Below are 60,948 nucleotides of genomic sequence, written 5' to 3'. Positions count from 1 at the left end.
GGCGGCGGGCCGGTTGGGCAGAGCTCCTGGGGGGAAGCAGGGGGGCTGGAGCCCAGGGGGGAAGGGTGCAGGGTCTGGCACTGACGGGCTCCGCTGAAGAACTGGTGAAAGGCTCAAGCGCAGCAGCCCCCCGGGGGAGCTGGGACCGATGGATAGAGGGGTGGGCAGGGGATGGATGTGTGCACAGAGGACAGATGGATGGAGGGGGGCATGGGGGCTGACAGAGCAGTGCAGAGGGGATGGATGTGTGTAGGGGGATGACAGAGGGGTGCAAGGGAGGATGGACAGATACACACAACCCACAGAAGGGGTCGCTCTAGGGTGGGCAGAGCCCTCAGGAGGCATTTCTATCTCGGGGGCCAGCCTCTCCCCCTCCCTTCTCTCTCCCTTCCCCCATCCCCCCACACTCTGGCTCCCCGGGGCCCACCTCCATTCCTGCTCCCCCCCCGCCTCCAGACATTGCCGGCAGGATTCGAACCCCGACCCCTCCCGCTGCGCGATACAGCCCCAGCCCCGCTGTTGGGATGCTCTTCTGCAAAGCTGCCACTAGAGGGAGCAGCGGGCTGTATGGGGGGGTGGGGAGGCCCACACCTGCTCCCCGGTCCTTCCCGAGTGGGGGGCTCCTGGCATCTCTCCCCCAGGGGGCGATCGGCGGGCACCCTCGGGGCCTCACTGGATCAGCGGCGCCGAGCGGTCGTTGGTCACGGTCCGCTTCAGCCTGACGTGAGCGAAGGGGTTAGACCTGGGGGGGGGGAGAGAGGGCATGGGTCATGGGGCCTCAGTGGGAGCTGGGGGGGGAGACACATAAATCTGGGTGCCAGTGCCCCGGGGGGAGGTTATCCTGATGGGTGGGGGGCTGGAGGGGGTAAATCCTGGCACTAGGGCCATGGAGGAGAGAGAATCCTAGGGTTGGAGCCCCGGGGTGGGGGGCGCGGACCTCGCTGCTCTCACCTGGATGGGGAGGAGTTCGGGGGGCTCCCAAATTCATTCGCTAACTGGGAAGAGGAAGGAGAGAATCACATTAGCCGGAGGGTGAGACGGTGGGGGGGCACAGGGGGCGGGGCATGTGGTGATCACCAGGCTGGCCCTGCAATGCCCACACTTGGCACCTGGTGGCGGGGATTGCAGGAGGACGGGGTGGGGGGTTCTTTAGTGGGGCCCCCTTAGTGGTAGTTTGGGGGCACTGGACAACTGACCAATTCGCTCCTGGTCTCCGTGCCATGCTGCCAGCCCCCTGCACCCCCAGCCAGCCTGACACCCCAGGGGCGGGCAGGCAAAGCACCACCAACGGAGGGTCATTGACATGAAGTACCCGGCCATTGCAATGGAACAACTCCCAAGGCTACGCCCCTGCGCCCCCCGGCTGGGCTGGCACCCTGGAGGCTTGGCTGGGGGTCGGGGGGTGGGTGGGAAGTCTCGAGGGTTGGGGCGCACTCAAGGCTGGGCAGCAGGCTCCAGGCCTCAGGAGGAGAGACTGTGGGGAGGAGCTGCACCCCAAGAGGAGCCGAGGGACCCCAGGATCCAGCCAGGGGCCAGCGGGGGGCGCTCGCCTGGAAGCTCCTCCCCCAACTCACCTGGGACAGGTCGGGGTTCATCATGCTATAGGGACGCTGGCGGAAGGTGCTGGAGCGGGGGGAGGGGGCGTAGCGCAAGGTGGCCCCCCCATGGCCCCCTTCTGGGCTGGGGGCCACGCACCCTGCTTTGTCCAGGGTCCCCGTGCTGCTGCTGTTCAGTTTGTTCAGGGGAAAACTGGGGTGGGGGAAAGACAGGGTTAAAATGAGCCCCCCCATACTCTCCCCACCCCGGCCCCAAGCTCCCCCTCTATGTGCCCCGCATCCTGCCACCAGCTCAGCACCACCCCCTCTATCCCGCTCTGCTCCCCCTGTACCTTCCCCCATTCCCCCACCCCTTCCCCCCAACTCAATACCACTGCCTGCCCCCCCCATCCTTTCCAAGCCCCCAGCCCCCACTCCTCCAGCTGTCACCCCCTATTCCCCCTCTCCCCGCCCACCTCGTGGCACATCCAGCCCCCAGCTCACCTGCCGTGGGGTTTCTCAGGGGTCTCGGCAGGGGGGACAGGTCGAGTGTACGAGAAGGGAAACCAGCCTTTCCTGAGGGTGGGGGGAGCAGAGATCAGGCAGGATGGAGACACACCTGGACCCTCCTCCCAGAGAGTGGCTGAGGTCACAGCCCCACAGAGCCCAGGGAGGGCCCCACCGGGACCCAGATCCAGACCAGGGACTTGGAACTCTGGAGCCCGGATCCATCATCCCCGGCTCTGAGAGGGGAGGGGCGGTCTAGTGGGGGAGGGGGATTGGGAGCCAGGACTCCTGGGTTCTCTCCCCAGCTGTGGGAGGGGAGGGGGGAAGCCAGGACTCCTGAGTTCTCTCCCTGGCTGTGGAGTGGGAGCTGTGGGGGAAGCCATGACTCCTGGATTCTCTCCCCGGCTGTGGGATGGGAGGGGAGGGGGTGAGCCAGGACTCCTGGGTTCTCTCCCGGGCTGTGGGAGGGGTGGAAAGGAGAGGAGAGGAGGGGGTGGGGGCAGGAGGCAGGACTCCTGGGTTCTCTCTCGGCTGTGGGGGGGCTAGTGGTTAGCATAGGCGGGGGGGCTCACATGCGTGTGGCCTCATTCTCCCCGTAGTGCCAGCCGTCCCGGGCCTCAGCCACCAGCAGCGAGATGACGTCGCCCTCCTGGAAGTTGAGCAGGGTGCTGCTCTCGCCGGCCGCGTGGGAGAACACGGCCTGCACCCGGCGCCGCTCGGCCAGCGCTCCGACCCGTGGCAGGGTCCTGTTCTCTGCTGGGATGGGGGAAGAGAAGGGGGGGGTCAGGCTGGGGATTTCCCCCCCTTCCTGCCCCTGGGCACACAGGGGATATGTGGGGGGGTCTTAGACGAGGGCATTGGGGGGCTTGGGGTGTCCTGGGGGAGCTCAGAGGAGGGGAAACAGGTAGAGACAAAAACTGGATGGGGGGGGAGAGATATTGGTGTGGGGCGTTCTGAGCCCCCGCCCCCCCCCCATCCCGTCCCAGCCCCGGCCGGGTCAGTCCAGGATACGAAATCGGAACACACTGCTCAGCGCTGGACTCTTAATTGGCTTAGGCCAGGCAAATCGCCCAGACCTGAGGCGGGGGGGTCATCCTCCCCCCCAGCAACTCTCCCAAAGAGCCTGCACCATGTGCCAGGGCCTGGCACACCCCCACCTGGGGTCACACCTGGGACGAGCCAGTCAGGGTCAGCTGCAGCAGCAAACATGTGGGAGCTAGCAGGGGGCTGTGAGTCGGGAGTGAGGGGCACTGGCAGGGTTGGAGGGGGCAGGGCCGGGCTAGCAGGGGACTGCGGGTCGGGAGTGAGGGGCACTGGCAGGGTTGGAGGGGGCAGGGCCGGGCTAGCAGGGGACTGCGAGTCGGGAGTGAGGGGCACTGGCAGGGTTGGAGGGGGCAGGGCCGGGCTAGCAGGGGACTGCGGGTCGGGAGTGAGGGGCACTGGCAGGGTTGGAGGGGGCAGGGCCGGGCTAGCAGGGGACTGCGGGTCGGGAGTGAGGGGCACCAGCAGAGCTGGGGGGCAGGGCCGGGCTAGCAGGGGGCTGCGGGTCAAGAGTGAGGGGCACCAGCAGAGCTGGGGGGCAGGGCCGGGCTAGCAGGGGACTGCGGGTCGGGAGTGAGGGGCACCAGCAGAGCTGGGGGGCAGGGCCGGGCTAGCAGGGGGCTGCGGGTCGGAAGTGAGGGGCACCGGCAGGGCCGGGCTAGCAGGGGGCTGCGGGTCGGGAGTGAGGGGCACTGGCAGGGTTGGAGGGGGCAGGGCCGGGCTAGCAGGGGACTGCGGGTCGGGAGTGAGGGGCACCAGCAGAGCTGGGGGGCAGGGCCGGGCTAGCAGGGGGCTGCGGGTCAAGAGTGAGGGGCACCAGCAGAGCTGGGGGGCAGGGCCGGGCTAGCAGGGGACTGCGGGTCGGGAGTGAGGGGCACCAGCAGAGCTGGGGGGCAGGGCCGGGCTAGCAGGGGGCTGCAGGTCGGAAGTGAGGGGCACCGGCAGGGCTGGAGGGGGCAGGGCCGGGCTAGCAGGGGGCTGCGGATCAGGAGTGAGGGGCACCGGCAGGGCTGGAGAGGACAGGGCTGGGCTAGCAGAGGACTGTGGGTCGGGAGTGAGGGGCACCGGCAGAACTGGGGGGAGCCCAGAGCCAGGCTAGCAGGGGGCTGCGGGTCGGGAGTGAGGGGCACCGGCAGAGCTGGGGGGGCTGGGCTGGGCTGGGCTAGCAGGGGGCTGCGGGTCGGGAGTGAGGGGCACCAGCAGAGCTGGGGGGCACAGCTGGGCTAGCGGGGGCTGCGAGTTGGGAGTGAGGGGCACCGGCAGAGCTGGGGGGGCTGGACTGGGCTGGGCTGGGCTAGCAGGGAGCTGCAGGTCAGGAGTGAGGGGCACCGGCAGAGCTGGGGGGGCTGGACTGGGCTGGGCTGGGCTAGCAGGGAGCTGCAGGTCAGGAGTGAGGGGCACCGGCAGAGCTGGGGGGGCTGGACTGGGCTGGGCTGGGCTAGCAGGGGTCTGCGGGTCGGGAGTGAGGGGCACCGGCAGAGCTGGGGGGGCTGGGCTGGGCTGGGCTAGCAGGGGTCTGCGGGTCGGGAGTGAGGGGCACCGGCAGAGCTAGGGGGCAGGTCCGGGCTAGCACGGGGCTGCAGGTCAGGAGTGAGGGGCACCGGTGGCCACTTACTGAGCGTGGCAAGGCGGGTCTCCGCGGAGGCTTTGCGGGGGATGGGCAGGGTACAGGAGTAGCCCTCGCTGGCCCTGGGTGGCGGCGGGGTCTGCGTGGCTGGTGCAGGCTGCAGGGCCGGCAGGCCTAGCGGGACGGTGAGGGGCTCGCTGGCGGGCGGGTGCCCCAGGTCACGGGAGCCCTGGGTGCGGTGAGAGTCGCCGTTGGGGAGCGGAGTCGCTTCCTGCAGTGAGACGCGCTGCGGAGGGAGAGATGGGGGGCAGGGGGGAGGGGCTCTGCTCACTGGGGATCAGGGTCACCCTTCCAGCTGGGTTTGGGGACCCAGAAGTCAAAGTCACCGTCCCAGGGGCTCTGCCCTTGGAAAATGGACCCTGGTGTCCGAGTCGCTGTCCCAGGGGCTCTGCCCTTGGAAAATGGACCCAGGAGTCCAGGTCACCGTCCTAGCTGGGGATGAGGACCCAGGAAGACAGGTCACTGCCAGGGGGACCCTACCCCTCTCCCTTAGTGCCCAAGTCACCATCTCTGTTGGGAAGGGGACCCAGGAGTCCGGGTCCCTCCCGAGGGGCCCCACACCCAGGCAATGGCGCCCCTCCCCACCCCCCGTGGGCAGAGACATACGTGGTTGAGGGCCAGCCCCCCGCCCCCTAGCAGGGGGGCCAGCTCAGGGGGCTCCTCCAGGGGCTGGGGGCCAGGCAGTGGGTCGGAGATGGCGGGCGTGGCAGGGCTGTTGGCCGTTTGCTTCACCAGGGCCAGAGCGCGGTCGGGCAGGCGGGTGGGCTGGATGCAGGACTGCTGCCAGCCGGGCAGCTTGGCCCCCAGCAGCTCCTTCACCTGCGATCCGGGGGGCAGAGATGGGTGAGGGGGGGCCCTACACTGCCCCACATGCCCAGCCAGGGGAGCCCCCACCCTCCATGGGGCTCCCACTCCCCCCGCACCCAGTCCACAGCACTACCCCCAACCAGGGCCCCATAGGAACTACACCACTCCCCCACATCCTCTAACATGGGGCCTGTGCTGCCCGCGGGGGCTCACCCGCACTGCCCCCCCAGTGGTGGTGGGGCGCACAAGGTGGAGGAGTGCAGGTGACGTCCCGCTAGGGGGCTCTTTGTGGGGGCGGCAGGATACAGGATGGAAGGATACGGGGAGTGCGTGACTTCTACCCAGCAGGTGGAAGGATATGGGGCGGAGGGATACAGGGCATGCAGCCCCCTCCCCAGCAGGTGGAAGGATACGGGGCGGAGGGATACGGTGTGTACATGCCCCCTCCCCAGGGGATGGAGGGATCCCATAGGGGCGGAGGGATATGGGGTGGAAGGATACGGGGTGTGCACCCCCCTCCCCAGCAGGTGGAGGGATATGGGGTGGAGGGATACGGGGTGTGCACCCCCCTCCCCAGCAGGTGGAAGGATACGGGGCGGAGGGATACAGTGTGTACATGCCCCCTCCCCAGGGGATGGAGGGATCCCATAGCGGCGGAGGGATATGGGGTGAAAGGATACGGGGTGTGCACCCCCCTCCCCAGCAGGTGGAGGGATATGGGGTGGAGGGATACGGGGTGTGCACTGCCCTCCCCAGCAGGTGGAGGGATATGGGGTGGAGGGATACGGGGTCTACGTGGCCCCTCGGGGGCGGAAGGACACGGGGCGGAGGGATACGAGGTCTTTATGCTCCCCCCCAGGGGATGGAGGGATCCCACGGGGGCGGAGGGATACGGGGCGGGCAGCTCACCTTGGCATGGTAGGCACTGAAGTGCTTGGACACAGCGCACTGGCGATCCACCAGGAACGAGTACCGGCGGCGCTCCTCGGTCAGAGCAGCCTTGTATCCCTCCGCCACAAAGCGGTCCAGTTCGCTCTGCTTGGCACTCATCACCTCTACGTACTGGGGAATGGGGGGGGGGGAGAAAAGAGTCCAAGGGGGCATCAGAGCATGGGGGGGCATGAATCACCCCAATATCAGACCTCACCACTTCAGAACTGGGCCTAGATACCAACCCTGCATCAGATAATCCCCCCCATATTGGCCTGACACCCCATATTAAACCCCAAATAGCCCCCCACATCAGACCCTGATGTCCCACACTGGACCCCAAATAACACCCCCACATCAGACCCTGATGTCCCACACTGGACCCCAAATAACACCCCCACATCAGACCCTGATGCCCCACACTGGACCCCAAATAACACCCCCACATCAGACCCCGACACTCCACATTGGATTCGGTGGGGGAAGGGTTAACCCCCCCACACAGTCCCCTGCCCCCCTCCCCATAGGAGGCCCTGGTGGGGGGAAGGGTTACCACCATCCTCTCCTTGCCCGCCCCACTTCCCCCCACTCCCTCTGGCAGCCTGTAGAATGGGGGCCGTGACCCCGAAGTAATGGTTCCCCAGGCAATGAGTGCCGACAAAGGGGGGCCTTCCAGAGCCAAGGCGGGGAGCGGGGGGGGGAGGGGAAGGAGCAGGCGCCTGACATGCTAATGAGGGGGGTGGGGAGTGAATGCGGGGGGGGGACCCATTGAGCAGAGGCAGGGGGGCAGGGAACTACCTGGCGGGGGTGGCATGAGACACCTGCCAGAAACTATTCCACTCTGCATCCCACAATTGTGTCTCCCCCCGCACCCAGCGTGGGTGCCCCCCCAGTGTATGTCCTGCCCCCGTGCATGTTCCACCACCACCCCCCACAGTCCATCCATCCAAAGCCCCTTATGGAGATTAGGGTCCCAGGCACCAGCTGGCCAAAGAATGTTAAAACCCTTAGGAGCTGCGAGCCCCGCGGGGCCCCAATCCCGCCTGCGCCCCGAGCCACCGTTCCCAAGACAGCAGCGCCCGCCTCTGGCCACCAGGGGCGATGCAGGGAGTGGGGTGGGGGAGCTCCCAAGCTGCCCCGGCCTCCCCCCGCCTCCGGCACTGACATCCTGCTGCAGCTTCCGGCCGGACGTGACAGCCTCGTGTCTCCTGCGGGAGCCTGGCCGATCCCATTGTTTTCCCAAGCTCTGCCCCTCGCTGCCAGGGGCCCTTTGGGGGGCTGGGGGGTGTTGTGGCCTGGGGTCCTTTCTGCCCCCCCGGTCGGCCAGCCCTGGAGATACAGAGGCTTATCCCAGTGCCCGTGTGCCCACACATGTGCTTGCGTGTGGGTGTGGGTGTCTGTCACGTATGTACTGCGCGTTGGTGTGTACATTACACGTCTGCCCCGGGACACCGTGTGTGCCACGCGTGTTAGCGCTTCCCCATGTTTTAGCACGTCGGGCTCACGTGCGGGCGTGTTTGGGGCAGCTCCGCTGCGGTCTAGCCCGTGCCGTGCGCGCCGTGTGTGCGAGCGTGGGACTGGGCAGGAACGTCAACATGTGGGGGGAAGGGGAGGGTCTCGGTCCTGTGGGGCAGACCCCTATTCCAGACCCTCCTCCCAGATTAAGGGCCCTCCACCGGATTTACCCTCCCCAGCACCTCCTAGTCCCCCCCCAGTCCCAATCCCCACCTCACCTGCACCTCGCGGTCCCCGTATTTCTGGGGGTTCTTGCTGCTCTGGCATTTCTTACGCAGTTTCTTTAGCTCGGCCTGGCACTTCTCAATGGCCTCAGCCTTGGCCCGATGCTCACTCTGGTACTTCTTCAGGGTGGCCTGCGGGGGTGCCGGAGAGCGGGGGGGGTCAGCTTGCCCCGGGGCTGGGGCTGGGGGGAGAGCGAATGTGACTCCCCAGGACCCTAAGCAAGGCCAGCTCGGTCTGTTCAGTGTCCAGCACGACAGGGACCCCCCCAGATCTCAGAGGGGGTTCTATGCAGCGTGATGGGGACACCCCCCCACACATCTCAGTCATGGTGTGTGTGTGTGTGTGTGTGTGTGTGTGTGTGTGTGTGTGTGTGTGTACGCACGCAACACCCAGTGTGACAGGGACCCCAATCTGAACTTATGAATGGTGCAATTGGAAAAACTGAGGCAGGGAGATGGCAAAGGCCTTTCACAGCCACAATGGGCCAAAGCCTTTGGTAGGGGTGGGAAATTGGAAAGGGGGAAATGGGGGGGTACATGGGGGGGCTGGGTGGATGGGGGCACAGGGGGGCAGGCACCAAGCTGAGGGGAGTCAGGGGCGCTGGGCTGGGTGCAGGGGGGCTGGTGGGCGCAGGGGGCAGCAGGCACCGGACTGGGGGTCCCCGCAGGGCCGGGGGGAACCACACGGGGGGCTCTTACCAGGAGGTACTTGACATCGAGCTCCAGTTTCTGCTCCAGCTGGGCCAGCAGCTCCGAGTGGAAAAGCTTCAGCTGCAGGGGGGGACAGAGTGGAGGGGTGAGAGGGGGACAGCGAACAAGGGATCCGCTCCCCCCAGTACATATTCCCCATGGTATCCCCCACTCATGTCACCCCAATCCCCAGTATCCCCCCTCCCCTCCAACTGTTCTCCATGAATGAGTAATTCTGGGGGCAGGGCGGGGAGGGGACTCGTGGGGGGGGCTGAGAAGGCAGCAAGGGCGGGTGGGAGGCTCCCCAGGGCTTTGGAGAGGTGGGGGGAGGGATAACACGGTGTGGGGGAGGGGGGATACTCACCGTTTCCTCCAGTTGCACCTGGATCTGGCGATGCACCTCAGCCATCTGGAACAGTGTGTCCCCTGGGGGACGGGGAAATGACAGAGGTGTGTGTGCGGAGGGGTGTTAATCCATCCCATAATCCCCTGTGGGGCAAAAGGGCCTGGTCCCATCTGCCCCCCTCACCCAGAACCTGGCTCACCTTTCCCACACGCGTGTGAGCAGGGCCCTCCACCCGTTAACACACATCCCCTGCACACGGCTGGCACTATCACATTAGCCTTGGCGAGCGGGGCCGGCTCCCCCACCACAGCCAGTCACCCCCACACTGCCCTACAACTCGCACTCTGCCCGTCTGCACACACCCGCCTCCCGGTTCCCGCCATCTGCACACACCCACACACACTCCTCCCACAACCTGTGCAAACCTGCCATAATTTGCACACGCACAATCCCCTCTCCAAATTCCCAGATGCTCACCACCTGCTACACCCCCCCACCCCTGCTCACACACTGCTCAACAGCCGCACATACCCCTGCATGCACCTCCCCACATGCACAACACCCACCCAGTGTGCACCATGGCCCCCTCCCCCAGAGGAAGAGAGACACAATCCCCCCTTCAGCCCCCCTCACTCCACCCCCACCACTTCTTTGAGCCCCTCCAGCCTCTCAACTCCTTCTTCCCTCCCCCCAGGCAGGTCACACCCTGGGGGAGGGGGAATTTGGGCCCTGGCAGCAGAGTGTGTGGGGGAGCTGGCCCCCCAGGCCGTAAAGGGTTAAAGCTGGAACCTGGGGGTGGGGGCGAAGGGTGACGGCTGGGCCTTGGGGGGGGGGGGCGGATTCTCAGGACACAGACACACTCTCCTGCCCCCACACAGTCTGCAAGGCCGGCCCAGCCCTGGACGGGGGAGTGGAGACCGGAGGAAATCTTGGCTTCCAGCAGGAAAACAGGATTTTCCTGCAGCAGGAAGCCCCAGCATGGAGACCTGGGGGTGGGGTGGGATGCCAGGGGCACTGGGCCCATAGTGCTGATCCAGGCAGGTGGGTAGGAGGCAGGATACCGGAGCAGATGGGCCCGTGGATCTGACCTGGAGCAGACGGCCCAGCCCCCTCCCCTCACCCGCCCTCTGTCCCAGGCATCACCTACCCAGCTCCTTGGACCCTTGGCTGTCGCTGGCCAATTCCCCCAGTTTCACCAGGGTGTCGAAATAACCCTTGGCCGCTACGGTCACCCCTGCCGGGAGAGAGAGCACGCGACGGAGTGATTGACACAGGGCCTGTCTCCTCTGGGGGGCGCCAGCTCCCATCCGGCCTCGGGACAGGGACTGGCTGGCTCGGGGGGGCGGGGAATAGGGCACAGGCCTGTCCCCTCTGGGGGGGCACTGGCTCCCATCCGGCCTCTGGGCAGGGACTGGCTGGGGCTCGGGGGGGGCGGGGAATGGGGCACGGGCCTGTCCCCTCTGGGGGGGCACTGGCTCCCATCCGGCCTTGGGGCAGGGACTGGCTGGGACTCGGGGGGGCGGGGAATGGGGCACGGGGCCTGTCCCCTCTGGGGGGCACTGGCTCCCATCCGGCCTCTGGGCAGGGACTGGCTGGGACTCGGGGGGGGCGGGGAATGGGGCACGGGCCTGTCTCCTCTGGGGGGGCACTGGCTCCCATCCGGCCTCTGGGCAGGGACTGGCTGGGGCTCGGGGGGGCGGGGAATGGGGCACGGGCCTGTCCCCTCTGGGGGGCACTGGCTCCCATCCGGCCCCAGGGCAGGGACTGGCTGGCTCAGGGGGTGGGGAATGGGGCCTGGGGTCTTTCCCCTTTGGGGGGCGCTGGCTCCCATCCAGCCCCAAGGCAGGGATGGGCTGGGGGGTCCGTGGGGAAATTGTGGTTTACCTGAGAGTGCTCGTTGGTAACTCTTCCCCATCGTGACAAAACTCTTCAGGCCGGGGTTGAACTGGTCCAGAATCACCTGCACCAAACAGGGGGGTGATCACAGCTCCACAGGGCTTGTGCTGTCACCCGGCGCTGGAACATGGCCCCTCTGGGGTGGGGCGCTGGGGCTGGGTATATGAGGCCCCTCGCCCGGCTCTGGGATGCGGCCCCTCTGGGGTGGGGCACAGGGGCTGGGTATATGGGGACCCCTTGCCCAGCACTGGGATGCAGCCCTTCTAGGATGGGGCTGGGTATAAAGGGATCCCTGACCCGGTGCTGGAACATGGCCCCTCTGGGGTGGGGCGCTGGGGCTGGGTATATGAGGCCCCTCACCCGGCTCTGGGATGCGGCCCCTCTGGGGTGGGGCGCAGCGGCTGGGTTTATGGGGACCCCTTGCCCAGCACTCGGATGCAGCCCCTCTAGGGTGGGGCTGGGTATAAAGGGATCCCTGACCCGGCACTGGGACATGGCCCCCTTGGGGTGGGGCGCTGGGGCTGGGTATATGAGGCCCCTCGCCCGGCGCTGGGACATGGCCCCTCTGGGGTGGGGCACAGCGGCTGGGTATATGGGGACCCCTTGCCCAGCACTGGGATGCAGCCCCTCTAAGGTGGGGCTGGGTATAAGGGGATCCCTGACCCAGCACTGGGACATGGCCCCTCTGGGGTGGGGCATGGGTGGCTGGCTATACAGGAACTCATTGGCCAGTGCTGGGATGCAGCCCCTCTGGGTTGGGGCACGGGGGCTGGGTATCCTGGGTGGTGGGGTGGCAGGATTTACATTGCATTTGCAGCTGACGAAGTGGGTTTTTCACACACGAAAGCTTATGCCCAAATAAATCTCTTAGTCTTTAAAGTCCCACCAGGCTCCTTATGTTGAAGATTTACGTTGTAGGACACCAAGATATTTTATTTCTAAGCAAAGCGACTCTTGAAGGGTCATCTGGGGTGCTAGGAGGGGGAGCGAGGGACGGGTCCGGGGAGTGTGTGGCGAGGGGTGGATGGGAATGGGGATGGACGGAGGAACACATACGGGGATGGACAGAAGGGTGGCTAGACGGAGAGAAAGACAAATGAGGAGGTGTGTGGGGAGGGATGGCTAGAGGGGTGGGGGGTGGACAGACGGATGGAGGCCAGGGTGGGGGAGTGGATGGACAGATGGCTAGAGGGGTGAACGGACAGATAGATAGAGGGGTGGGGAGGTGGACGTACGGATGGATAGAGGGGTGAACGGACGGATAGAGGGGTGGGTGTGAAGATGGATGGACAGATGATGGAGGGTGGGGGGTGGATGGACAGATGGATAGAGGGGTGAATGGATGGATGGATGTGGGGGGTGAACTGACGGATGGATGGGAGGGACGGACAGATACAGGGCTGGGTGTGAAGATGGATGGACAGATGACGGGGGTGAGGGGGTGGACAGACGGATGGATAGAGGGGTAATGGATGGATGGATAGAGAGGTGGGGGTGAAAGAACGGATGGATAGAGGGGTGGACGGAAGGATGGATGGGGGGACAGATGGATAGAGGGGTGGGTGTGAAGATGGATGGACATGACGGGCTGGGGTGGACTTACGGATGGATAGGAGGGTGGGTGTGAAGATGGATGAACAGATGACGGGGAGGGGGAGGACGGACGGAGAGGGGAGGGACAGACACCATACTGAGCCCCGGGACTCTGGCACCCCTAATCCCCGGCAGGTGGCAGATGGGGCTGGCTGCCCCAGCAGGAGGGCGACTGGCTGGAGCGAAGGCCCCTGGGCGCTGGGCTGCGGCCGGCTGCCAGCCCTTCCCTGCCCGGCACTCAGGAGCCCAGCAGTGGCTCAGCCCGAATCAGTCGGCTCAGCCCGAAGGCTTTGGGGACAGCGGGTCGGGTGCAAAGACACCGTCCCTGTGGGGGAGGGGAGCCAGGACTCCTGGGTTCTCTCCCTGGCTCTGGGAGGAGAAGGGAGTACAGTGGTTTGGGGGGGGGGGGGCTGGGAGCCAGGACTCCTGGTTTCCCAAGCAACCCTACAATGGCAAAGTAGCCTGCGTAGGCCCTACAATAACAAACTAGGACATGTAGCTATCGCTAGACATGTAGACGCAGGTGTGAGGACGGACAGATGGACTGATCCGCCTCATGGAAACAGTGGAGCCAGAGGGGTGTAGCCGGGGGGGGGGGAGGCTGAGCAGGGGCTGTTCTCTGGCCCCCAGGCCTTGGGGGGGCGGATCCGAGAGGAGTCTGGAGCCCAGCCCAATTTCTCTGGGCTCCCACAGGCTGTTTCCCCGGGAACGAATTAGCCTTTTAAAAGAATCTGATTCCAGACAGAAATTGCAGCGCCCTGCCCCCCCCCCCCCCAAATCTAATCCCCCAGGCTCCTGGTCAGCTGGGACAGGGGCTGGCAGGACTCGGGGGGAGGGGAATCCACACAAGGTGCAGCCCCCCCCCCCCAGTGCTCAGCACCACAGCCCTTTGGGGGGGATCACATCCCATCTTGGGGGGGATCCTAGAGTGGGGGCTGCATGGAGGGGGATGGAAGGAGGGGTCCCTGGCGTAACTGGGGGGAGGATAGAGTGATTAAATTGGGGATGGAGGGGTGCAGACAGCGATGGAGGGGTGTGTGGGAGGATAGATGGAAGGGAGCTGAGACCCCAGCACCTGATGCTCCCTGTGGACACCAAATGAACCCACCAGTGACATGGGCAGGAAACCATCCCCCCGACCCCCTCCCTCACCCCAGAATTTGGGGGTTCATTTTTTCCCCTTCGTTCCCTGCCGAGCAGGAATGGGTCCAAATTCCAGGGGGAATCCTGATCTCCACGGTGCACAGCCTCTGGGTGGAGCTGGGGGGCTGAAGTCAGAACCTGGCCCCGCTGCAATCAGGGGTGACTCTGGATTGAACCCAGGGAGTGCTGAGATCAGAGCCCAGCCCCTTTGCAAACAAGGGTGACTCCGGATTGACACTAAGGGGGAGCTGGGATCAGAACCTGGCCCCGTTTCAATCTGAGGTGACGCCAGATTGAATAAAGGGGTGCTGAGATCAGAACCCAGTCCCATTGCAAATAAGGGTGACTCCAGATGGACCCTGGGGTGGAGCTGGGATCAGAACCTGGCCCCGTTGCAATCAGGGGTGACTCCGGATTGACCCCACCCCTCAGGGCTGTCCCGTGGGTTGGGGTTAAAGCCTATAGCCCCAGAAAGAGCCAGAAGCCGAGGGGACCAGACCCTGCAACCGACCCATCCCCAGGACCCAGTGAGTCAGGATGAGCAGCAGGGCCCCCAGCACCCCAACCCCCCACCCACAGGTGGGACGGAGCAAATGGGGGACAACAGAATCTAGACCCACCCCCTCCATCTACCCCCACACATGCACCCTCCACCGTCACCCTCCCTCCCCAAACAATTCCCCAAACTCTTCCCTTCCAGGCTACCAAAGGGGCTCGGGGTTCCGGGGAGGGGGGGGGGTCTAGAAAAGCACCTGGCGAGAGAGATGGAAGGAGTGCGGGGGGGGGGGGAGCGCGGCCGGGGTCAGGGAGTAGAATAAGTGTGCAGGCAAGGGGGGGGGGCGGCGCAGAGAATCAGGCGGGGGGAAAGGAAGGGATCAGCGGGGAATCAAGTGAGAGGAGCCGGCGGAGGGGGGGGGCTGGCGAGGGAGAGCAGGGAAGGGGAGCCGGCGAGGGAGGGGAGCAGGGAAGGGACGAGAGGGACCGGCGGGTGGGGGGAGGCTGGCGGGGGCAGCAGGGAAGGGATCGGCGTGGGGGGGAGGCTGGCGGGGGCAGCAGGGAAGGGACCGGCGGGGAGGGGAGCCGGAAGGGGCAACAGGGAAGGGACCGGCGTGGGGGGGCGAGACGGGGCGGGGGACCAAGGAAGGGACCGGGGAGGCCGCTGGGGGGAAGGCAGGGAAGGGACGGGAGGGACGGACAGGAGAGGGGTGGCGGGGGCAGCAGGGAAGGGACCGACGGAGGGGGGAGCCGGCGGGGCTCACCCTATAGACACTCTCCGTGAGCCGGTTGACCTCGTCGGAGCGGGACATGCTGGCGCCGGGGACCGGCCGGGAGCTGGAAGGCAGCGAGCCCCGAGGCAGGGACCTGGTGGGGGGGCGGGAAGGGGCGGAGGGCGGGGTGGGCAGCACTAGCAGAGGGGAAGGCGGAGTTGGGGCTGTGGGGCCAGGAAGGGAGGGGGCAGGGGGAGGGGAGCGGGGTGGGTGGGGGTCAGAGCTTATGGCGAGGGATGGGGGGGGCAGAGAGCGGGAGGAGTCCAGGAGGGGGAGAAGGAGTTTCGGGGGAGTCTGGGGGCGGGATGCTGCGGGGGAAAGGTTATGAGAGGTTCAGGGAGGGGGGGCTCGGGGGGGAGGGGGAAGCGGGGTGCCGGGGGGGTGGGAAGGACCTAGCGCCAGAGACAGACGCAAAAAGGTCCTGCCAAAACTCCAGCCTGAAAAGAAACTTTCCAGCCAATCAGGAGTCGCCCGCGACCGCCCCGCCCCTCCCAATCTGGGCCAGGTTAGCATGAAATGGGCGTGGCCTCTTTGGCTCGTTTCCATATTTAAAGAGACAGGCTAACACCCCCCCCCCCCCGAAATACAGACACACACACACCCCGGACGGAACGTGTTGGCTCCGCTGGAACCAGCCCGATGGACGGACCCGGGGGCTGGTCTTACAGGAGCGCCCCCCCCCGGCTGTCAGGGCTGGACCCTTTGGCACTAGGGGGCGCTGGGGTGCAGGGCGGGGCGGTGGCTCGGGGGGGCGCTGGGGAGCAGGAGGGGAACGGCAGGGGGTGCTGGGTTGTGAGGAGTGGGGTGGGGGGCTCGGCGGGGGGTGGGGGGCGCTGGGGAGGGGAGGCGGCTCGGCAGGGGGCGCTCTCCTTTCTAACTACTAAGATCAGTGGCCAAATATGAACAGTAATTGTAAAATATGTCTCAGATGTGCAATGGGGGCTGCGGGTCGGGAGTGAGGGGCACGGGCAGGGGTGGGGGGAGCCCAGGGCTGGGCTAGCAGGGGGCTGCGGGTCGGGAGTGAGGGGCACCGGCAGAGCTGGGGGGAGTCCAGGGCTGGGCTAGCAGGGGGCTGCGGGTCGGGAGTGAGGGGCACCGGCAGAGCTGTAGGGGGCAGGGCTGGGCTGGCAGGGGCTGTGGGTTGAGAGTGAGGGGCACCGGCAGAGCTGGGGGGGGACAGGGCTGGGCTGGCAGGAGCTGCGGGTCGGGAGTGAGGGGCACCAGCAGGGCTCTGCCCTCACCCTCTCTTCCCCCCATCTCCACCCCTGGGTTCCCCGACCCGGTTCCAGACGCAAAGACGTGTCTCCTGCAACCTCCACTTCCCTGGCTTCCTGGTGCCCGCCCCACCCCCAGACCTGGCGTTAGCGGCATCTCCCCCCCAGGGCTGGCTGGGCTTCCAGGCACGTCCATGGTGCTCCGGGCTCCCTGTTCCCATGGGACCGCGGCCAGCATCGCCCCCGCCCCAGCAATCTCGCAGCCGGATTTGGATCGTCCCTGGCTCAGCCCCGAGCCCAGGGTCAGACTGACCCCTGCTGCCCGCCCCCTGCCACTGCAGCTCTCCAGCGGTCAGGGCTGCCCCAATGCCCCAGCATGGCGCTAGGGGGCGCTGGGCTGCAGGCAGCAGGGTGGGGGGCTCAGCAGGGGGCGCTGGGCTGCAGGGGGTGGAGTGCGGGACTCTGGGGGGCACTGGGCTGCGGGGAGCGGAGGGGTGCTGTGCTGCAGGGGGCAGGCTGGGGGCTCAGCAGGGGTGCTGGGGTGTGGGGAGGGGGGCACAGGCTCGTGGAAGCGCTGAGCTGCAGGGGGCGGGGTGGGGGCTCAGCAGGGGCGCTGGTTTGCAGGGGGTGGGGCAGGAGCTCAGCAGGGGGTGCAGGGGCACCGAGAGCAGGTTCGGCCCCTGTGAAAAAAAATGTTGGGACCCTCCAGCAAGGGTGGACCAGCTAAACAGGGCTGACAAAGTCGGGCCCCAGGCCCGCTTCCAGACCGCCGGGCTCCGGTAATTTTTACCGGCTTCCCACCCCCTCGCTGGCACTGGGCTGTGGGGAGCGGGGCGGGGCGCTCAGCAGGGAGTGCTGGGCTGTGGGGAGCTGGGGGGGCTCGGCAGGGGGCGCTGGGCTGCAGGGGGTGCGGAGGGGGGCTCAGCAGGGGGTGCTGTGCTGTGGGGAGCAGGGGGGTCTCGGCAGGGGGCGCTGGGCTGTGGGGAGCTGGGTGGGGGCTCAGCAGAGGGTGCTGGGCTCAGGGCTGGCCCAACCCATTAGGAGATCTAGGTGGTCGCCAGGGCGCTAACATTGGGGGGCAGCGGCTGCCCCGGTCGTCGGTGGTATTTCGGGGGCGGGACCGTCCACCGCCTAGGGCGCCAAAAATGCTGGTGGTGGTCCTGGCTGGGCTAGAGGGGGTGGGGAGGGCAGGCTCAGGAGGGGGCTCTGGGCTGCGGGGGGTGAGGAGGGGGCTCAGCAGGGGGCGCTGGGCTGCAGGGGGCGGGGCGGGGGCTCGGCAGGGGTGCTGGGCTGCGAGGGGTGAGGAGGGGGCCCAGCAGGGGACTCTGGGCTGCGGGGGGTGGGAAGGGGGGCTTAGCAGGGGGTGCTGGGCTGTGGAGGGTGAGGGGGGGTTCAGCAGGGGGCTCTGAGCTGCAGGGGGCGGGGCGGGGGCTCAGCAGGGGGCGCTGGGCTGCAGGGGGCGGGGCGGGGGCTCGGCAGGGGGTGCTGGGCTGCGAGGGGTGAGGAGGGGGCCCAGCAGGGGGTGCTGGGGTGAGGGGAGGTTCAGCGGGGGGCTCTGGGCTGCGGGGGGTGGGAAGGGGGGCTTAGCAGGGGGTGCTGGGCTGTGGAGGGGGCTCTGAGCTGCAGGGGGCGGGGCGGGGGCTCGGCAGGGGGTGCTGGGCTGCGAGGGTTGAGGAGGGGGCTCAGCAGGGGGCGCTGGGCTGCAGGGGGCGGGGCGGGGGCTCGGCAGGGGGCGCTGGGCTGTGGGGAGTGAGGAGGGGGCTCAGCAGGGGGCGCTGGGCTGCGGGGGGTGAGGAGGGGGCTCAGCAGGGGGCGCTGGGCTGCAGGGGGCGGGGCGGGGGCTCGGCAGGGGTGCTGGGCTGTGGAGGGTGAGGGGGGTTCAGCAGGGGGCTCTGAGCTGCAGGGGGCGGGGCGGGGGCTCGGCAGGGGTGCTGGGCTGCGAGGGGTGAGGAGGGGGCCCAGCAGGGGGCGCTGGGGTGAGGGGAGGTTCAGCGGGGGGCTCTGGGCTGCGGGGGGGTGGGAAGGGGGGCTTAGCAGGGGGTGCTGGGCTGTGGAGGGTGAGGGGGGGTTCAGCAGGGAGCTCTGAGCTGCAGGGGGCGGGGCGGGGGCTCAGCAGGGGGCGCTGGGCTGCAGGGGGCGGGGCGGGGGCTCGGCAGGGGGTGCTGGGCTGCGAGGGGTGAGGAGGGGGCCCAGCAGGGGGTGCTGGGGTGAGGGGAGGTTCAGCGGGGGGCTCTGGGCTGCGGGGGGTGGGAAGGGGGGCTTAGCAGGGGGTGCTGGGCTGCGCGGAGCAGGGTGCGGGGCTTAGGGGCGCTGGGCTGCGGAGGGTGGGGGGCTCAGCAGGAGGCGCTGGGCTGCGGGGGGCGGGGTGGGGGCTTAGCAGGGGGTGCTGGGCTGGGGGAGGGGCTCAGTGGGGGTCAATGATCCCAATGGCGGAGGGCGCCCCCTGTTGCACAGCCTGTGCCTTGGCCCGGGTGCTGTGATTTCCGCGGCGGGTTTCCGATGGTGTCGCTGTGTTTCACAACGAGGAAGTAGCGGCCAGTGACTCCCAGGGGGAAAGTTTTTTGACTCATCCCAGGAGTTGGGACGGAGGGTGCTGAAAGTCTGAGCTCGGTGCTAGCAGGTGAGAGAGAGAGAGAGAGAGAGCGCGCACTGGGCTAGCAGGGGCTGCGGGTCGGGAGTGAGGGGCACCGGCAGGGCTGGGGAGGGGCCCAGGGCTGGGCTAGCAGGGGCTGCGGGTCGGGAGTGAGGGGCACCGGCAGGGCTGGGGAGGGGCCCAGGGCTGGGCTAGCAGGGGCTGCGGGTCGGGAGTGAGGGGCACCGGCAGGGCTGGGGAGGGGCCCGGGACTGGGCTAGCAGGGGGCTGCGGGTCGGGAGTGAGGGGCACCGGCAGGGCTGGGGAGGGGCCCAGGGCTGGGCTAGCAGGGGGCTGCGGGTCGGGAGTGAGGGGCACCAGCCAAACTGGGGGGTCTGGTCACATAGACATACCCCTCCCCCCATGCACTTGCTGCAGGCCCCCAGCTGTCCCCAACCCTCCCTCCCCTGCCAGCAAGGATGGGACAGCGCCGAACCCAGACCATGAAGGCCCTTGGGGACCCTGCCCCCGAGACCCACTGCCCCTGGGGTGCTGGGTCTGAGCCCTGGCAGGGGGGCCGTGGCAGCCTGGGGGGCACTGCCGCTTCCCAGAGATGGTTTCATTCACTCTACCACAAGAAAGAGGTGGAGGGAAGCGTGTGGGGTAGTGGTGGTGGTGGGGTTCATGCCCCAGGGGCACCTGGGAGCAGGGCTGAGACCCAACAAACTTGGCATTCATGGGCCCCAGCATCTGCTGCCAGGTGGGAGCTGGTGCCCCCTAGAGGGGACAGGCCCCGGGCCCCATTCCCTGCCCCCCTGAGCCAGCCAGTCCCTGCCCTGGGGCGGGTGCCAACACTGCCCCTGCTTAGCCTGGATTTAAGCCCTTTCTGATCATTATCTTTCTGATTCCACAGACCTCCGGGCTGCAGAGCGAATTTCCTTAGCTCAGCTTTGCAGAAGGGGAAGTGAAGCAGAGAAATGATGTCTGGCCCTGGGAGGTCTCACACACACTTGCTGTTAGCTGTGAACACGCCCAGCCCTGCTCTAACCGCTAGACCCCACTGATCTCGCAGAGCTGGGGAAAGAACCCAGGAGTCCGGGCTCCCTGCCCACCCCCCAGCTCAAACCACTAGTGACCGAAGTGCAATTTGCATTCTCGTTGCAGGTGTCTCTGTGCCAGGCCGCTCGGCTCAGTCCCAGCCAGGAGCGGGAAACTGAGGCTCTTTTAAGGCACTTGCCATCGGATTGGGGAGAGGGGGAGCTGTCAATCACGGTGAGGGGCCGGGATGTAGCTGGGAGCGCCGCCCCAGGTCACTTGTTGCTGGGAGTGGGTGGAGGTCACTGCGTGGGGGGACAGCGGATGTAAGCAGGGCGTGTTCTGAGCTGTGCCAGCACGGGGCAGACCCACAGGTGCACACACAACCAGCACGGGGCAACACGCACCATGCCCCAGCCCCAGCCTCTGGCCCTGCCCCTCTGGCTCCTTGCAGCCTCCGCCTGTGCTCGCTGTGCTGGCGCCTTTGGCTTCGCCTGGTGCCTCCTGCCCTACGAGCTGCCAGGCTACGCCAGCTGCGCTGGGCGTGGCATCACCCAGCTGGGCCCGGCCATCGCCCCACTGCCCAACTCCACCCTCTGGCTCAACGCCTCCCAGAACGCCCTGCAGGGCCTGGCGCCCGCCACCTTCGCCCACCTGCCCCGCCTGCGGGAGCTGTGGCTCGACCGCAACCGCATCCGCGCCCTGGAGACCGGCGCCTTCCAGGGCCTGCGGGAGCTGGAGCTGCTGGACCTCAGCCAGAACCAGCTGGCGGCCCTGGGCCCCACGGCGCTGGCGGAGCTGACGGGCCTGCAGGTGCTGCTTCTAGGGGGCAACGTCCTGGCCACCCTCCACCCCAACGCCCTGGCGGCCCAGCCCAGCCTTCAGGAGCTCCACCTGCCCAACAACCAGCTCTCCCAGCTGCAGGAGGTGGCCATGGCCACCGGCAAATTGGCCAACCTCTCCCTCCTTGACCTGGACTCCAACCGGATCTCTGCCCCATGCCCTGGGCCTGGCCTGATCTCCATGCCCTTCCTGCGGGACCTCAACCTGCGGAACAACAGCATCACCTGGCTGGACCTCGCCCGCTGCTCCCTGCCCGGCCTGCGTTCGCTCAATCTGACCCGCAACAACATGAGCGGGCTGGAGGCCGGTTCCTTCCGCGCCGCGCCCGGCCTGGAGAAGCTGAGTTTGGACGAAAACCCCCTCAACATCTCCCATCTTCTGGGCCTGCCATTGCCCAACCTGACGGCTCTGCACTGGTCCAGCATGCGCCCAGCGCTGGACTCGGACCTGGGGCTGGCCTGCCAGGTTTTGGGGAGCCTGTTGGCGCTGACCAGCCTGGACATCAAACACTCCAAGGTCCCGCCGTCCCGGCTGGCCCAACTGGGCGCCTGCACCAACCTGACCTGGCTGGACCTGTCCACCACCCCGCTGAGCCGGCTGCAGGGGGGCGTCTTCCGCGCGTTCCCCCGCCTGGAGTCCCTCTCGCTGGACAAGTGCAAGATCCAGCAGCTGAAGCAGAGTGCCTGGGGCAGGGTGCTGCCCCAGCTCCGGGTCCTCATCCTGCGGCGCAACCACCTCACCAAGCTGGAAGACGGCGTCTTCCGGCCCCTCAGCGCCTTGACCCACCTGGACCTGTCCAGGAACCGCCTGACCTACCTCTACAAGGGGACCTTTCTGGGCATGGCCTCCCTGAGGACCCTGCTGCTGCAGGGCTGCCAGCTGGCAGCCGTCACCCGTGACACCTTCGTCTATGCCCGCAAGGTGGAGGCCCTGGACCTAAGCGACAACAACCTCCAGTACATCAAGGCCTCCGCCTTCCAGAGCCTCCTCCATCTCCGCACCCTGCTGCTCTCTGGCAACCGCATCCTCACCCTCCAGAAATGGGCTTTCAAGGGGCTCACCTCCCTCCGCCATCTCTCGCTGGCCCAGAACGGTCTCTACAAACTCTCCCAGGGCTCCTTCCTGGGCCTGAAGGCCCTGGAGACCCTGGACCTCAGCCGCAACCGCCTCCTGGCCTATGGCAAGTATGACTCGCCCGCCCCCTTTGCCAGCCTGCCGGCCCTGCGGGGCCTGGATCTCGGCTCGCAGGAGGCCCAGCCCCCTGTCCGGCTGCCCTCCAAACTCTTCCAAGGGCTGGGAAACCTCCAGGAGCTCAGCCTGAGGGACAACCCCGGTGGCGTCTTCCTCAACCTCTCGCTGGCCCCCTTGGCTGGTCTCCTCTTCCTGGATCTCTCCGACATCTACCCCAGCCGGGAAGGGCCCTTCAGCCTCCGCCCGGGGCTCTTCCAAGGCCTGGGCAACCTCCGGCGGCTCAGGCTGGACGGCAGCTCCCTCCGGGACCTGCCCGGCGAGGTCTTCTCCAGCCTGGCCTCCCTGGAGTGGCTCTCACTGCGGGAGAACGGGCTACGCAACGTGAGCCGGGCCCCGTTGGCTGGCCTGGCCGCCCTGCGCTTCCTGGACATGGCCGGGAACCCCTTGGCCTGCTCCTGCGAGAACGCCTGGTTCCAGAACTGGTCGGCGGCGGAGCCGGGGGTCCAGGTGGCCCTGCTGGGCTCCTACCTCTGCCTGGGGCCCGGCGTGAGCGAGGGGCTTTTCCAAGCGCACGATCTCTCCTTCTGCTGGGCGGACCTGGGCATCGTCTTCTTCGCAGGGTCGTTCGCCGCCATCTCCCTGACGCTGGTGGGGTCCCTGGCCAGTGCCAAGCTGGGCTGGACCCTCCGCTACGGCTTCTACCTGCTGCGGGCCTGGGGCCGGGGCCGGCTGCGGCGGGACCAGCGGGGCTACCAGTATGACGCCTACGTCTCCTGCTGCGCTGAGGACGAGGCCTGGGTGGTGCACATGCTGCTGGCCAAGCTGGAGGAGGAAGGGCAGCCCCGCTTCCGGCTCTGCTTCGGGCCCCGCGACTTCGCCCCCGGCGCCTATTACCTGGACAACGTGCAGCGCGGGGTGAGCGGCAGCCGCAAGGCCCTGTGCCTGCTGAGTGCCCGCGCCCTGGAGAGCGAGTGGTGCTCGCTGGAGATCCACCTGGCCTGCGCCCGCGCCTACTACCGGGGCCACGACCCGCTGGTCGTCGTCTTCCTCGAGGACATCCCCAACTTCCGGTGAGGCCCCCGTGGCTATCCCAGCCCCCCCTCCTCCCAGCAGGGGACTGGAGGGAGCAGGGTGGGGGGCACTGCCTAGGGGGAGCTCCCGGGGGTGCTGTGGGAAGTGGGGTGGGGGGCACTGCCTGAGGGGGGAGGAGATTCCAGGGGTGCTGGGTTGAGCATTGGCGGGGGGGAGCTCCCAGGGGGCTGTAGAGAATGGAGCAGGGGGCACTGCCTGGGGGGAGCTTGTGGGGGTGCTGTGAGGAGCAGCGGGTGGTGCTGGCTGTGGGGGGTGCTCCTGGGGGTGCTGTGGGGAGAAGGGGGTGCTGGCTGTGGGGAGAGCTCCCAGGGTACTGTGGGGAGAAGGGGGAGGGTGCTGGCTCTGGGGGGAGCTCCCAGGGTGCTGTGGGGAGAAGGGGGAGAGTGCTGGCTCTGGGGGGAGCTCCCAGGGTGCTGTGGGGAGCTGGCTGTAGGGAAGCTCCTGGGGGTGCTGTGAGGAGTGGGGCCATGGTGCTGGCTGTGGGGGGCACTCCCGGGGGCGCTGTGGGGATGCTCCTGGGGGTACTGTGGAGAGTGGGGCCATGGTGCTGGCTGTGGGGGGAGCTCTCCTGGGGTGCTGTGGGGGGCACTCCCCGGGGGGCGCTGGCTGTGGGGGAGCTCCCGGGGGCGCTGTGGGGAGAAGGGGGAGGGCACTGGGTCTGGGGGGAGCTCCCGGGGGTGCTGTGGGGAGAAGGGGGAGGGTGCTGGCTCTGGGGGGAGCTTCCAGGGTGCTGTGGGGAGCTGGCTGTGAGGGAGCTCCTGGGGGCGCTGTGAGGAGTGGGGCCATGGTGCTGGCTGTGGGGGGAGCTCCCCTGGGGTGCTGTGGGGGGAGCTCCCCTGGGGTGCTGTGGGGGGAGCTCCCCTGGGGTGCTGTGGGGAGCTGGCTGTGAGGGAGCTCCTGGGGGCACTGTGAGGAGTGGGGCCATGGTGCTGGCGGTAGGGGGCACTCACGGGGGTGCTGTGGGGAGAAGGGAGTGCTGGCTGTGGGGGGAGCTCCTGAGGGTACGGTGGGGAGAAGGGGGAGGGTGCTGGCTCTGGGGGGAGCTCCCAGGGGTGCTGTGGGGAGCTGGCTGTGAGGGAGCTCCTGGGGGTACTGTGAGGAGTGGTGCCATGGTGCTGGCTGTGGGGGGCACTCCCGGGGGCGCTGTGGGGAGCGGGTGCCCTGTGCTGTGGGTACTGGGGCTCAGATCTCGGCCTCTCCCCCTGCAGCCTCTCCCCCTACCACCGGCTGCGAAAGCTGGTGAAGCAGCGCAGCTACCTGCAGTGGCCAGAGCAGCCCGAGGCCCAGGACGTGTTCTGGACCCAGCTGCGGGAGGCCCTGGCGGACGGCGGGGAAGCCGGGCGGCTGGTTCCATTCAACGTGGCTGAGTAACCCCAGCCTGGGGCTGCAGGGAGAGAACCGCACCCAGCCTCTGCAGCCGATGCTGTCTGAGACTCCCCCTCTGCCTGGAGCGGTACGAGGACTATGACCCAGCAGCGAGCGGGGCTTATTGCAGCCAGCAGGGGGCAGTGACACCTGCGGCTGTTTATATAGGCGCTCCATGGAATAAAGCTGGATTATTTACTGTGTTGTATCCAACAGCCCGTGGCTCAGGATGTGGGAGCTTAACTTTAACTCCATGGTCCCCTGGTGCAACTCTGGATTCGCTCCCATGCTGTCAGGGGTGACTCCGGATTGACCCTGGGATAGCAGAGATCAGAACCTGGCCCTGTCCACACTGCAGTAAGAGGTGACTCCAGATTGACCCCAGGGAAGATATCTGGCTCTGGACACACACACACACACACACACACACACACACACACACACACACACACACACACACACACACACACACACACACACACACACACACACACACACAGACACAGACACAGACACAGACACACGCTCCACGACGGGGGACTCATCCCCGGTGGCCATGGAAAGCCCCTCGGTGTCCCGGCATGTCACTTCCCCTCCCTAAATCCCTCCCAATTCCTTAGGCTCCTTTCGGCTGCCAAAAGCCCCTGATCCCTGCCAGCTTGGCTCTAGGACACCTGGGTCCGGTTGCCAGGGGCGGGTGCGGGAGCTTTGCCACGACTCCTTAAGCCCATTAACCTGCCCGTCTAATTCCCCCATCTCCAGGGAGACGGACGCCCTCTGCCCATCACCAGGAGATTTGAGAAATCAAGGCAGATGGGCCGGTGCCGGGGGGGCAGCGAGAAACAGAAAAGTCCCAACTGGTCACTGGCACAGATCAGCCGGGCGCCGCCGCGGGAGGAAGGCTTGGGGAGGTGGCAAGGGGTCCGGCGGGTGCCGGGATGTGGCCGACCTGGGCTCTCCTCTGGGCCCTCTGCTGGGTGCCTGGCGGCAGGGGGGAGTACGCCCTGCCCAAGTTTGTCTGCAGCCCCATGCCCCTGGAGCTGGAGGCGGGCTGCCAGCAGGCCCCGCAGCCGCGGGCTGGGGGGCACTGGGCAGGCACGCTGGAGGAGGCCAAAGAGACCATCCTGCGCCTGCGGGAGACAGTGGTGCACCAGAAGGAGACGATCCTGGATCAGCGGGAGATGGTGCGGGAGCTGACGGCCAAGCTGAGCCAGTGCGAGGGGCGGGCGGGCGGGGAGCATGGGCTGGGTGGGCACGAGGACAATCTGAGCCATGGACACCAGGAGGGGGCCGGCCGGGAGAACGAGTACCCCCACTTTGGGCACCGTGAGCACCCCGAGCCGCCGGGTGGCGCCGGGCACGAGGCTGCCTTCCGCAAGGCCAGTGCTTCCCCCAACACCATGGAGGACCCGCCCCGGGAGGCACCCGCCGGCGCCCCCCAGCTGGAACGCATGCTGGAGTCGCTCAAGGAGAGGCTGGAGCACCTCCAGGTAAGGGGGGGATTGCCCCCCCAGCCATTGACCCCCCCTCCTCACTGACCCCAGCCCCCCCTTTCCATAGACCCCTCCCATCAACCCCCTCCTCACTGACCCCCCAGCCCCCCCAGCCATTGACCCCACCCCTCCTCACCCACAGTCCCCACTTGCCATAGACTCCCAGCTCCTCTCTGGCCACCAACCCTCCCATCCACCCCCTCCTCACTGACCCCCAGCCCCCCTGGCCATTCATCCCTCCCATTGACCCCCCACCTCACTGACCTCCCTGGCTCCCCCCCCCGGCCATTGACCCCCTTCCCATGGACCCATCCCACCCTTTTGCCTTCCCAGTGACCCCACGTCCTGCCTATTAACCTCTCCCCCTTGCCCACTGACCCCGATTATCTGCCCCCCACCAGTGCCCTCCTTCCACACGCTGGAGTCATTCTAGGAGGGGCTGGAGCATCAGCAGATGCTGTGGGGCTCCATTCCCCCCCCCCATGCCCCAGCCACCCCCTCCCAAAATGCTAGAATGGCTCAAGGAGCTCCCCACAGCCCCACTACCCCATCCCCTTCGCCATTGCTTGCCTCCTAACACCACCAGCCCTGCCCACATTACCTCAGTTTACCTCCTCCCCCTTCTTCCATCATCTCAACCTCTCTCATCACTCACCCAGTTAGGAACCTCATGGCCGGCTCCCCCCGCACTCCCCTCCCAGAGCCGGGGCTAGAACCCAGGAGTCCACACTCCCAGCCCCCTGCCTCTGGCTTTAACTAGTTAAGTAGAAACAGCCCCCAGATCCCAGCCGGGAGGAATTACTGGTTGATCCTATTTCAAGACCATCTGCCAAGACCCCAGTTAAGACCCCTTTGCCCTTGAATTACTGGAAAGGTTCTGGAAGATGAACATTTCCCATGGGGTCCTGGGATTCAGCCAGCCAGTCTCTGCCCTGGGGCCAGATGGGAGGCGGTGCCCCCTAGAGGGGAAAGGCCCCAGGCCCCATTCCCTGCCCCCCTGAGCCAGCCAGTTCCTGCCCTGGGGCAGCTCAGAGCTGGTGCCACCTAGAGGGCAAAGACCCTGGACCCCATTCCTCAAGGTGCACTCGACGGGAGTGGGGTCTAGTGGTTAGAGTCACAGATCCAAGGCCTGTGGTGGTCAGGTGAGCTGAACTCCGGCACAGCACAGGCCCCAGTGACGGCCCCCAGCTCTTCCCAGGGCCGAGTGTTCAGAGAACTAGAATCCACCGCCCGCCCAGCCCGTTGTGCCGCTGGGTAATTGCTCTCCCATGAGAAATGCCCACGCTGTTTCCTGCGGAAAGGTGTCTCGCTTCAACTTCCAGCCCTGGGGTCGGGCTCAACCGTCCTCTGCTACAGTGGAGAGTCCCTTAGAGGAAGGGCAGGTGGGAGTCAGGACTCCTGGGCTGGCTCTGGCTCTGGGAGGGGAGTGGGGTCTAGTGGTTGGAGTGGGGGGGGCTGGGAGCCAGGACTCCTGGGTTCTCTCCCCAGCTCTGGGAGGGGAGTGGGGTCTAGTAGAGGAAAAGGCTGCCCCCTCTTGCCCTCCAGCACCATACAAAGGCTGCTCCATTGGGACCAGTAGGTTTGTGGCGCTGTCACTAATTGGCGCTGGCGGCTCCGTGGGAGGATGGGGACGGATTAGCGGGAGCAGCTCAGGTCCCAGCCGGAGCGTTCAACTAAATATAACCCCCCTTGGCCTCTTCCTTCCTGTTTGTCCCTTCTTAGCGCATCTGGGAAACTTGGAAAGCCTGGCTGGTGGGGGGAAGGGGTCAGATTTCCCCCCCACACCCATGGGGCAGGGGTGTGGGGGGAGGAGATCAGGGCCTCAGTAGGGCGCTTGGCCTAAATACCAGGCCAGATGGGCCCGAGGGTCTCACAAAATGTTGTGTCCGGCTGTGTTAGCACTTGGCTTGATGGCTGTGGCCAGCCTGGCCCCGGAACGTGATGGGAGAGGAGTCGGGCCTACTGGAGGAGCAGGCTGAGCACTTCTCCCAAAATTGGGATTCTGAGGGCAAAAATGAATCAAGGAAGCAAAGGATGTGAGGGGAGAAAAAGCCTTGAGGTGCCGTACAGCAAAGCTTGGCACCTGGGAAACAACCAAGAGGCTTTGGACTTGTTCGCATGTGAACCTAGGGGTGATCTAGCTGGTATCACTGAAACCTGGGGGCCAAAAGGGAAATCCACGCCACAACTAGCAAGCCCTGTTTCTGCGTCATGGACAACGCGGAAGAAAATGAGCTACACTTTGCGTTCAATGGCCTAACTGATAAAGAACAAGAAGGGTTGTTAGTTGGAGTCTGCTACAGCCCCTTCAAATCACACTAGGGACCAGAGTGAACAACTACTTATGCCCCCTATAACTTATAGGAACAAAAGCTGCATGATCACTGGGGTTTTAATTTGAGTAACGTATGCTGGAGGCAATTTGCTACTGCCACTAAATAATTCTGGGAATTTCTAAACAGCCTGGTTGACAAGTTCCTATTTCAAACGCTGTAGACACTGACATGGAGAAATTCTTGACAAAACCTCATCCTGATAGAATGAGGAATTGATCACGGAGTTAGAAATTAATGGTGGCTCTGGTACAAGGGAGCGTGGCTTGATGCTATTCATAATGTGCAAACAGAGTAAAGTCCAGAGTGGTGAGATATATCCTTGGTGCTTTAAAAGGGCCAGTTTCACAAAGATGTAAACAATTATAAGCCAAATCAGCTGGAAGGAAGAATTTAATCAGAAAAATGTGAATGATCATTGGAAATTGCCTGAGAATGCTGTACCAGACACTCGAAAACCACAGCTGAGGGAAAAGACTGTGCTGGTTCACAACACAACCTGAGAGAGGAAGTGAAGGCAGATAGCAAGGTAGATAGGTATAACAACTAGAAGATAGGGGAAGCGCATAGTAATGAATATAAATCAGAAGCAAAGAGGAAGTTGATAGTAAAGAATATAAATCAGAAGCAAAGGGAAAGTTGAGAGCAATGAATATAAGTCAGAAGTCATGATTTGTAGAAAATTGATATGGGAAGCAAAGGGTCAGCAGAGGGTCTATGTCCAGCAGAGTTAGGTACAATAAGAAGGAGAGGTTTTTTCAGTATATTAAAGATAAAAAGAATCCCGACAATGGTACTGGTCCATTGCTAGATGGAAATGGTAGAATTGTTCAACAAATATTTCTGTTGTATATTTGGGAGAAAACAGAATATGGCCTATCATACGATACCACACTTTCTATTCCCCTTGTGTCTCAGAAGGATGGTAAACAGCAGCAACTACAGTTAGACTTTTAAAATCAGCAGGTCCAAATATCTTGCAACCAAGAGTTTTAAAAGAGCTGGCTGAGGCGCTCACTGGCCCATTAATGGTGATTTCCAATAAGTCTTCGAGCACTAGGGAAGTTGCAGAAGACATGAAGAGAGCTAATGTGCCACTATTTAAAAAAGAATAAAGCATATGACCCAAGGCAGTTCCAGGCCTGTCAGTCTGACATCAACCCCTAGCAAGTTAATGGAGTGACTGATACAGGACTCAATAAAGAATTGGAGGAGGGCAATTACTTAATGCCAATCAGCCTGGGTTTATGGGAAATAGATCCTGTCAAACTAACTTGATCTCGCTTTTGGCTGAGATGACGAGTTTGGTTGCTAACGCTAAGCGAGTTGATGTAATAAACGTACACTCCTGGGCGGCGTTTCACGCGGTAGCACGCGGCATTTCGATTTAAAAAAACAAGCACGCGATAGGAAGTTTTTAACTGGCCGACGCTGGGTCTCAAACTAGTAACTGCAAATGGGGCATCGCCATCGAGCACGCGTGTTTCTACTGGGGTCCTGCAGGGATTGGCCCTGGTCCTGAGGCGCGGTAACGTTTTCGACCTGGAAGAAAACGTGAACTTGTCATTGGTGCCGTTTACAGAGGACACGACAATTGAGGGTGGGGGTAAATAACACAGAGGCCAGGGCATGGCTACGGAGCTAGCTGGCTTGCTTGGTAAACTGGACACAAGCAATGTGGGTTTTCATGCGGCTAAATGTACCTGTATCCATCTAGGACCAAATGCTGGCTAGACTCCCAGGATGGGGCAGGAGGCTCTCTCCTGGGAAGCAGCAACTCTGAAAAAGATTTTGGGGGGGATCGTAGTGACCAGTCACTTGAACCCTGAGCTACCCTGTGTGATGCGAAGGTCAAAAGGGCTAATGGGAACCTGGGAAGCTCACCAGGGGAATCTTGAATAGGAGCAGAGAGGTGATTTGGCCCTGGGGCAACGCTGTGGAGCATCCAGTTCTGGTGCCCCCCATCCGAGGACGTTGCCTGATTTGTGAGGGGGGCAGAGAAGAGCCACAGGGGTGATTAAGGGATTAGAAAACCTGCTTTGGAGCGGGAGATGCCAGGAGCTCCAGCTATTTAGCTCAACAATGAGAAGGTGAAGACGGGACTTGACCCCAGTATGTAGGGGGAACAAAAAGTTAATCACGGGCTCTTCCATCTGGCTGAGGAAGGTGGACCCCTGGTTGACAGCTGGAGGTTGAAACAAGACCCAGTCAGGCTGGAAATAAGAGGTAGGTTTGTGACTGTGAGCGTCATTAACTACTGGCACCATTTGCCCAGGAGCGTGATGGCTTCTCCGACGCGTTTTCAGTCAAGCTGGGCAATTTCTCGGAAAGTTCTGCCCTGGGAATTATTGCAGGGCAGGTCTCTGGCCTGTGTAATTCAGGAGGTCAGACTAGGTGAGCACACTGGCCCGTCCTGGCCTTGGGATTTATGACTCAATGATCCAGGGTGGCAGGGACAGGGGACAGGATGCTGGGCTAGATGAGCCTATGGGTCTAATCCAGGGTGGTTCAGATGAGCCAGGATACCAGGGTAGCAGGGACAGGATGGGATACCAGGGTAGATGGGGGCTGATCCAGGGTAGCAGGGACAGGACAGGATACCAGGGTAAGTGGGCACCAAGAGGAGGATGAGGTCTCGCTCACAGTCCCCTCCTCCCACCTCCACCCCCACCCCCCAGCACAGCCGCAACAGTTCCCTGTTCTCCATCTCCCTGCGTGACGCCCTGCAGAAGAAAATCAGCCTCTTGGAGCATCAGATCCGAGAGAAATTCAACACCACCAAGCACTATGACCACAGCCATGAGGAGCCGCACCGCAGCCACGAGGAGCCGCACTGGCACAAGAACGGGGTCCACGGGCCTCACGAGAAGGGTAAGGGGCAGGGATGCGGGGCATCAGCGGATGGATAGCTGGTGGTGGTGGTGGGCATCGGAGGAGCCAAACTAGAGCTGTGGTTGGATGAATAGGACTCGCTGCCGGGATGGACAGAGAGATTACAGAATAGACGGGTGGGTGGCATTGTAGCTACAAAGCTAGGTAGTTGCATGGATGGATTTATGTATGGCTGAATTGATAATTGAATGAATGGCTGGAATCACTGATGGGCGAAGCTATGGATGGAGCGTTGAATGGATGGATGAAATGGTACCTGGTTGGATGGAGGAAAGGGATGGATCTATGGATGCATCATGAATGGGTGACTGAAATGGAACCTGGCTAGAAGAATGGATGGAGCATTGAATGGGTGGATGAAATGGTGGATGGATGGATGGAGGAAAGGGATGTATCTATGGGTGGATCATTGAATGGATGGATGAAAAGGTACCTGGTTAGAAGAATGGATGGAGGAGGTGATGGCTGGATCTGTGGATGGAGCATTGAATGGATGGATGAAATGGTACCTGGATGGATGGAGGAAAGGGATGGATCTATGAATGGATCATGAATGGGTGACTGAAATGGAACCTGGCTAGAAGAATGGATGGAGCATTGAATGGGTGGATGAAATGATACCTGGACAGATGGAGGAAAGGGATGGATCTACGGATGCATCATTGAATGGATGGATGAAATGGTACCTGGATGGATGGAGGAAAGGGATGTATCTATGGATGGATCATTGAATGGATGGATGAAATGGTACCTGGTTAGAAGAATGGATGGAGGAGGTGATGGCTGGATCTATGGATGGAGCATTGAATGGATAGATGAAATGGTAGCTGGATGGATGGAGGAAGGGATGTATCTATGGATGGATCATGAATGGGTGACAGAAATGGAACCTGGCTAGAAGAATGGATGGAGCATTGAATGGGTGGATGAAATGATACCTGGAATGAGGGCTGGCTGGCTGACTGGAATGAGGGCTGGCTGGCTGACTGGAATGAGGGCTGGCTAGCTGGCTAGCTGGCTAAAATGAGGGCTAGCTAGCTGGAATGAGGGCTAGCTGGCTAGCTGACTGAAATGAGGGCTGGCTGGCTGGCTGAAATGAGGGCTGGCTAGCTGGCTGGCTGAAATGAGGGCTGGCTAGCTGGCTGGAATGAGGGCTGGCTGGCTAGCTGGCTGGCTGGCTGGAATGAGGGATGGCTGGCTGGCTGGAATGAGGGCTGGCTGGCTGGCTGGCTGGAATGAGGGCTGGCTGGCTAGCTGGCTGGAGTGAGGGATGGCTGGCTGACTGGAATGAGGGCTGGCTGGCTGGCTGGCCTGAGGGATGGCAGGCTGGCTGGCTGGCTGGAAAGAGGGCTGGCTGGCTGGCTGGCATGAGGGATGGCTGGCTGGAAAGAGGGCTGGCTGGCTGGCTGGCCTGAGGGATGGCTGGCTGGCTGGCTGGAAAGAGGGCTGGCTGGCTGGGTGGCTTGAATGACGGATGGCTGGCTTGAATGAGGGCTGGCTAGCTGGCTGGCTGGCCTGAGGGATGGCTGGCTGGCTGGCTGGCAAGAGGGCTGGCATGAGGGATGGCTGGCTGGAAAGAGGGCTGGCTGGCTGGCTGGAATGAGGGCTGGCTGGATGGCTGGCTGGCAAGAGGGCTGGCTGGCTGGGTGGCTTGAATGAGGGATGGTTGGCTGTCTGGAATGAGGGCTGGATGGATGGATGGCTGGCAAGAGGGCTGGCTGGCTGGGTGGAATGAGGGCTGTCTGGCTGGAAAGAGGGCTGGCTGGCTGGGTGGCTGGCTGGAATGAGGGCTGGCTGGCTGGCTGGCTGGCTGGCAAGAGGGCTGGCTGGCTGGCTGGCTGGCAAGAGGGCTGGCTAGTTGAAGGAACAGCTGGAGGAATGATGGTTTGATGGACGTATCAGCGCATGTGGAGGTGGCTGACTGGCTAGTGGCTACTGGCCAGAATCACATCCTTTTCCCCTGGGGCTGGTTGTGTCCGGCCGCCCCAGCACTGACCGTGTCCCTCTAGGGCACAAGGTGCAGAAGCCGGAGGAGGTTTTCCGTGTGGGCTTCCCCCTTCGCACCAACTACATGTACGTGAAGCTGAAGCAGACGCTGCATCACGAGATCTTCGCTTTCACTGTCTGCCTCTGGGTCAAGTCCAGCTCCGCGCCTGGGGTGGGCACCCCCTTCTCCTACTCCGCGCCGGGCCAGGCCAACGAGCTGGTGCTCATTGAGTGGGGCAACAACCCCATGGAGCTGCTCATCGACGACAAGGTGCGGGGCTGGGGTCTGCCACCGTCAGCGGAGCATGCGATGCTGCAGGGGGCTCAGCAGGGGGCGCTGGGCTGCGGGGAGCGGGCAGGGGGCTCGGCAGGGGGAGCTGGGCCACGGGGAAGGGGGCGGGGAGCCCTGGCGGGGGCGCTGGGCTGCGGAGAGGGGGCGGGGGTGCCCAGCAGGGGGCGCTGGGCTGCGGAGCGGGGGCGGGGGGTGCTGGGCTGCGGGGAGCGGGGCAGGGGTGCCCAGCAGGGGGCGCTGGGCTACGGAGCGGGGGGTGCTGGGCTGCGGGGAGTGAGGCTGGGGGTCAGAAGGGGGTGCTAGGCTGCAGGGGGCCTCGGCAGGGGGCGCTGGGTTGCGGGGAGTGGGATGGGGGGCCCCAGCAGGGGGCGCTGTGCTGCAGGGAGTGAGGCTGGGGGTTAGAAGGGGGTGCTAGGCTGTGGGGAGCGGGGCAGGGGGCCCCGGCAGGGGGCGCTGGGTTGCGGGGAGTGGGATGGGGGACCCCAGCAGGGGGGCTGTGCTGCAGGGCAGGGAGCCCCGGCAGGGGGTGCTGGGTTGCGGGGAGTGGGATGGGGGGCCCCAGCGGGGGGCGCTGGGCTGCAGGCAGCAGGGCAGGGGGGCCCTGGTGGGGGGTGCTGGGCTGCAGGGAATGGGGCGGGGGCCCGGTAAGGGGCGCTGGGCTGTAGGGAGCGAGGCCGGGGGTCAGGAGGAGGTGCTGGGCTGCGGAGAGCGGGGCGGGGGGGCCTGGTGGGGGGCGCTGGGCTGCAGGCAGTGGGTCGGTGGGGGGGAGGCGAGCACTGCCCTTAACTCTTTCCCTGCCACGCACCCACCCCCCCCAGGCTGCTACCTTGCCCCTGGCCATCCACGACGCCAAGTGGCATCACATCTGCGTGACCTGGTCAACGCGGGACGGCGTCTGGGAGAGCTACCAGGACGGGGTGCGGCGGGGCAGCGGGGAGAACCTGGCCCCCTGGCACCCCATCAAGCCAGGGGGCGTCTTCATCCTGGGGCAGGAGCAGGTACGAGACCCCCCCCCATAAAGCCCCCAGGCTGAGAGCATCCACCCACGGGTCCCCCCCCCCATTCCGGGTGGCTTGTGCCCTCCCTGCTCTACCCTGGCCTCTCTGCTCCCCTCCAGGACACGCTGGGCGGCCGCTTCGACGCCACGCAGGCCTTCATCGGGGAGCTGGCCGACTTCAACGTGTGGAGCCACGTCCTGGCGCCGGGCGAGGTCTACAGCCTGGCCACCTGCGCCGGCCGCGCCCGCGGGGACCTCGTGGCCTGGGCCGAGGGCGCCGTGGAGCTGCACGGGGGCGTGTCCAAGCTGCCCTTCAACGCCTGCCACTGAGCCCTGCCCCGTGGGGGGGCTGGAGGCCCGGATGCCTGGGTTCTCTCTCAAGGAGGGGAGTGGGGTCTAGTGGTTAGAGCAGAGGCTGGGAGCCAGGACTCCTGGGTTCTCCCTGGCTCTGGGGGGGGAATGGGGTCTAGTGGTTAGAGCAGAGGCTGGGAACCAGGACTCCTGGGTTCTCTCTGGCTCTGGAAGGGGAGTGGTGTCTAGTGGTTAGAGCAGGGGGCTGGGAGTCAGGACTCCTGGGTTCTCTCTGGCTCTGGGAGGGGAGTGGGGTCTAGTGGTTAGAGTGGGGGGGGCTGGGAGCCAGGACTCCTGGGTTCTCACCAGCTCTGGGAGGGGAGCGGGGTCTAGTGATTAGAGTGGAGGGGTGGGGGCTGGGAGCCAGGACTCCTGGGGTCTCTCCAGCTCTGGGAGGGGAGTGATCTCTAGTGGTTAAAGCAGAGGGGGCTGGGAGGCCCCCCCCTTCCTCTCTTGTGTACATAGCTGTGGCTCAGCCTAGGGCTGGGTGGGCTGTACATACGCTGTGTCCGGTGTCACGCAGCTCGGCGCTGTTTTACGTAGGATTCAATGCTATTTTTTTTTCCCTTGGAAAGGACAGAATAAACTTGCCAAGGAAGCAGCAGCAGCCCCGGCGCCACCTGTGTGTCAGTGCTTTGTCTGAGCGTGCCAAATACCCAACACGCCTCACCCCAGAAGTGGCTGCATCCCATCAGGGGGCAAGGGGTTGCCTTGTTCCCTCTAATTTTTTATGTCAATGTGAAGTGGGGCTGAGGAGTTCGGAGTGTGTGGGGGGGTGCAGACTCAGGGGTGGGACCAGGCATATGGGGCTGAAGGTGTCAGCGCTGGAGTGGGCCCAGGCATGAGGGGTTTGGGGTGCAGGCTCTGGGGCAGAGCCAGGAATGAGGGACTCAGGGCTGGGGTGTGAGCTCTGGGGATAAAGGGTTTGGGGTGCAGGAGAGGGCTCCAGGCTGGTGCAGGGGGTTGGGGTTGTGTGAGGGCTTCAGGCTTGGACTGGGGATGAGGGGTTTGGGATGCAGGCTCTGGGGTGGGGTGTGAAGTCTCCGCTGGGGGTGTGGGAGCTTGGGGGGCAGGGGTTGTGTGAGGGCTTAGGCTGGGGGTGCAGGCTCCAGGCTGGAGCCAGGGATGAGGGATTTGGGGTGCAGGCTGCCCCAGGGAGAGAGGACTCCCCTCAGCCCTGTCTCACCGCCCCAGCTTGGGGCTGGGGGAGAGGTGCCTCCCATGGCCTGCGAGGCACTTGGGAGCCTGCTGCCCAGCCACGCAGCCCAGAGGGACCTTAGATCCCGGCTAAAGAGCCCCGGCATCAGGCTCGCGTCGCTGGCGGGAGGCAGTGGGGACAGACGGACGTCACCTAAGGGCTGAGCAAGGCCCCAGGGTGCTCACATCTTGGGTCAGAGGCTGCCTGCATCATCCAGCCCCCCACGCAGTGTAATAGAACCCAGGCGTCCTGGCTCCCAGCCACCCCTCTGCTGTAGCCACTAGACCCCACTCCCCTCCCAGAGCCTGGATAAAACCCAATTCCCAGCTCTAACCACTAGACCCCACTCCCCTCCCAGAGCCTGGATAGAACCCAACTCCCAGCTCTAACCAATGGGACCCACTCCCCTCCCAGAGCCAGGGAGAGAACCCAGGAGTCCTGGCTCCCAGCCCCAAACAGGGTTTAAGGTGGCGCTGGTTCCAGACCAGTTTGGTGCCCCCTCCGCTAGCTGTCCTGGGTGTTCGATGCCCTGAGTGGATCCCCCCACTCCCACACACGCACCCCCCAGGTTCTACTCAAGACTGTAGTGTTTTAATTCCATTTAAAGTTGCATCCATTAAATCCTTAAATAGTAATTACAAAAACCTGAACCTGCCCTGGAATCCTGGGGCGGGCACGGGGCTGGTGCCAGGCCCCCTCTGTCCACACCAGTGCCCAGGGTGGGGTGAAATCCCCCTGCGCTGGGAGGAGGCGGCAAGTCCAGGGGTCCCAAGCGTGGGAGGAGATGGGTCCTGCTGGCTTGGTCCAATTGCCACGTGGTTGCCTCTGGGAGCCGACGAGCCGGGGGGCTCTCCCAGGATGCCCTGTGATGGCTGATCTGGAAAGGTGGTGGCGGGAAGGGGGCACAGAGATTGGTCCTGGGGGTGGGGGCGGGGGGGTAGAGCCCCACATCTGCTCCCAGCGGCACCAGGCGAGAGGCCGGGCTTTCCGATGGCGCCTTGCGCTCCTGGCAGAAGAATAATCAGGACGAGATTCCACAGCAGGCGAAAGCAAATGGCTTTCGACTTTGGGGGGCGGGGGGTGCTCCCCATACACCCTCAGTCTGTAGTGTACGTTCCTGGAGCCCAGAGGGGTGCACAAAAATGGGGGGGCCCCTCCAGGTGGACCCCAAACTTTAGGGCCAAGAGTGTGTATGTGGGGGTGGAGGGCCACCCCCTGTGGGAAGATTTAAAAATTAGCTGGTGAGGGGCAGGCCAGGGGGCTGGCTAAACTCCCCCCTCCCCTGGCTGCCCCAAGGGAAGAACTCCAGTTCCCCCTGCTGGCTGCGCTGGGGCACTGCAGTGTGCCAGCTAGCATGGGGGGAGGGGATGGCAAATGGGAATGCCCCCCCACCCCATGCCTGGTGTTGCTGGAATGGTGGGGGGCAGGGGAGACCCCAAAGGCAGGGCACCATGGGACGCCACTAGCTCCTGGTGCCCCACCCCAAGGTGAGAGCACAGCATTGTGGGTAAATTCCCAGCCACCGGGAAGGGAAGGGGAGGAACAGTTCGGCAACAGCTTCTTGCACCGAAGGGCTGATTAGTGTAGACAGGAGCTTGGTGTCAGCCAGTGAAAACCCAGAAACCCCTGCAGGAAAGTGCTGAGGATACAGAGTCAGGGCCTGGGTCAATCCAGAGTCACTCCTGTTTGCAATGGGGGCAGGGCCAGATTCTGATCTCAGTTCTCCCAAGGTCAATCCAGAGTCACTCCTAACTCCAATGGGGGCAGGTTTGCATTCTGATCTCTGCTCCCCCAGGGTCAATCTGGAGTCACTCCTGATCAGAATCAGCTGCAAGGTTCTGAGCTGATGGCATGGCAGGGGCCCCAGGCCACAGCCCCCATGAGCGGGGAGGGGAGTGCTGGCCCATGGTGCCCAGGGGCTCCTGGAGAGGGGCTGTATCCCAAGTGGGGTGCTGGGGGGGGGGGGGGGCATTCGGAAGACAGATCCGGCTGGTGGTGCACACAGATGCTGGGGGAGGGGAAGTCAGTGATGCTCTGTCTGTCCGTCTGTCCGTGGCTGGGCCCCCCTGGCCCAGGGGGGTGTCAGTTTCAGCGGCGCCCAGGGAGGTGGGTTGGGGGGGAGCACAGCCTGCTGGCCGGCCCGGCTCATGCCTGCTCCTGTTTCTTCTTGACCGAGATGCGTTTCTTGCGGGCGGCCAGCATCTCGTAGAAGGGGTCCACGCTGACGGCAGCCCTGTGGGGAAGCGGGAGGTTAAGGGGGCCAGGGGATCTCGCTGCAGCCCAGAGTCCTGGCCTTGGGGCAGTCACCCCCTGTGGGCCCCATGGCCTGTCCACTATTGCTGGGAATGCCCCAGCCCCCACATCCCCTGTCTGCCCCCCCAAATGGGGTGGATCAGACCCCCCCCCCCAAATCTGTTCTCCCCTTCCCCATCATGAGCTGGAACCATCCACCCGCAACACCCTGGGAGGGGGCTGGGAGCCAGGACGCCTGAGTTGTATCCCCAGCTCTGGGAGGGGGAGGGGGCGGGTGGGGGTGCTCCTCACTTGATGGATTTGATCCACTCGTCCTTCTCCTCCTGCGTGGGGGCCGAGATGCGATAGACCATGTGGTTCCCCTCCACCACTCGCCCATCGGCCTCCGTCTTGCAGGCCTTGATCAGCTGGCCCTTGTTGTTGGGAATATATAGCTCAAAACAGTTCTGGGGTGGGGAGAGAGACAGAATCAGCCACGGGGCCTCAGGCTGCATCGATTCCCCTCACCCTGGCAACCCGCCCCCCCCGTGACAGGCTCAGCCTCTCAGCAGACTCAGGCTGCATCAGTCACACCCAGGGCTGATTCCCCGCACCCTGCAGCGATGGGCTCAGGCTCTCAGCAAACTCAGGCAATGTCAAGTCATTTGTGCTCGAAATGAAAGCTCATTGCTGAGAGCACAATGCGGTGTAGACGGGTGTAGCCTGATCGACAAGTGTCAAATGCTGCAGGAATGGATGGAGGAAAGGAGGGGTATGCGGATGGATGGGGGGGGGTGTGCATGGATGGAGGGAGGGAGGAAAGGTGTGTGGAGGGAGGGATGGATGGAGGGGTGTGAGTGGATGGCTGGACGGAGGTGGGTGCGCGGAGGGATAGACAGGAGGAGGGAGGAAGGCCATGAAGGAGAGAGTAAGGACAGACGAGGACCACGGTGAACATCGGGGCGAGAAGGCCCAGAGGGGTGGGGGAGCGCAGGGCGCTGCCCTCACCGGCTTGCGAGGATCCTCCACCTCCCGGATGCTCAGGTTCTCCAGTGGGATGATCCCCCGCGGCTCCTTGTCCTGAGTGGGGAACAAAGCCGTAGTCAGGGGAGACGCGGCTCGGCCTGCGGGACGTCCTGCCACTGGGTAGGGAGCTAAGTGGGTGGAGCCAGGGAGTCCTGGGCCCAGGGGGGCGAGCGGCAGGACCCCCTGGGTTCCTGCAGGGGCTGTCTGTGGGGCTCAGCCTGACCCCTGAGTGATTCGGGGCAGGCGGCTCACCCAAGGCTGACCACTAGGGGGAGCACTTGGTCTGCCTTTGAAGAAGATGGCAGCACAGGGCACTGTTAGAGACCAGCCGCCGGGGCCGATGGGCCTGGGGGCGGACACCAGCCTGCAGGGTCCACGGGGCTGCTCCGGGGCGCGGGTGGGGGCTCACCGTGGTGTACTCGAAGTAGTACAGACAGTTGTCAGTCAGAATGAACCAGCGTCTTTTCCACGTTTTCACGCGCCCGCCTGCGGGGGAAGCAGAGATTGGGGGCTCAGTGATGGGGGCAGCTGGGGGTGCGGGCAGCTATTGACCCTATTGGGCCGGTCCACCCAGGGGCAGCGTGAGGAGCTGACCAGGCCTGCCCCAGGGCATGCTGGGATAGACACGGCACCCTCACCCAGGCACAATTTCAGGCATAAGACCCCATGCAGCTGCCCTGCCAGGGCACTGCCGCAGGCCGGGGGGAGGAGGGGAGCCTGAGAAACGTGTCACTGGCAGAATTCTCCTCCCAGAGCTGGGGAGAGAACCCAGGAGTCTGGGCTCATTGCCCCCCCACGCCCTAACCACTAGACCCCACTCCCTGGCTCTAGGAGGAGAGTGAACCCAGGAGTCCTGGTTCCCAGCCGCCCCTGCTCTAACCACACCCCATGTGGCATGACTGTCCCTGACACAAAACCTTTGCAACTTGTGTGGAGATTTCGGGGTGCTTCCGGCAACCCCCCTTCCCTCAAGGGGCAGGATCCCCTGTCCCTCTGCAGCCAGTTCCAATGCTCCGGGGGTCAGGCGTCAGGCTCGGGGCCAATCTCTACTGCGGTGATGTGGATCTAACGGGGTGAGGTGCTATTTGGGGCCAGGGTCCCCACCCCCCATTCCAGCAGCGGCTTCCCTCTCCGTTACCTACCTCCTGGGGAGGAACGGTGAGACCCGAGCGCAAGTGGCATCAGCGGCGTGGGGGTGGGGGTGGGGCGGGGGGGCGGGAAAATGGGGGAGGGAGAGAAAGAAAGAGGGGAGCGGGGGGAAGAAAAGAGAGAAGAGAGAAAGAGGAAAAATCAGTTATATCAACGTGAGGAGGAAAAACACGGTCAAATCACACCCCTGCCGCAGGGATCAGTGCTGGGAGGGAACTCAGGGGTGGAGAATGTCCTTTTTGCTGGGGGGGGGATGTCACAGGGGTTTGATACATAGAGCGAGGGAGGGAGGTGCCTCTGTCCGGCTTTTCTCTGTGAACGACGGCACCCATCATCCCAGATGGCCATCCCCCATCCCGGGGGCTGGGGAGAAGATTAAATAGAACCCAGGAGTCCTGGCACCCAGCATCCACCTTTACCCCTCGGCTCTAACCACTAGCCCCCACTCACCCCAGAGCTGGGAGAACACCCCGGCGTCCTGGCTCGCAGCCCCCTGCTCTAACCCTCTAGCCCCCACTCCCCTCCCAGAGGTGGGAGAGAACCCAGGAGTCCTGGCTCCCAGCTCCTGCCCCCCCAACACACACACACTAACCACTAGACTCCCCTCCCGTCCCAGAGCCATGATGGAACCCAGGTGTCCTGATTCCCAGTCCCCATCCCGGCTCTTGGGAGCTGATCCCTAATCACCCCCTAACCCCCAATCTGTGCCTCCCCCTAGAGGCAGCAATGGGGTCAGGCATGAAGTAAGGTCTGTACCCACATCCCTTCCCCATCACCCTCCCCCACCCTCCACACACACACAGATCCCTCCACCTACCTCCTCCCCAGCAACTCAGGACCCTCCCAGCCTCCTGAACGCCCCCACTCAGCTTTCTCCACCTCCCCACCTGTGACCCCAAACCGCAATCCCCCCAGAGCTCCCCAAATCCAGCCTGTGCCTCTGACTGAGCTGCTGTGGGGTCTGTGCGACCCCCATCCTGACCCCTCATGGCACTGCTAGTCTGGGGACACCTACCTTGAAACTGGGGGTGCTGCACACTGGGGTCCCAATGCCTTTGGGGTGGGGGCTCACATTGAGGGGGAGCAGCTCCCCCTATAGTTGTGTAACCCCCCACCCCAGAACACTCAACTTTGGGGGGGGGAGTTGGGGGGGCAGTGCCCTCAAAGCCCCCATGGGGAAGGAAGCAGAGTCGGACTCAGGCAGCTTAGGGGAGGCCCAGCGCGCAGGGCAGGGACAGACGCAGACCGGGGCCAACTGAAGGCTGGAGGTGGGGGATGGACCCAGGAGACGAGCTGAGGCCGAGTGTTGGGGTGGGGGGGCCACCAGGGACCCAGGAATCCTGACTGAGGCTGGTGTGTGTGTGTGTGTCCCAGGAGCACTAGCTGGGGGGGAAGGTTGGGAGCACAAACATAGACCTCGGAGCCCTCGCCAAGGCTGAGGGGGCTAGAGTGGGACGGACCGAGGAGCACTAGCTGAAATGGGGCTGTATGTGGGGGGGTTTGTTAGCCGAGGTGTTTGTGTGTGGAGGGTGGGGTGGGGAATGGATGGATCCAGGTGTCCTAGCCGAGGCCGGGGGCTGAGTTGGGGGTACGGACCCAGGTGTCCTAGCCAGGGCGGGGGGAGTATTCCTGCAGGTGCGGAAAGAAGGTCGGTGCTTTGAGGACACAGCGGGGGGTCGGTGGGACACAGAGAGAGGAGAGCGCAGAGGCATGCAGAGATCGCGGGGGTGGGGATCGGGTGGTGTGGGAGTCCGGGGGGGTCCCGCTCTCACCCAGCTTGAGCAGCCAGCCCTCCCGGTCCGGGTTGAAGAACGTGTGGGTCAGGTCGTTCCCGTCGTCCTCCGGGATCTTGAACGGCTCGTTCCGGATGCTGTCGTACAGGTTCTGGCGGGTGAGGGGGTGGAGTCACAAAGAGGCCACACCCCACTCAAGGGGTGGAGTCAGAATAAGGTCACACCCCCAATGACAAGAGTCAGTGGCCACACCCCCTTCTCACCAGCAGGCCAGACCCACAGGCCCATCGACCCCAGTATCCCGCCCTGCCCCCCAGATCAGAGCCCCGCCCTCACCCGCAGCAGCTCCTCGGGCAGGTCACCCCCGTCGTTGATGCCCCGGTTCATGGTGATGAATCGCTCCACGGTGGGTTTGTCCCGCACATTGGGGTTGTGCAGGCTGGTGTTCAGCATGATGACGGCGAAGGAGAGCACGTAGCAGGTGTCTGGGGGAGCAAGGGAGGCCGGTAGGAGGAAGCCCCTAATAGACACCACCTCCACCCCAGAGCAGAGAGAGAACTCAGGAGTCTGGGCTCCCAGCCTCCCCTGCTCTAACCACTAGGACACACTCCCCTCCCCACACCTAGGCTAGAACCCAGGTACCTGTGGACTGGAAGACGCCGGGGTTGCAGAGACAGTAACGCTGGGCAAAGGCCTCCATCATGCGGTCGATCTTCTGGGCCTCCCCGGGCAGGCGGAAGCTCCATAGGAACTGCCTGGGGAGACCGAGGGGGAGGCATAAGTAGGGCCCCCCGAGTCCCCTCTTCCCCCAAACCTTCCCACTCTCCCCCTCCACATCCCCTTCCCCCCAATCCCCCTCTTCCCCCAAACCTTCCCACCCTCCCCTGCCCCCAGATCCCCCTCTTCTCCCAAACCTTCCCATCCTCCTCTGCCACCAGATCCCCCTCTTCCCCAAAACCTTCCCACCCTCCTCTGCCACGAGATCCCCCTCTTCCCCCAAATCTTCCCACCCTCCTCCGCCCCCAGATCCCCCTCTTCCCCCAAACCTTCCCACCCTCCTCTGCCCCCAGATCCCCCTCTTCCCCCAAACCTTCCCACCCTCCCCCGCTCCCAGCCCCCCCATCCCTGAAACCTTCCCCTCCACATCCCCTTCCCCCGATCTCCCTCTTGCCCCAAACCTTCCCACCCTCCCCCTCCATATCCCCCCTCCCAGCCCCCACTTTGCCCCCAAACCTTCGCACCCTGCCCATCCCCCCAGCACCCCCTCTGCCCCCAAACCTTTCCACCCTCCCCCTCCACACCCCCTTCCCCGATCCCCCCCTCTTGCCCCAAACCTTCCCACCCTCCATATCCCTCAGCCCCCAGAGCTTCTCCCCCAAATCTTCCCATCCTCCCCCTCCATATCCCCCTGAACCCCACTCCCCCCACTCACCGCAGCGCCTGCACCAGGTTGAGGTCGGTGAACTCGTGCAGGTCGACGAAGGCGTGCAGCACGGCGATGTTGAAGTCCTCCCTGCAGGGGGGGAGGGTGTCAGAGCTGAAATACTCTCCCCCCGTCTGTCCCCCACCATCAGACAGAACTTCCAGAGCTCCCCTCCCTGTCAGAGCCCAAGGGCTGTGCCCCTCCCCACAGGCCCCTGCCCCTTCCCCCAGCTAGTCCCCGATGGCTCCTCCCACTCCCCCAGCTAGTCCCCGATGACTTGGCCCCCTCACCTCTCTCCCAGGTAGTTCCCAACAGCCCTGCCCCTCTCCCCTCTTCCCCAGCTAGTCCCTGATGGCCCCACCCCCTTACCTGTCCCCCAGGTAGTCCCCAATGGCCTTGCCCCCTCACCTCCCCCCCAGGTAGTCCCTGATGGCCCCGCCCCCTCACCTCTTCCCAGCTAGTCCCTGATGGCCCCGCCCCCTCCCCCAGCTAGTCGTCGATGGCCCCGCCTCTCTCCCTCACGTAGTCCCCGATGGCCCCGCCCCCTCACCTCTCCCCCAGCTAGTCCTCGATGGCCCCGCCCCCTCACCTCCCCCCCAGGTAGTCCCCGATGGCCCCGCACCCCTCACCTCTCTCCCAGGTAGTTCCCAACAGCCCTGCCCCTCTCCCCTCTTCCCCAGCTAGTCCCTGATGGCCCCACCCCCTTAGCTGTCCCCCAGGTAGTCCCCAATGGCCTTGCCCCCTCAGCTCCCCCCCGGTAGTCCCTGATGGCCCCGCCCCCTCCCCCAGCTAGTCGTCGATGGCCCCGCCTCTCTCCCTCACGTAGTCCCCGATGGCCCCGCCCCCTCACCTCCCCCCCAGCTAGTCCCCGATGGCCCCGCACCCCTCACTTCCCCCGCAGCTAGTCCCCGAAGGCCCCGCCCCCCTCACCTCCCCCCCAGCTAGTCCCCGACGGCCCCGCACCCCTCACCTCCCCCCCAGCTAGTCCCCGATGGCCCCGCCCCCCTCACCTCTCCCCCAGGTAGTCCCCGATGGCCCCGCCCCCCTCACCTCTCCCCCAGGTAGTCCCCGATGGCCGTCTTGTTGAGCCCTTCTCCCTTGTAGAGGAACCGGGCGATCTCCTCGGGCGTGTTGTGCAGCAGCTCGTTTTCCACCAGGAACTGGATGCCCTGGGCCAAGGACAGAACAGAGTCAGGTGCCCGGGACCCGACGCACCTCGCTCGGCTCCCAGGCCCCTGCCCCAGGCATCACCTCCGCTTCCACCGGGGAATCTGACGCACATGCAGGGACTGGAGATAGAACCCAGGTGGCCTGTCTCCCAGCGGCCCCCCACCAGCTCTAACCACTCACCCCCACTCCCCTCCCAGAGCTGGGGAGAACCCAGGCGTCCTGGCTCCCAGCCCCCTCCCCTACTTGCCCCCACTCCCCTCCCAGAGCTGGGGAGAACCCAGGTGTCCTGGCTGCCAGTTCCCTCCTCCCTACCTCTAACCACTCACTCCTACTCCCCTCCCAGAGCTGGGGAGAGAACCCAGGCACCCTGGCTCCCAGCCCCTTCCACTCTTACCTTTTTAGGATCCATGTTGAATTTCTTGCGGCCCATCCCTATCTTCCGGTTCCTCTGAAGGGTTTTGCTGCGGGTCGGATGGAGAAAAACCACAAGATTCAGCACTTGGAACAGCCCCAGCAGCGTACAAGCCCTCTGGGGTGGGGCTCAGGGGCTGGGTATACGGGGAACCCTAATACAGCGCTGGGGCACGGCCCCTCTGGGGATCAGCACGTTCATTACCTGCCCTCATTCGCCTCCAGACCCTCCACCTCATTCATGGCCTCGCTTAGCTCATCCCGCAGCCGCTGGATTTCCACCAGCAGCTCTTGCTTCCGCCGCCGGATGTTCTCCAGCTCCAGCCGCTCCTCGGGGGTCAGGTCCGGGGGCACTGGGATTGAGACCAGAGGTTAGCCTGACACAGGAACCCGCTGCTCTAGGAGCTAGGGAGGAAGCGGGGCGCATGTGAGTGTTTCTTGACTTTCGGGTGACGCCTGCAGGGTGAGGTGGACACAGGAGCCGTTCATACAGGGATCCCCTGCCCAGTGCAGAGAGACAGCTGCCATAGGGGGCAGATGGGGGGCATGGCCAGGGTGCCCTGCACTGCAGCTATTTCCTGCCTCTGCAGGGCCCATAGGGAGCGATACGATTAGACCAGCGCAAAATCTGTGCATGTTCCAGGCCTTAGCCGTGGCATGAAACTGGGAGCTCAGGTTTGGTTGCCTTCCAACGCGACATCCCAAGGCTTTCCGGCCCCATCCCATTGTTTATTTGCAGCGCAGCACCACTGCTAGCCCCAGCCTCAGGCCCCACGGCACCAGGGGCTGTATGTGGGTTTGTATTATTTGGATCCTGTCGACCCCTGGGAGACCCAGCCCCAGGTCAGGCCCCATGGCGCCAGGGGCTGTACACGGGTATGTATTATTTGGATCCTGTCGACCCCTGGGAGACCCAGCCCCAGGTCAGGCCCCATGGCGCTAGGGGCTGTACACGGGTATGTATTATTTGGATCCTGTCGACCCCTGGGAGACCCAGCCCCAGGTCAGGCCCCATGGCGCTAGGGGCTGTACACGGGTATGTATTATTTGGATCCTGTCGACCCCTGGGAGACCCAGCCCCAGGTCAGGCCCCATGGCGCCAGGGGCTGTACACGGGTATGTATTATTTGCATCCTGTCGGCCCCTGAGAGCTCCAGCCTTGGATCAGGCCCCACGGCGCCAGGGGCTGTACACGGGTATGTATTATTTGGATCCTGTCGACCCCTGGGAGACCCAGCCCCAGGTCAGGCCCCATGGCGCCAGGGGCTGTACAAACACAGAACAAAACTCCCTGCCCCAAGGGGCTTTCAATTCATAAACGCCGCTGACAATCCGGGGGGCGGGCGAAGGACAACGCCGGGGGCGGGGCAGGGAGTCAATGGAGAGGTGCGGGAGGGTGGGGGGGCAGGAGAAACAGTGCTAATGGTTCAGTCCAATAGCACCCTCTCCATAGGGGAATAAATGGTTCAGCCCAACCCTTTCCTCCCGCCCGCCCCAAATAAGGGCGCCCACTCTCCATTATTGGAAGTAATGGTACAACCCAACTCCCCCATAAGCAAAGAATGGCATAGCCCAAACACCCCAGAGGGAATGGTTCAGCCCAACCCCCCACTCCCACTAATGGCACAGTCCAACCCTCTCCTCATTCCCCCTCTGGGAGGGAATGGTTGAGCCCAACCCCCTCCACAATCCCTCCCTCCCCCCATAAGAGAGCTCACTCTCCGTTATAGGAAGCAATGGTACAGCCCAACCCTACCCCATAAGGGGTGGGAATGGTTCAGACCACCCTCCCCCCTTAAGGGGAGGAATGGTACAGCCCAGTCACCTCCCCATCAGCAAGAGAATGGTGCAGCCCAAACCCCCCCCCAAAAGGAGGGAATGGTTCAGCTCAGCCCAACCCAGCCCCGCCCCCCCGGCAGGCAGCACGGAATGGGCGGGGCCCCGCAATAGAACGGGGGGCCCCCAAGAGTGGTACAGTCCCAGGCCCCTACCATAGACTCCGTCCTCCATGGTGCCCGCTCCGGCCCCTGGGCTCGTCCCTTCTGTCCTGCCGCGGCGGCTGCTTCCTCCTGCCGCAGCCGCCCGGCCCGGCACTGAGGGGACCGTCCCGCCTACTTCCCCAGAACTAACCAATGGGAGAGCAGAATGGCCCAAAACCCGACCCCTGTCGCTGAGGACAACCAATGGGAGGAGGCGACTCCCGTCTGAACCCGTCAGCTCGTAAGAATGATAGAGAGAGAAACCAATGGGCGTCAGAAGTTTGCTTAAACCCCGCCCTACTGCTGAGATTGAGCTGTAGGTCGACCAATGAGACCCCGCAATGAGTTCAACGGCCTGCCATACTAGATATTGACATTCAGATTGACCAATCAGTGCCTAAGAATCTAACACACGTCCCCTCCTCGATTAGATCGACAGCTCAAGCAGCCAATGGAAGTCCGAATAGTCCTAAATCAAACTTTGTCCGTCAATCACTACAAATGACAGACAAGCCAGCCAATAGGAGACCGAATCTGCCATTCACAGCCCTCCGACCCTAACTGTGCTCAGATTATGGACTTGAAAGAGAACAGGCTGTTGCTAAGGTCCTAGGGCGGGGCCTTGTCCGTTGCTAAGGGCCTATGGCAATGGATAATTAATCAGCGTATCGTGAATATTAATGAGACCCTTATTAATATTCATCCCACAGGTGGAATGGGCCCTGCCCCCCACCCCATCAATCCAGGGGCCCCGTAACCAGGGCAACCAGACAGTGACAGACACACCCATCAACACCCCCATAGCCAGCCCCATAGCCACCACCTCCCTTCTCTGCCCCACAGATACCCCCATCCACCCTCCCTACACTCCATAGCCACCCCCCTCCTCCACCTCCTACACGCCATAGCCCCCCACCTCCCTCTGCCCCATTGCCACCCCCTCCCTCCTCTGCCCCATAGCTACCCCCTCCACTCCCTCCCTCCTCTGCCCCACAGATATCCCCTATCCTCCCTCCCTACATCCCATAGCCACCCCCCCCTCCTCCACCTCCTCTGCCCCATTGCCACCCCCTCCCTCCTCTGCCCCATAGCTACCCCCTCCACTCCCTCCCTCCTCTGCCCCACAGATATCCCCTATCCTCCCTCCCTACATCCCATAGCCACCCCCCCTCCTCCACCTCCTCTGCCCCATAGCCACCCCCTCCTCCACCTCCTCCCTCCTCTGCCCCATAGCCAACCCCTCCCTCCTCTGCCCCATAGCTACCCCCTCCACTCCCTCCCTCCTCTGCCCCACAGATACCCCTATCCTCCCTCCCTACATCCCATAGCCACCCCCCTCCTCCACCTCCTCTGCCCCATAGCCACCCCCTTCTCCACCTCCTCCCTCCTCTGCCCCATAGCCAACCCCTCCCTTCTCTGCCTCACAGATACCCCATCCACCCTCCCTACACCCCATAGCCACCCCCTTCCTCCATCCCGTCTGCCCCACAGATACCCCCTAGCCACTCCCTCCCTCCTCCACCCCATCCCTTCTATGCCCCACAGATACCCCCCTATCCACCCTCCCTACACACCATAGCCACCCCTCCCTCCTCCACCTCCTCCACCTTCTCCACCCCAAAGTCAGCCCCATAGACACCCTCCTCCACCCTCTCTGTCCCATAGCCACCCCTTCCTCCTCCAGCTCCTCCACCCCATAGCCACTCCTCCCTCCTCCATCCTGTCTGCCCCATAGCCACCCCCTCCACTCCCTCCATCCTCTGCCCCACAGATACTCTCTATCCTCCCTTCCTCCACCCCATAGCCACCCCCCTCCTCCACCTCCTCCACCCCATAGCCCCCCACCTCCTCTGCCCCATAGCCACCCCCCCTCCACCTCCTCCCTCCTCTGCCCCATAGCCACCTCTTCCCTCCTCTGCTCCACAGATAGCCCCTATCCACCCTCCCTACACCCCCTAGCCACCCTCTCCTCCATCCCGTCTGCCCCACAGATACCCCCTAGCCACTCCCTCCCTCCTCCACCCCATCCCTTCTCTGCCCCACAGATACCCCCAATCCACCCTCCCTACACCCCATAGCCACCCCTCCCTCCTCCAACTCCTCCACCCCATAGCCATTCCTCCCTCCTCCACCCTGTCTGCCCCATAGCAATCCCCCTCTCCCACCCAATCTGCCTCACAGATACCCTCTAGTCACCCCCTCCCTCCTCTGCCCCATAGCCACCCCCTCCACCCCATCTGCCCTACAGATACCCCCTATCCACCCTCCCTCCATCCCATAGACAGCCACATAGCCACCCCCATAGTCACCCCCTCCCTCCTCCATGCCATAGCCACCCCTCTCTCCTCCACCCTGTCTGCCCCACAGACACCCCCATAGACACCCCTGTAGACACCCCTCCCTCCTCCACCCCATAGACAGCCCCATAGACACCACCTCCTCCACCCCCTCTCTCCATAGACACCCCAATGATCACCACCTCCCTTCTCCACCCTATCTTTCCCATAGACACTCCCATAGGAAACCCTATAGACACCCCTCCCTCCTCTGCCCCATAGACACCCCCTCCCTTCTCCACCCCATAGACAGCCCCATAGACACCCCATAGACATTCCTTCCTCCAACCTCTCTGCACCATAGACACCCCCATGGCCACCCCAATACACCCCCATAGACAGCCCTGCCATGTGCCCATGCAGCCACCGGGGGCGCTGAGCTCACGAGCGGGGGTGGGGCCGGGGGGCGGGGGTGTGGGCTCCAAGGGGACCAGTCGGGAATCCAGCTTAGACCCAGGGGCCCCGTCTACCCCCGGGGGTGGGAAAATGGGGGCGACGCCCCCTGCCCATCACAGCCCCCCATCACAGGCTATTCTGAGAAATAGCTACTTTGTGGGGGGAGGCAGAGCTCCTGGGGGTCTGAAATGACTTGGGGGGAGCCACTGGCAGAGCCTTGGGGTGGGGCAGGGCTGGGCTAGCATGGGCTGCGGGTTGGGAGTGAGGGGCACTGGCAGGGCTGGGGGTGGGGCTGTGGGGGGCTGTGGGTCGGAAGTGAGGGGCACCGGCAGGGCTGGAGGGAGAGGCTGGTGGGGGCAGTGGGTCAGGCTTGAGGGGCACCGGCAGGGCTGGAGGGAGAGGCTGGGGGGCTGTGGGTCAGGATTGAGGGGCACTGGCAGGGCTGGAGGGAAAGGCTGGGGGGCTGCGGGTCAGGATTGAGGGCACTGGCAGGGCTGGAGGGAAAGGCTGGGGGGCTGCGGGTCAGGATTGAGGTGCACGGGCAGAGCTGGAGGGGGGCTGCGGGTCGGGAGTGAGGGGCACTGGCAGAGCTGGGGGTGGGACTGGGGGGGCTGCAGATTGGGATTGAGGGGCACCGGCAGGGCTGGAGGGAGAGGCTGGGGGGGCTGTGGGTCAGGATTGAGGGGCACCGGCAGGGGGGCAGCTGGCAGCATCTGGCTGGCATCCTGTGCCCCCATTGCCCTGCCAAGCCCGTGTCCCTGATGACGAGGGAAGGACCAGGCTGGATGCCCAGGGATGGAATTAGCAGCTGAGCGGGGGGAGGGGGGAGCTGGGTCAGGGGGTTCCTGCTGGGGGAACAGCTGGCTGCCCCCCCCCCCCCGCTAATCCCCATCTCTGATTTCCTGCCCTTGGGCTCAGGAGGGTGGGGGAGGGGGGAAGGGCTGGATTTGGACCTGGCCCCCCTCCCTGGGGTTGCCCCTTGATGTGGGATGGGCCCAATCAGACAGCGCCCCTCCCCCCACCCCAGCCCCCCCATCCCTTGACCCAAGATTAGGGGCACTCGAGAGGTTATTTTGGGCCTTATCGCCCGGACAAGGTGTGAGAGAGATGCTGCGGCAGCGCCAGGCCATGAGTGCGTCAGGGACTGGAGTGGGTGCTGAGCACCGAGGTCCCCACACCCTTGGGCTGCAGGAGAGGGGGCTGGGAGTGGGGGGTGGAGCCGGGCTGGGCCCGTTGGTGGGGTGCTCTCTCCCCGGCCCTAGCTGTGACTCAGGGGCTGGGATTAGTGATAGAAACTCTGTCAGGTTTATCTGAGCTCCCAGCCCTTCTCAAACCCTCCGTCATCCCTCTGTCATCCCTCCATACCTCCCTCCCATCCCTCCGTCATCCCTCCCTCCCTCCATCGTCTGTGCATCCATCCATCATCTCTCCATCCGTCTGTCATCCCTCCATCCCACCCTGCATCCCTCCATCATCCCTCCCTCCCTCTCTTCCTCCATCATCCCTGCGTCCCTCTATCATCCCTCCCTGCATCACCCCTCCATCCCACCCTGCATCCCTCCATCATCCCTCCCTCCCTCTCTCCCTCTCTCATCCCTGCATCCCTCTATCATCCCTCCCTGCATCATCCCTCCATCCCACCCTGCATCCCTCCATCCCACCCTGCATCCCTCTATCATCTCTCCATCCCTGCATCATCCCTCCCTGCATCCCTCCCTCATCCCTCCATCCCACCCTGCATCCCTCCATCCCACCCTGCATCCCTCTATCATCTCTCCATCCCTGCATCATCCCTCCCTGCATCCCTCCCTCATCCCTCCATCCCACCCTGCATCCCTCCATCCCACCCTGCATCCCTCCATCATCCCTCCCTCCCTCTCTTCCTCCATCATCCCTGCGTCCCTCTATCATCCCTCCCTGCATCATCCCTCCATCCCACCCTGCATCCCTCCATCATCCCTCCATCATCCCTCCCTCCCTCTATCATCCCTGCGTCCCTCTATCATCCCTCCCTGCATCATCCCTCCATCCCACCCTGCATCCCTCCATCCCACCCTGCATCCCTCCATCATCCCTCCATCCCTCTCTCCCTCTCTCATCCCTGCATCCCTCTATCATCCCTCCCTGCATCATCCCTCCATCCCACCCTGCATCCCTCTATCATCTCTCCATCCCTGCATCATCCCTCCCTGCATCCCTCCCTCATCCCTCCATCCCACCCTGCATCCCTCCATCCCACCCTGCATCCCTCTATCATCTCTCCATCCCTGCATCATCCCTCCCTGCATCCCTCCCTCATCCCTCCATCCCACCCTGCATCCCTCCATCATCCCTCCCTCCCTCTCCCTCTATCATCCCTGCATCCCTCCATCATCCCTAAATTCCTCCTCCATCCAGCTCTCTTCAAACCTTCCATCACCCCGCCTCCCCCACGGGAATCTCTCTCTAGTTCTAGTAAATGGATTCTGCTGCTGGTTATTTTGGGCATCTGAGCCCGGGCCTGGAACCACCTGAACAGACCCTGCCTGCCCGCTGGGCGGGGGAGAGGGGAGTCCCTGTGGTGGGGCTTCTGGGAGGGGGCAGCGTTGGCTGGCAGGGTGGGGGGTCTCTTGGGGAGCAGCGATGGCTGACAGGGGAGTCCCAGGGGGACAGCGTTTGCTGACATGGTGGGGAATCCCCAGAAGGAAGCATTGGCCGATGGAGTGGGGGAGTCTCTGGGGTGCAGCATTGGCCGATGGAGTGGGGGAGTCCCTTGGAGGGGAGCATTGGCTGATGGGATGGGGGGGATCCATGGGGTGCAGGATTGGCCGATGGGATGGGGGATCGCTGCGGGGGGGAGCATTGGCTGATGGAGTGGGGGAGTCCCTTGGAAGGGAGCATTGGCTGATGGGATGGGGGGGATCCCTGGGGTGCAGCATTGGCCGATGGGATAGGGGGATCGCTGCGGGGGGGGAGCATTGGCTGATGGAGTGGGGGAGTCCCTTGGAAGGGAGCATTGGCTGATGGGATGGGGGGGATCCCTGGGGTGCAGCATTGGCCGATGGGATAGGGGGATCCCTGCGGGGGGGAAGCATTGGCTGATGGAGTGGGAGGAGTCCCTGGGGTGCAGCATTGGCTGATGGGATAAGGGGATCCCTGGGGGGGGGGAGCATTGGCTGATGGAGTGGGGGAGTCCCTGGGGGGGGGCAGCGTTAGCTGACATGGTGGGGAGGGTCGGGGGGGCAGTGACACCCACCAAACCCCGTTCACCACCCAATAATCAGATGGAGCCGATTTCCCTCTCCAAATCCTCTTTATTTCTGTGTCATCAGGCGTCCCTTTGGGGCCATTTGGGGGGCACAGACAGATAGAGTCAGTATCTGCCCAGTCAAGCTGGGGCTGCTCCTTCCATCCCAGCCCCAAGAACCAGTTCCCAACAACTGCCCCCTCACCCCCCAGGAATGGACCCCCCCAACAACCACCCCCTGGGAACTGACTCCCCGCCGCCATGCCCCCAGGAATGGACCTTCCCAAAACCCAGCCCCCAGGAACTGCCCCCAGCCCCCCAGGAATTGACCCCCCCAAAACCCAGCCCCCAGGAACTGCCCCAACCCCCAGGAATAGCTCCCATCCCCGCAGGAATTGACCCCCAACACCTAGCCCCCCCCCCGAACTACCTCCAGTCCCCAGGAATGGACCTTCCCAAAACCCAGCCCCCAGGAACTGCCCCCAACCTCCAGGAATAGCCCCCATTCCCCCAGGAATTGACCTCCCAACACCCAGCCCCCCAGGAACAGCCCCCAGCCCCCCAGGAATTGACTTCCCAACCCCCAGCCCCCCAGAAACAGCCCCCAGCCCACCAGGAATTGCCCCTCAACAACCAGTACCCCAGAAACTGCCTCCTTACCCCCCCAAGAACTGACCCCCAAAAGCACCCAGGAGCCAACCCTCCAACCCCCAAGGGAACTGCCCCCCAATCCTTCCAACACCCAGAAACTGACTCCCCCAAACTCACCTCCCCGCTAGGAACTGACCCCCAACCCCTCCCCATCCGCCTCCACCCCCACCCCACCCTGGCCTGGCCCGCTACGAGCCCCCTTCCCCGCAAGTGCCGTGCCCTCACGTCTCTGTGGCCCCGAGGCCGCCCGTGGCCCCGTCCTCCTCCTCCTCCTCCTCCTGCTCGCGCAGGGCCAGCTCGTTAACGTAGCAGAAGGAGGCGCGTGGGGCGCTGGGGTGCTGCTGACCCAGCTCCCGGGCGCTGCAGCGGGGGGTGCCGGGCACCGGGTAGGTTCGGTGGAAGTGGCGGAAGTCAACCCGGTAGCGCCCGCGGCGGCAGCGGGCCAGGACGGGGGCGAAGCGGTGGCCCCAGCGCAGCTCGCCTGGCAGGTAGGAGGTGCGGCACTGCGTGGTCATGGCCGTGGCCTCCACCATGCCTTCCAGGATGGCCACCAGCTCGAAGTCGGCCCGGGCCAGCTGGGCCGGCCCCAGCCCGTAGAAGGGGCTGGTGTCATCGATCTCGTGCACCACGGTGAGAGGCGAGACCAGGAAGAGGCGGTCGGTGCCGCTGTCGAAGCCCACATCCACGTCCTGCTGGTCCAGGGGCAAGAACTCGCCCTCAGGGGTCACGCGGGGCTGGGCGGGGGGAACGGGGCAGGGAGGTTAGTGATGGGATGAAAGCTGGGAGACCCACCCCGTCAGCCCCCCTCATCAGCCACTGGATCCGTGGCCCTGCCCACTTTGGCCCCCTGACCCTACTCCCCTTCCAGAGCTGGGGAGAGAACCCAGGAGTCCTGATTCCCAGCCCCTCCCTCTGCAACCACCAGAGCCCACTCCTCTCCCAGAGAGAGTTCGAGAACCCAGGAGTCCTGACTCCCCGCCCCTCCTGCTCTAACCACTAGACCCCACTGCCCTCCCAGAGCCAGGGAGAGAACCCAGGAGTCCTGGCTCCCAGCCCCTCCTGTTCTAACCACTATACCTCTCTCCCCTGCTGGAGCCAGTGAGAGAACCCAGGAGTCCTGGCTCCCAGCCCCCCCTGCTCTAACCCCTAGACCCCACTGCCTTCTCAGAGCCAAGGAGAGAACCCAGGAGTCCTGGATCCCAGCCTCTCCCTGCTCTAACCGCTAGACCCCACTGCCCTCCCAGAGCCAGTAGGAGAACCCAGGAGTCCTGGCTCCCAGCCCCCCCCGTTCTAACCACTAGACACCACTGTCCTCCCAGAGCCAGGGAGAAACCCCAGGAGTCCTGGCTCCCAGCCTACTGCTCTAACCACTAGCCCCCACTCCCCTCCCACAGCCCCCGCTCCCCGCCGAGCCCCACCTGCAGCAGCTGGGCGCGGACATGGGCCTCCACCAGGTGGCTGCGTCGCAGGTTGGCCACGCGCCACATGAGGCAGAGCTTCCCGTCCCGCAGGGCCACCACGGCGCAGCGACTGAAGAGCAGCGTCTGGTTGCGCTTCTTGGGCTTGGCCATCTTGGCCATGATGGCCCCCAGCAGGAAGGCGTCCAGCAGGCAGCCGGCCACGCACTGCAGCACCACGGCCAGCACGGCGGCCGGGCACTCCTCGGTCACGCTGCGCGAGCCGTAGCCGATGGAGGTCTGGGTCTCCAGCGAGAGCAGGAAGGCGCCCAGCAGGCCGGTGACCTGGGTGAAGCAGGGCGGGCGCGGGGTGGGCGCGGGGCCCAGGTCGCCGTGCAGGGCGGCCACCAGCCAGAAGGCCAGGCCGAAGAGCAGCCAGGAGAGCACGAAGGCCAGGGAGAAGAGCAGGGCCAGCCAGCGCCAGCGGGCGTCCACGCAGGTGGTGAACAGGTCGCCCAGGTACCGCTGGCTTTTCTCGCCCAGGTTGACAAACTCCACGTTGCAGTGCCCGTCCTTCTTCACGAAGCGGCTGCGGCGGGGGGGCCCCCCGTCCTCCTCCTCCTCGTCCCGCAGCGGCTCTGGCCCCATGGCCCGGGACACCCCCGGCACGCAGCCTCGGCAGGCGTGGGGCGGTTAGTGGGAGACGGCAGCCTGGGACAGCCCCGGGGCCCTGCCCAGCCTGCAGAGGGGGAGAGGGAGACAGAGGGGCAGGGTTGAGGAGAGGGGGTTGTGGGGCTCTGCGGGGGGGGATGGCAGGTGGCCAGGACAGGGATATGGCATGGGGTAGGGTGTCCTGCTCTCCCAGATCAGCCCCTCGGGTCCATCTACCCTGGTATCCTGGCCGCTCCTGCCCGCTGGATCAGCCCCTTGGGTCCATCTACCCCTGTATCCTGGCAACTCCGTGCCCCCCTGGATCAGCCCCACCGGCCCGTCTACCCTGGTATCCTGCCCCCCTCCCTGCCCCCTTGAATCTGACCCACGAGCCCATCTACTGCAGTATCCTGGCCACTCCGTGCCCCCCTGGATCAGCCCCACAGGCCCATCTACCCCGGTATCCTGGCCACTCTGTGCCCCCTGGATCAGCCCCACGGGCCCATCTACCCCAGTATCCCGCCCTTCCCTTAGAGGGAATCGCCAGACAGAATCGGGGAGGGAGGTGTGAGATGCAGGGGTTAAACAGCAGTTTGTGGGTGCACAGAATAGTCCCGTGGGGTTCTGGGAGCTCTGGAGGGAAAGAGACCCCGGAAAAGGGAGGTGTTTTGAGAGACACCCCCTACCCCAGGACCCCACATTCAGGTCTGGCTTCCTAGGGAGTCTCTTCCTCCGAAAGGCAAATTAATCCCCCCACCACCAAGCAGGGTCACAGTTCAGTATCCTGTCCCCATTCTCCACAAGGGGAAACCGAGGCAAGGATTTGCTCTACAGCATACAGCAAGGGAGCCAGAAATGGAGCCCAGAAATCCTGGCTCCCAGCATCCGCCCACAACTGCCCTAACCCCTCAGTCCCACTCCTCTCTCCAAGCCAGAGGTCAGGGCCAGGCTATGACTCTACAACGATAATTTGGCAGGGAAGAGGGGTGGATACATGTCTAGAGCTGCCCCCGCACACCCACTACAGGGACCTGGGATTGCCCTCAGCTGTCCCCCTCTGCAGCTGCCTCTAGCCTCCCCATTCCCCACCCGCCAGCAGTTTATGTTGCTCCGTGCGGCCGGGGTGTGTGTGTGTGTGTGCGGGGAGGTGTAGGATTGTAAGTGGCATTTCACGACAAAGTCAATATCTAATCTCTGGTGAGGGATCCAGCCCTCGCCAGCCCCCTCCTCCAGTCAGTCAATCCCCTGCCCTGGGGTCAGCGCCCCCTAGAGGGGAAAGGCCTCATGCCCAATTCCCTGCCCCCTGAGCCAGCCAGTCCCCCCCCCCGGGGCCGGTACCCCCATAAGAACATAAGAACGGCCGCACTGTGTCAGACCAAAGGTCCGTCTAGCCCAGTGTCATGTCTAGCCCAATGGCCAATGCCAGGTGCCCCAGAGGGAATGAACAGAACAGGGAATCATCCAGTGATCCATCCCCTGTCGCCCATTCCCAGCTTCTGGCAAACAGAGGTAGGGACACCATCCCTGCCCAGCCTGGCTTAATAGCCATCGACAGACCTGTCCTCCAGGAACTTATCTAGCTCCTTTTTGAACCCTGCTATAGTCTTGGCCTTCACAACATCCTCCGGCAGTGAGTTCCACAGGTTGATGGTGCGTCGCGTGAAGAAGAACTTCCTTTTTGCTTTAAACCTGCTGCCCATTAATTTCATTTGGTGACCCCTAGTTCTTGTGTTATGGGAACAAGTAAATAACTTTTCCTTATTCACTTTCTTCACATCACTCATGATTTTATAGACCTCCATCATATCCCCCCTTAGCCGCCTCTTTTCCAAGCTGAAAAGTCCCCGTTTAATTCATCTCTCCGCATATGGAAGCCGTTCCAGACCTCTACGCATTTTTGTTGCCCTTTTCTGAACCTTCTCCAGTTCTTATCTATCCCCTTCTTGATGTGTCCCAGCCTCCTGTTCGCTTCTCTGGCTGCCGCTGCACATTGCGTGGATGTTTTCAGAGAACTCTCCACGATGACCCCAAGATCTCTCTGAAGCGGGATCAGCTGATTTAAGACCCATCACTGTATATGTATAGCTGGGATGATGTTTTCCAATGTGCACTGATCAACATTGAATTTCATCTGCCACTTTCTTGCCCAGTCACCCACTTTTGAGCGATCCCTTCGCAGTCTGCCTGGGACTTAACTGTCTTGAGTAGTTTTGTATCATCTGCAGATTTTGTCACCTCCCTGTTTCCCCCTTTTTCCATGGGGTCCCCTGTCTCATTCCCCACCCCTCTGAGCCCCAGCTGGTCCCCTCCTTGGCCCCCACATCGAGTTTAATCTGGCTAAGCTTCCTCCCCCCGCGTCACAGTCTGTCGCTCCCCCCTCCCCCAGCTCCCAGGCCAGGGCTGAGCACCTGATTGGTGTGACGGGGGCAGGATGGATGGAGCAGGGGGCCTGGCTAGGTCCCCCCTCCCCACTGCAGGAGCTTGTTCCTTGAAGCAACGGCTCTGACCGGCCACCCCGAGTTACCAGGGCTGGGACCCTCCCCCCAGCCAGTCCAGATATGATGGGTGAGCTAGAGGGGAGCCCTGAGGCTGGCACAGCTGAGGAAAGGGGGGGTCACAGAGCCCCTGGCGTGGGGAGGGGGGACTCTGGTGTGCAAGAAGAGGAGCTACCTGCAATTTGGGGGGATGGGAATGGGGAGCACCAGGCTCACGGGCCCATCTACCTGGTACCCCGCCCCCCCCTCCCAGCCCCTTGGGATCAGCCCCTTGTCCCATCTACCCTGGTACTCCACCTCCCAGGGACCATTCTGGGATCCTTGCCACTGGGGCTGCTCCCTGTCTCATCCCCGCCGGGCCCCATAACCTCCGCAGTGCTGGGGAATTGGTTACGTGAGCGGTGCCCAGATAAGCCAGGCAAGCCCCCTGCCCCCCATAGTGAAGGAGAACCCCCCACGGTGCCTGCCGGTCTGAGCTAGAGGGACCCCTTCCCTGCCCCACACATGGTGGCTGCTGAGACTGAGGGGCTGGGCAAGGAGCAGCCGGCACCGCCATGCCCCCTCACAGCCGCCCGCCGCCCCTCTCTCATTCAGCCAGTGCCCCCCAGAACTGCCACGGGGGGCACCTCCAGGCTCTGTCCTTGAGCTGCTGGCTGAAGGACATTGAGCTAAACCAGGCCAGTCACTGCCAGATCTGAGAGACGCTGCCTGGGGCAGTGGTGGTCGGGGGGCTGCCCCCGGGTCACACCAAGGGCTGGGGGGCAGTCAAGGGAGGGAGGCCTCAGGCCACTGCCCCATCTTCAGGCTGGGGGCAGCAGCTTTTTGGGGGCAACCCTAAATCGGGGGTTGTACCCGCTGCCCTTGCCCCCCCTGCTGGCACCCCATTGGCCTCCTGTTTCCTTGCCCCTCCAGGGATCCCTCCCATTGCCCCCCAACTCCTAGCCTGCCCAGTGGATCCCTCCTCCCCCCTCCATCCCCAGTGGCTCCCAATCCCTGTCCCCTCATTGTCCATCCACCCCACAACCTCATCCATCCATCTCCACACACCCCCATCCATCCATCTCCATCCACCCCTCAGCCATCCCTCCCCATCCACCTCCATCCATCCATCTCCTTACACACCCCTCAGCCATCTATCTTCACCCCCCCATCCATCTATCTCCATCCACCCCTCAGCCATCTATCTCCATCTCCACACACCCCTCGTCCATCCATCCATCCATCTCCATACTCCTCTGTCTAGATAGCTATAGATGCGTCGTCCATCCATCCATCCATTCATCCCCCACGTCTCCTGTACCCAGCCATCCCCACACACCTCATCCATAGATCCATCCACCCTCCCCACACACCTCTTTAGCTCTCCACCCAGCCTTCCCCGAGACCTGATCCAGCCATTCTCCCACACTTCATCTGTCCATCCATCCCTCACACCCCTCCCTCTATCCATCCATCCACACACACACCTCATCTGTCCATCCATCCCTCACACCCCTCCCTCTATCCATCCATCCACACACACCTCATCTGTCCATCCATCCCCCCACACCGCTCCCTCTAGCCATCCATCCCCACATCTCTTCTGTCCGTCCAGCCCCCCACACCCCTCCCTCTATCCATCCCCCCCACACCTCATCTGTCTATCCATCCCCCACACTCCTCCCTCTAGCCATCCATCCCCACACACACCTCTAGCCATCCATCCCCACACACCTCATCCATAGATCCATCTACCCTCCCCACACACCTCTCTAGGTCTCCATCCATCCTTCCCCCAGCCCTGATCCATCCATCCCTCCACACATCTCATCTGTCCATCCATTCCCCACACCCCTCCCTCTATTCATCCATCCCCACAACCCCTCTAGCTCTCTATCCCACCCTCCCCACACACCTCATCCATAGATCCATCCACCCTCCCCACACACCTCTCAGTCCATCTCTCCTGGGCATTTATACCTGCGTGGTCTCCTTGCCATCCCAGTGGGGATGGCTCCGATACCACCCCTGCCCCGGAGGAGCGACGGACATGGCAGGGGTACTGGGGGCCAGGACGCCCGAGGGAGTGGAACCAGCCCCCGCATCCCTGGCTCTACCCTAGGATCCCCTGCCCCGGGTCCCAGCTATGGCCCAGCCAGGATCCCCTTACCTGTCCGAGATCAGACGTCTCTTCATCTCTTCGCTGGCACTGATCCCTTTCTACCTCCTTCCCCCCTTTCCTTTTCCCTCCTGCCTTCCAGAGACTTTCTGGCTCCCTTCTTCTTGTGGAAGGCGGATGGTCTGGCTGGGGCTGGCGCTCTATTGCTGTGTGTGTCACCCTCACTCGTCCCCCCCAACACACACACGTGGGAGTTGCAGACACTTGGCCCCTGGCCCAGCCCTGGGCTGAGCTCTCTAAGCTGGGAGTGGAAGGGCGTGGGGGGGGGGGAACGCTGCCAGGTCCCACCCCCAGCTTGAGCAGGATCGGCCGCGCCGGCCGCCAGTCTGCAGCTGGAATCTGGTTCTAGGGTCACTGGAACAAGTGAATGTGTCAGAAGAAAGAAAGAAAGAAAGAAAGAAAGAAAGAAAGAAAGAAAGAAAGAAAGAAATTCCTCCTTCCTTTCCTACCTTTATCACTTCTTTCTCTCCATCACTAGCTTTTTTTGTTCTTTTCCTCTCCCCAGTTTCTCTTCTTTCTTTCTTTCTTTCTTTCTTTCT

At 63.9% G+C, this 60,948-nt stretch overlaps 5 protein-coding genes across 11 annotated transcripts; 2 read left to right on the top strand and 3 right to left on the bottom strand.

The window, feature by feature from the left end:
- Nucleotides 1–412: 412 nt before the first annotated feature.
- On the bottom strand, nt 413–15,235 carry LOC115641566 (brain-specific angiogenesis inhibitor 1-associated protein 2-like). 3 transcript variants are annotated; one of them, XM_030544835.1, is made up of 14 exons: nt 11,923–11,949; nt 11,107–11,182; nt 10,370–10,456; nt 9,241–9,302; nt 8,886–8,957; nt 8,181–8,318; nt 6,427–6,579; nt 5,317–5,529; nt 4,699–4,936; nt 2,615–2,798; nt 2,040–2,111; nt 1,575–1,749; nt 952–995; nt 413–742 (listed from the first exon to the last, which is right to left on the bottom strand). In XM_030544835.1, exons 2-14 carry the CDS (start codon nt 11,135–11,137, stop codon nt 670–672), a joined length of 1,542 nt encoding a protein of 513 aa, XP_030400695.1. In that variant the 5' UTR covers nt 11,138–11,182; nt 11,923–11,949; the 3' UTR covers nt 413–669. The 3 variants fall into 3 exon arrangements, with proteins under 3 accessions (XP_030400695.1, XP_030400697.1, XP_030400694.1); XM_030544834.1 differs by lacking the exon at nt 11,923–11,949 and adding an exon at nt 15,114–15,235 and having other exon boundaries at nt 414–742; XM_030544837.1 differs by lacking the exons at nt 5,317–5,529; nt 11,923–11,949 and adding an exon at nt 15,114–15,235.
- On the top strand, nt 12,186–24,617 carry LOC115641542 (toll-like receptor 13). 5 transcript variants are annotated; one of them, XM_030544771.1, is made up of 3 exons: nt 12,186–12,222; nt 20,073–23,047; nt 24,278–24,617. In XM_030544771.1, the coding sequence occupies exons 2-3, from the start codon at nt 20,352–20,354 to the stop codon at nt 24,438–24,440; spliced, it is 2,859 nt and encodes a 952-aa protein (XP_030400631.1). In that variant the 5' UTR covers nt 12,186–12,222; nt 20,073–20,351; the 3' UTR covers nt 24,441–24,617. The 5 variants fall into 5 exon arrangements, with proteins under 5 accessions (XP_030400631.1, XP_030400630.1, XP_030400628.1 ...); XM_030544770.1 differs by lacking the exon at nt 12,186–12,222 and adding an exon at nt 13,905–14,381; XM_030544768.1 differs by lacking the exon at nt 12,186–12,222 and adding an exon at nt 13,905–14,381 and having other exon boundaries at nt 19,822–23,047.
- Nucleotides 24,618–31,094: 6,477 nt separating this feature from the next.
- Nucleotides 31,095–34,757, top strand: LOC115641682 (neuronal pentraxin-1-like). The gene is made up of 4 exons (XM_030545012.1): nt 31,095–31,131; nt 33,162–33,409; nt 34,249–34,428; nt 34,548–34,757. Exons 2-4 carry the CDS (start codon nt 33,224–33,226, stop codon nt 34,755–34,757), a joined length of 576 nt encoding a protein of 191 aa, XP_030400872.1. The 5' UTR covers nt 31,095–31,131; nt 33,162–33,223.
- Nucleotides 34,758–36,551: 1,794 nt separating this feature from the next.
- CYTH2 (cytohesin 2) lies at nt 36,552–47,217 on the bottom strand. The gene is made up of 12 exons (XM_030544879.1): nt 47,112–47,217; nt 45,326–45,473; nt 45,104–45,170; nt 44,590–44,708; nt 43,549–43,629; nt 42,759–42,871; nt 42,453–42,601; nt 42,156–42,267; nt 39,644–39,720; nt 39,217–39,288; nt 38,521–38,675; nt 36,552–38,209 (listed from the first exon to the last, which is right to left on the bottom strand). The coding sequence occupies exons 1-12, from the start codon at nt 47,128–47,130 to the stop codon at nt 38,122–38,124; spliced, it is 1,200 nt and encodes a 399-aa protein (XP_030400739.1). The 5' UTR covers nt 47,131–47,217; the 3' UTR covers nt 36,552–38,121.
- A 6,712-nt stretch (nt 47,218–53,929) lies between these two features.
- KCNJ14 (potassium inwardly rectifying channel subfamily J member 14) lies at nt 53,930–55,753 on the bottom strand. The gene is made up of 2 exons (XM_030544883.1): nt 55,127–55,753; nt 53,930–54,442 (listed from the first exon to the last, which is right to left on the bottom strand). Exons 1-2 carry the CDS (start codon nt 55,751–55,753, stop codon nt 53,930–53,932), a joined length of 1,140 nt encoding a protein of 379 aa, XP_030400743.1.
- Between the last annotated feature and the right edge of the window lie 5,195 nt (nt 55,754–60,948).

This window comes from Gopherus evgoodei, unplaced genomic scaffold (genome assembly GCF_007399415.2).
Source record: "Gopherus evgoodei ecotype Sinaloan lineage unplaced genomic scaffold, rGopEvg1_v1.p scaffold_35_arrow_ctg1, whole genome shotgun sequence".
Classification (NCBI taxonomy): Eukaryota; Metazoa; Chordata; order Testudines; family Testudinidae; genus Gopherus; species Gopherus evgoodei.
Note: the sequence above shows the minus strand (reverse complement) of the source record. Positions and strands in the feature narration are given on the sequence as shown.

Excerpts from the sequence above, each read along its gene's own strand:
- LOC115641542 (XM_030544771.1), top strand. The coding sequence starts at position 20,352 with ATGCCCCAGCCCCAGCCTCTGGCCCTGCCCCTCTGGCTCCTTGCAGCC. Across the intron at positions 23,048-24,277 it reads GAGGACATCCCCAACTTCCG|CCTCTCCCCCTACCACCGGC; the intron begins GTGAGGCCCCCG and ends CTCCCCCTGCAG.
- KCNJ14 (XM_030544883.1), bottom strand. The coding sequence starts at position 55,753 with ATGGGGCCAGAGCCGCTGCGGGACGAGGAGGAGGAGGACGGGGGGCCC. Across the intron at positions 54,443-55,126 it reads TCCGCGCCCAGCTGCTGCAG|CCCCGCGTGACCCCTGAGGG; the intron begins GTGGGGCTCGGC and ends CCCCCCGCCCAG.
- LOC115641682 (XM_030545012.1), top strand. The coding sequence starts at position 33,224 with ATGTACGTGAAGCTGAAGCAGACGCTGCATCACGAGATCTTCGCTTTC. Across the intron at positions 33,410-34,248 it reads AGCTGCTCATCGACGACAAG|GCTGCTACCTTGCCCCTGGC; the intron begins GTGCGGGGCTGG and ends CACCCCCCCCAG. Across the intron at positions 34,429-34,547 it reads TCATCCTGGGGCAGGAGCAG|GACACGCTGGGCGGCCGCTT; the intron begins GTACGAGACCCC and ends GCTCCCCTCCAG.
- LOC115641566 (XM_030544834.1), bottom strand. The coding sequence starts at position 15,161 with ATGTCCCGCTCCGACGAGGTCAACCGGCTCACGGAGAGTGTCTATAGG. Across the intron at positions 8,319-8,885 it reads TCGATGTCAAGTACCTCCTG|GCCACCCTGAAGAAGTACCA; the intron begins GTAAGAGCCCCC and ends GCACCCCCGCAG. Across the intron at positions 5,530-6,426 it reads TCAGTGCCTACCATGCCAAG|GTGAAGGAGCTGCTGGGGGC; the intron begins GTGAGCTGCCCG and ends CCCGGATCGCAG.
- CYTH2 (XM_030544879.1), bottom strand. Across the intron at positions 45,171-45,325 it reads CTGGAGGCGAATGAGGGCAG|CAAAACCCTTCAGAGGAACC; the intron begins GTAATGAACGTG and ends TCCGACCCGCAG. Across the intron at positions 38,676-39,216 it reads TGGAGGATCCTCGCAAGCCG|AACTGTTTTGAGCTATATAT; the intron begins GTGAGGGCAGCG and ends TCCCCACCCCAG.